This window comes from Neomonachus schauinslandi, chromosome 4, assembly GCF_002201575.2.
Source record: "Neomonachus schauinslandi chromosome 4, ASM220157v2, whole genome shotgun sequence".
Classification (NCBI taxonomy): domain Eukaryota; kingdom Metazoa; phylum Chordata; class Mammalia; order Carnivora; family Phocidae; genus Neomonachus; species Neomonachus schauinslandi.
The window spans coordinates 106,430,781-106,502,869 of NC_058406.1; the positions used below are offsets into that span (position 1 = coordinate 106,430,781).

Below are 72,089 nucleotides of genomic sequence, written 5' to 3' on the forward strand. Positions count from 1 at the left end.
TTTACAGTCATATTCCATCCTTTCATCATATTAACCCTTATTTTTGTACATATATAAGTTTTTCTTTCTTTAAAATTTTGGGAAGCACTTTCTTCTAACAGACCAAAATACACCCAAAATCTAGTGTGTGGCACTGATCTATGCACCAGCCTGATCATATTTGATCATATTCTGTTTTTTTTGTTTTGTTCTGTTCTTATCTTTATCTTTTTCTTTTTTTTTCTTTTTCTTTTTTCTTTCTTTCCCTTTCTTTCCCCCTGGTTTCAGGTCTTTTTTGATTTGTTTAGAGTATATTTTCTGGGGACGTTGTTACCTTGTTAGCATTTTGTTCTCTCATTCATCTATTCTCCTCTGGACAAAATGACAAGATGGAAAAAATTACCTCAAGAAAAAGAGGTAGACCTACTCAAATATGGACATTACTACGATGTTGGACCTAGAGTTCAGAATCATGATTTTAAAGATACTAGCTGGGCTAGAAAGGAGCATGGAAGTTATTAGAGAAACCCTTTCTGGAGAAATAAAAGAACTAAAATCTAACAAAGTTGAAATAAAAAAGGCTATTAATGAGGTGCAATTGAAAATGGGGGCACTAACTGCTAGGATAAATAGGGCAGAAGAGAGAATCAGTGATATAGAAGACCAAATGAAGGAAAATAAAGAAGCTGAGAAAAAGAGAGATAAACAACTACTGGATCACGAGGGCAGAAATCGAGAGATAAGCGATACCATAAGACGAAACAACATTAGAATAATTGGGATCCCAGAAGAAGAAGAAAGAGAGAGAGGGGCAGAAGGTATACTGGAGCAAATTATAGCAGAGAACTTCCCTAATTTGGGGAAGGAAACAGGCATCAAAATCCAGGAGGCACAGAGAACCCCTCTCAAAATCAATAAAAATAGGTCAACACCGCGACATCTAATAGTAAAACTTACAAGTCTCAGAGACAGAGAAAAAATCCTGAAAGCAGCTCGGGAGAAGAGATCTATAACCTACAATGGTAGAAACATTAGACTGGCAACAGACCTATCCACAGAGACCTGGCAGGCCAGCAAGGACTGGCATGATATATTCAGAGCACTAAAAGAGAAAAATATGCAGCCAAGAATACTATAACCAGCTAGGCTGTCATTGGAAATAGAAGGAGAGATAAAAAGCTTCCAAGACAAACAAAAACTAAAGGAATTTGCAAACACGAAACCAGACCTACAAGAAATATTGAAAAGGGTCCTCTAAGAGAGAGCCTAAAAGCAACATAGACCAGAAAGGAACAGAGACAATATACAGTAACAGTCACCTTACAGGCAATACAATGGCACTAAATTCCTATCTTTCAATAGTTACCCTGAATGTAAATGGGCTAAATGCCCCAATAAAAAGACAAAGGGTATCAGATTGGATTAAAAAGACCCATCAATATGCTGTCTGCAAGAGACTCATTTTAGACCCAAAGACACCCCCAGATTGAAAGTGAGGGGGTGGAAAACCATTTCCCATGCTCATGGACACCAAAAGAAAGCTGGGGTGGCAATTCTTATATCAGACAAATTAGATTTTAAACCAAAGACTGTAATAAGAGATGAGGAAGGACACTATATCCTACTTAAAGGGTCTATCCAACAAGAAGATCTAACAATTGTAAATATCTATGCCCCTAACATGGGAGCAGCCAATTATATAAGCCAATTAAGAACAAAAGCAAAAAAACATGTTGACAACAATACAATAATAGTGGGGGACTTTAACACCTCCCTCACTGAAATGGACAGATCATCCAAGCAAAAGATCAACAAGGAAATGAAGACTTTAAATGACACACTGGACCAAATGGACTTCAGAGACATATTCAGAACATTCCGTCCCAAAGCAACAGAATACACATTCTTCTCTAGTCCCCATGGAACATTCTCCAGAATAGATCACATTCTAGGTCACAAATCAGGTCTCAACCAGTACCAAAAGATTGGGATTATTCCCTGCCTATTTTCAGACCACAATGCTTTGAAACTAGAACTCAATCACAAGAGGAAAGTCGGAAAGAACTCAAATACATGGAGGCTAAAGAGCATCCTACTAAAGAATGAATGGGTCAACCAGGAAATTAAAGAAGAATTTAAAAAATTCATGGAAAGCAATGAAAATGAAAACACAACTATTCAAAATCTTTGGGATGCAGCAAAGGCAGTCCTAAGAGGAAAGTATATAGCAATACAAGCCTTTCTCAAGAAACAAGAAAGGTCTCAAGTACACAACCTAACCCTACACCTAAAGGAGCTGGAGAAAGAACAGCAAATAAAGCCTAAATCCAGCAGGAGAAGAGAAATAGTTAAGATCAGAGCAGAAATCAATGAAATAGAAACCAAAAGAACAGTAGAACAGATCAATAAAACTAGGAGCTGGTTCTTTGAAAGAATTAACAAGATTGATAAACCCCTGGCCAGACTTATCAAAAAGAAAAGGGAAATGACCCAAATCAACAAAATCATGAGAGAAAGAGGAGAGATCACAACCAACACCCAAGAAATACAAAATATTATAAGAACATATTATAAGCAACTATACGCCAGCAAATTAGATAATCTGGAAGAAATGGATGCATTCCTAGAGATGTATCAACTACCAAAACTTAACCAGGAAGAAATAGAAAACCTCAACAGACCTATAACCACTAAGGAAATTGAAGCAGTCATCAAAAGTCTCCCAACAAAAGCCCAGGGCCAGGTGGCTTCCCAGGGGAATTCTACCAAACATTTAAAGAAGAATTAATATCTATTCTTCTGAAACTGTTCTAAAACATACAAATGGAAGGAAAGCTTCCAAACCCATTTTATGAGGCCACCATTACCTTGATCCCCAAACCAGACAAAGACCCCATCAAAAAGGAGAATTCTAGACCAATACCCTTGATGAACATGGATGCAAAAATTCTCACCAAAATACTAGCCAATAGGATCCAACACTACATTAGAAGGATTATTCACCATGACCAAGTGGGATTTATCCCTAGGCTGCAAGTTTGGTTCAACATCCACAAATCAATCGATGTGATACAATATATTAACGAAAGAACAAGAATCATATGATCCTCTCAATAGATGCAGAAAAAGCATTTGACAAAGTACAGCATACTTTCTTGATCAAAACCCTTCAGAGTACAGGGATAGAAGGTACATACCTCAATATCATAATTGATAATAATTCATTCATGAAAAACCTACAGCAAATATCATTCTCAATGGGGAAAAACTGAGAGCTTTCCCCCTAAGGTCAGGAACACGGCAGGGATGTCCACTATCACCACTGCTATTCGACATAGTATTAGAAGTCCTAGCCACAGCAATCAGACAACAAAAAGAAATCAAAGGTATCCAAATCAGTAAAGAAGTCAAACTCTCACTCTTTGCAGATGATATGATACTTTATGTGGAAAACCCAAAAGACTCCACCCCAAACTGCTAGAACTCATACAGGAATTCAGTAAGGTGGCAGGATACAAAATCAATGCACAGAAATCAGTGGCATTCCTATACACCAACAACGAGACAGAAGAAAGAGAAATTAATGAGTCCATCCCATTTACAATTGCACTCAAAACCATAAGATACCTAGGAATAAATCTAACCAAAGAGGCAAAGAATCTGTACTCAGAAAAGTATAAAATACTCAGGAAAGAAACTGAGGAAAACACAAAGAAATGGAAAAATGTTCCTTTCTCATGGATTGGAAGAACAAATATTGTGAAGATGTCAATGCTACCTAGAGCAATCCACACATTCAATGCAATCCCTATCAAAATACCATCCACTTTTTTCAAAGAAATGGAAGAAATAATCCTAAAATTTGTATGGAACCGGAAAAGACCCCGCATAGCCAGAGGAATGTTGAAAAAGAAAGGCAAAGCTGGCGGCATCACAATTCCGGACTTCCAGCTCTATTACAAAGCTGTCATCATCAAGACAGTATGGTACTGACACAAAAACATACACATAGATCAAAGGAACAGAATAGAGAGCCCAGAAATGGACCCTCAACTCTATGGTCAACTCATCTTTGACAAAGCAGGAAAGAATGTCCAGTGGAAAAAAGACAGTCTCTTCAACAAATGGTGTTGGGAAAATTGGACAGCCACATGCAGAAGAATGAAACTGGACCATTTCCTTACACCACACACAAAAATAGACTCCAAATGGTTGAAAGACCTCAATGTGAGACAGGAGTCCATCAAAATCCTAAAGAAGAACACAGGCAGCAACCTCTTTGACCTCAGCCCTAGCAAATTCTTCTTAGAAACATCACCAAAGGCAAGGGAAGCAAGGGCAAAAATGAACTATTGGGACTTCATCCAGATAAAAAGCTTTTGCACAGCAAAGGAAACAGTCAACAAAACCAAAAGACAACCGACAGAATGGGACAAGATATTTGCAAATGACATATCAGATAAAGGGCTAGTATCCAAAATCTATAAAGAACTTATCAAACTCCACACCCAAAGAACAAATAATCCAATCAAGAAATGGGCAGAAGATACGAACAGACATTTTTAGAGGAAGATATCCAAACGGTCAACAGACACATGAAAAAGTGCTCAACATCGCTTGGCATCAGGGCAATCTTAATCAAAACCTCAATGAGATACCACTTCACACGGGTCCAAATGGCTAAAACTAACAAGTCAGGAAAGGACAGATGTTGGCCGGGATGCGAAGAAAGGGGAACCCTCCTACACTGTTGGTGGGAATGCAAGCTGGTGCAACCACTCTGGAAAACAGTATGGAGGTTCCTCAAAAAGTTGAAAATAGAGCTACCCTATGATCCAGCAATTGCACTACTGGGTATTTAACCCAAAGATACAAATGTAGGGATCCGAAGGGGTATGTGCACTCCGATGTTTATAGCAGCAATGTCCACAATAGCCAAACTGTGGAAAGAACCAAGATGTCCAGTGACAGATGAATGGATAAAGAAGAGGTGGTATATATATACAATGGAATATTATGCAGCCATCAAAAGGAATGAAATCTTGCCATTTGCAACAATGTGGATAGAACTTGAGGGTGTTATGCTGAGCGAAATAAGTCAATCAGAAGACAGATATCATATGACCTCACTGATATGAGGAATTCTTAATCTCAGGAAACAAACTGAGGGTTGCTGGAGTGGGGGTGTGGTGGAAGGGATGGGTGGCTGGGTGATAGACGTTGGGGAGGGTATGTGCTCTGGTGAGCGCTGTGAATTGTGCAAGACTGTTGAATCACAGACCTGTACCTCTGAAACAAGTAATGCAATATATGTTAAGAAAAAAAAAAGAAGATAGGAGGAGGTTAGAATGAAGGGGGGGAAATCAGTGGGGAGACGAAGCATGAGAGACGATGGACTCTGAAAAACAAACTGAGGGTTCTGGGGGGGGGTGGGAGGATGGGTTAGCCTGGTGATGGGTATTAAAGGGGGCACGTTCTTACATTAATAAGAGGAGGGAGAAGAACCATATGGTCTTCTCAATTGATGCAGAAAAAGCATTTGACAAAATACAACATCCTTTCCTGATTAAAACTCTTCAGAGTATAGGGATAGAGGGAACATTCCTCAAGTTCATAAAATCCATCTATGAAAAACCCACAGCGAATATCATCCTCAATGGGGAAAAGCTGAAAGCCTTTCCCTTAAGATCAGGAACACGTCAAGGATGCCCACTCTCACCACTGTTGTTCAACATAGTACTAGAAGTCCTAGCAACAGCGATCAGACAACAAAAAGAAATAAAAGGTATTCAAATTGGCAAAGAAGAAGTCAAACTCTTCTCTTTTCGTAGACGACATGATACTTTATGTGGAAAACCCAAGAGACTCCACCCCCAAATTACTAGAACTCATCCAGCAATTCAGTAAGGTGGCAGAATACAAAATCAATGCACAGAAATCAGTTGCTTTCTTATAGACTAACAACGCATCTGTAGAAAGAGAACTTAGGGAAACAATTCCATTTACAAGAGCACCAAAAACCATAAAATACCTCGGAATAAACCTAACCAAAGAGGTAAAGGATCTATACTCTAGGAACTACAAAACACTCATGAAAGAAATTGAAGAAGACACAAAAAGATGGAAAAATATTCCATGCTCATGGATCAGAAGAATAAACATTGTTAAAATGTCTATGCTACCCAGAGCAATCTATACCTTCAATTCCATCCCAATCAAAATTCCAATGACGTTTTTCAAAGTGCTGCAACAAACAATCCTAAAATTTGTATGGAATCAGAAAAGACCCCGAATTGCCAAGGAAATGTTGAAAAAGAAAAACAAAGCTGGGGGCATCCCGGTGCCCGACTTCAAGGTATGTTACAAATCCGTCATCACCAAGACAGCATGGTACTGGCACAAAAACAGACATATAGACCAATGGAACAGAATAGAGAACCCAGATATGGACCCTCAACTCTATGGTCAAATAATCTTTGACAAAGCAGGAAAAAACATGCAATGGAAAGAAGACAGTCTCTTCAATAAATGGTGCTGGGAAAATTGGACAGCCACATGCAGAAGAATGAAACTCAACCATTCTCTAACACCATTCACAAAGATAAACTCAAAGTGGATGAAAGACCTCAATGTGAGACAGGAATCCATCAAAATCCTAGAGGAGAACATAGGCAGTAACCTCTTTGACATCACCCACAGCAACTTCTTTCAAGATACATCTCCAAAAGCTAGTGAAACAAAAGCAAAATGAACTTTTGGGACTTCATCAAGATAAAAAGCTTCTGCACAGCAAAGGAAATAGTCAACAAAACAAACAGGCAACCCATAGAATGGGAGAAGATATTTGCAAATGACACTACAGATAAAGGGCTGGTATCCAAGATCTATAAAGAACTTCTCAAACTCAACACCCAAAAAATGAATAATCAAGTCAAAAAGTGGGCAGAAGAGATGAACAGACACTTCTCTGAAGAAGACATACAAATGGCTAACAGACACATGAAAAAATGTTCATCATCATTAGCCATCAGGGAAATCCAAATCAAAACCACACTGAGATACCACCTTACACCAGTTAGAATGGCAAAAATGGACAGGGAAAGAAACAACAAATGTTGGAGAGGTTGTGGAGAAAGGGGAACCCTCTTGCACTGTCGGTGGGAATGCAAGTTGGTACAGCCACTTTGGAAAACAGTGTGGAGGTTCCTCAAAAATTTAAAAATAGAGCTACCCTATGACCCAGCAATTGCACTCCTGGGTATTTACCCCAAAGACACAGATGTAGTGAACAGAAGAGCCATATACACCCCAGTGTTCATAGCAGCAACGTCCACAATAGCCAAACTGTGGAAAGAGCCGAGATGCCCTTCAACAGATGAATGGATAAAGAAGATGTTGTCCATATATACAATGGAATATTACTCAGCCATCAGAAAGGTTGAATACCCAACTTTTACATCAGCATGGATGGGACTGGAGGAGATTATGCTAAGTGAAATAAGTCAAGCAGAGAAAGTCAATTATCCTTTGGTTTCACTTATTTGTGGAACATAAGGAATAGCATGGAGGACATTAGGAGAAGGAAGGGAAAAATTGGGGGGTGGATTTGGAGGGAGAGATGAACCATGAGAGACTATGGACTCTGAGAAACAAACAGAGTTTTAGAGGGGAGGTGGGAGGGGGGATTAGTTAGCTGGGTTCTGGGTATTAAGGAGGGCACGTACTGCATGGAGCACTGGGTGTTATATGAAAACAATGGATCGTGGATCACCACATCAAAAACCAATGATGTATTGTATGGTGACTAACATAACATAATAATATTAAAAAAAAATAAAGTTAGAACACTTTGATTTGTAAAAAAAAATAAAAAATAAAAGGGGTATGTTCTCCAAGGAGCACTGGGTGTTATGCACAAACAATGAATCATGGAACCCTACATCAAAAACTAATGATGTAATGTATGTGATTAACATAACAATGAAAAAAATAAAAAAAGAAAAAGGAATGAGCTATTTGGGGGAAGTGTAGCAGCAGAGAGGCTCTTGTAATAAGCCAGGTGAGAGACATGGGAGGCTTACAGCAGGGCAGGAAAAATGGAGACCATGAAGAGTGTAGTATGTCAGATATATTTGAAAGGTAGGGCCAGCAGAACTTCCAGATGGACCGAATACATGATGTGATAGAAGGAGAAATGAAGGACCATTTTGGAGGCAAAGCAACAAGACACCATGAGTCTAGATGTCACTAAGTGACTGTGGAGAGAGAAAAAATTTCTAAGGACTGAGAACTAGCCCTCACTGTTTTGATTCGTAGAGAAAAGGAGAAATCATAAAAGGAGACTCAGAAGGAATGGCCAGTGATGTAGGAGGAAGAGAAGAAGTATTAACTATGTCTTTTTATTTTCTGTATTTCAATGCTTTGATATCCTTTGGTCTTGTTGGCCCTTGAGGGATGGCCCACTTCAGGGTTAGTTAATTCCTAAAGATGGTAAATAACTCTCCTGGGATTGTGCCTTTCAAAAGCAAACCAAACAATCTAGAGTTTACACCCGCATCACCTCCTTTATTAGACATTCTGGGTCACTATTTCCTGCCTTAATCACTCCAGAGTAAGGCATCCCCTATGCCTTACGTCCCTAAGGACGTCCCCTATGTTCCAGAACCCACTGAAATTATTTAAATTAGTCAGTCCTAAACCTGCTTATCCTGCCTTGTCCATTCTTTCTTGTGGAATCCACAATAAAGATTCTTGCCTACATTTCTCCCTTACGCCCTCTGTCTCCTGACTGACTGGTGCTTCCCCATGTGGCCCAACATGATATACCATGCCTACTTCTGTTTTTTAATTTTTTTATTTAAATTCAATTTAATTAACATATACTGTATTATTAGTTTCAGGGGTAGAATTCAGTGTTTCATCAGTTGCATACAACACCCAGTGCTCATCACTTCAAGTGCCCTCCTTAATGCCCATCACCCAGTTACCCCATCCCCCCACCTCCCCTCCAGCAACCTCAGTTTGTTTCCTATAGTTAAGAGTTTCTTATGGTTTGCCTCCTTGTCTGTTTTTTTTTTTTTTTAAGATTTTATTTATTTGAGAGAGAGAGAGCATGAGTGAGGGGGAAGGGTGGTGGGAGAGGGAGCCTGATGTGGGGCTCAATCCCAGTACCCTGGGATCATGACCTGAGCTGAAGGCAGATGCTTAACCAACTGAGCCACCCAGGCACCTCCCTGATTTACTTATTTCACTTAGCATAATACCCTCTATTTCCATCCAGGTCGTTACAAATGGTGAAATTTCATTCTTTTTGATGGCTGAGTACTATTCCATTACATACCACATCTTCTTTATCCATTCCTCTGTCGATGGATATCTGGGCCCTTTCCATAGTTTGGCTATTGTGGACATTGCTGTTATATACAGTGGGGTGTATGTGCCTCTTTGAATCACTATGTTTGTATTCTTTGGATAAATATCTAGTAGTGCAATTGCTGGGTTTTAGGGCAGCTCTATTTTTAACTTTTTGAGGAACTTCCACACTGTTTTCCAAAGTGGCTGCACCAGTTTGCATTCTCACCAATAGTGTAGTGTAAGAGGGTTTCCCTTTCTCCACATCCTCGTCAACATCTATTGTTTCCTGAGTTGTTCATTTTAGCCATTCTGACCAGTGTGAGGTGGTATCTCATTTTGGTTTTGATTTGTATTTCCCTGATGTTGAGTGATGTTGAGGATTTTTTCATGTGTCTGTTGGCCATTTGTATGTCTTCTTTGCAGAAATGTCTATTGATGTCTTCTGCTCATTTCTTGACTGAAAATGGGGAAAAACAGAACTTTTCCCCTAAGGTCAGGAACACGACAGGGATGTCCATGCCTACTTTTTCTAGGGAACTGTGAGTATAACAAATTTTTTTCTTCATGACAGTCATTTCTCTATGTGTCCTATCATTTTTGATTAAAATGAATCCCAGTTACCCTTAAAATACCAGGAAAATGTGATAAGTTTGAAGCCAAATGAAAAAGTGGTTCTCAGATAACAGAATGGTCAATTATGCTACCATCTGCTTGCAGGTCAAGTAGGATGAGCACTGGGAATTAACCATCAGATTCCATTATTGGACAGCATTTCAATATCGGAAGGCTTTTAAGCAGGGAAAAGATAACAACAGTGGAGAAAGGTAAGCTTTGGAGCAAAGACTTTAAATGATTGAAATTTGTCCCAAACAGGAGGAAAAAAAAAAAGCCCAGCTACATAAAAGGGCAACACAGAGAAGATAGCTTTAAAATTCTGAGAAGACAGAAATATTCCCAGAATGGATAATGAGGTTTTGTGTGTGTATATGTGCACAAGAGTGTTTCAATCACAGGTGCTAAGCTTCCCATTTGTGAGAAAATCCATGATTGCATTGGTTTTTGAGGCCTTACAACTTCCTGAGTCGACAAGTTAACTGACTTTAAATGGATCTGATTTTTATGTTGCCGATAGAAGATGTCTGCATTTTCTGTACTACCTCCTTAATACAGACTAGAAGAGGTAGAGCAGTTTAATGAAGGGACAAGAAAAATTAACCAGAAAAGGATTCAGGAAAGTAGAATTTGAATTTGGCCTGGAATAAGGACAGGATATTGGAAGATAAGAGATGAGAGGGGAAATCTAAGGTAGAGATATAAGCATGAACGTGGCAATTAGCACATAGCAATAGCAATGGCATACCTGAGAGATGGCTTGAGTAAAGTGCGGGTTGACCATTGGAGAGTGATGAGAAACAATACAGGAGAGGTCAGCAGAGGTTGGATTCTGGAAGGTTGTGAAGGTCAGGTATTTGGGTTCGATATCCTTGTCCGGGTTGTTAAGTAGAGAGTTATTTGCTGTAACTCTCTATGTTAGACTTCAACTTTTGATGACAGCACTTCTTTTTCTGCTGAGCATGAATATAGCCTTAGATTTCTCCAAATAGCTCTTCAGGTAGCCATTATGAATTGATCAGGATTGACAACAAATATGGAACTTATTGTGAACCTGGTTGTAGGCAAAACGGAGCAAATGTAGGTCTTCTCAATCAGAAAGGACAGAATAAAGGCAATGTTTAAGAAACATTGATATTTAGGATAGTTCAGCTGAGAGGCTGTTGCAATCTAGGTATGCAATATAATGCTGAGATCAGTGGGAATTGTGAAAACAAGCTTGGGGAAAGTATATTTAATAATTTGATGATATTGGGGTTTTTTTCCCCATAGTGATAAGAAATTCTAGTTAGGTTATTATGTCAGGTTCCTTTGTCAAAAAAATAAAAAGACTCCCTCAGGCTTTGTCAAGTCATGGTGACTTTATATAAGGACACAGTATTAGTTTTTTTTTTTTTTTACAGTATTAGTTTTTATTGCTGTATAACCAATTATCACCAACTTGGTAGCCTAAACAACACACATTTATTTTTATTTTTTTTATTATTATTTTTTTAACACACATTTATTTTTCACAGCATCGGGAGTCAGGAGTCTGGGGCCTGGCTCAACTGGTCCTCTGCAGGGCTTCAATCTATGTGTCAGTTCAGGGTCTGTGGTCTCCTTTAAAGGCTTGAGGGGAAGAAGCTGCTTCCAGGCTCATGCGGTTGTTAGAAGTATTCAGTTTCTTGCACACCATCAGACTGAGGGCCTCAGTTTCTTGGTGGCTCTAAGCCAGAGGCTGCCCTCAGTTTCTTGACACATGGCCCTCTCCAAAGCAAAGCTTGCAACATTGTAGCTTGCCTTTTCAAATCCAGCAAAGGAAAAAACTTCCTTGTAAGATGATCATTACAATAGTAGGTATCATAATTGCACAAGTGATATCCCATCACTTTACCATATTCTCTAATGATTAAAGACAAAGTTCTAGTACAGCCACTATGGGAAACAATATGGAAGTTGCTCAAAAAATTAAAAATAGAACTACCATATGATCCAGCAATCCTGCTTCTGGGTACATATCTGAAGGAAATAAAATCACCATCTTGAAGAGATATCTGCACTTCCATGTTCATTGCAGCATTATTCCCAGTAGCCAAAACATGTAAGCAATCAAAGTGTTTGTTGACAAACAAATAAAGAAAATGAGATGTGTATACCTACAATGGAATATTTATCCTCTTTAAAAAAGAAGGAAATCCTGCTATTTGTAAATGCTATTGATGAACCTGGAGGATATTATGTTAAGTGAAATAAGCCAGACACAGTAAAACATTTTGTATGGTCTCAATTATATGTGGAATCTTAAATAAAAATATGATGGTAACAGAGAGTAAATGGTGATTGCCAGGGGCTGGGATATAGGAGATGTGCGGAGATACTCATTAAAAGTTACAAACTTCCAGTAATAGGACAAATAAGTTCTGGAGACCTAATTTACAGCACGGGGACTATAGTTAATAATAATGTATTATATACTTCAAATTTGCTAAGAGAGTAAATCTTTCTTTTTAAGATTTTATTTATTTATTTGAGAGAAAACACAAATAGGGGGAGGGGCAGAAGGTGAGGGAAGAAGCAGACTCCTCAATGAGCAGGGAGCTTGACACAGGGCTCAATTCCAGCACCCTGGGATCATGACCTGAGCCGAAGTCAGACGCTTAACCAACTGAACCACCCAGGCACCCCTAAGAGAGTGAGTCTTAAGTGTTCTCATCACTTGAGAAATTGGTAATTATGTGAGTGATGTATATAGCTTGATTATGAATCATTTCACAGTGTATAAATATATCAAAACATCACGTTATGTTAAATATACACGTTTTTAATTTGTCAATAATAATAAAGCTGGAAAAGAAAAAAAGACAAGCCACAAGTCCTGTTCACACTCAAGGGGAAGGGAACATCCTAGGGCATGAACATCCTAGGATCATGCAGTGCCTTAGACAGTCCAGCACAAATATTAATGACAATGAGGGAGGCAGGAACTTCATGGGAGTTGTACTTCTACTGTTGGAAGAAGAGGAAGAGTTATTTTGGCAACTAGAAGGAGCCAACATGGATCTAAGGACCTAGTCTGCGTAATGCCTTCAAGTTGCCATTAAAGGGATTCTGTGACTTTTTTGTGTCTCTGCATCTTCTCGTATGTCATTCTTTTCTTTCTGCTTCCATCCATAGTTGTTTTCTGTATTTTCCCGGATAGATGAGGGAGAGATAGATAGAGAGAGGGTTGGGGGAGAGATATTCATGTTTGACCAAGGTCAAACATGTTTGTTGTGACAGACCTTCACATAGGCTGCTAGTCAGTCAATAGAATGGGTGCCCTGGAATGGTATATTAGCTGTAGCTGGCAGGAAGTGGTTTAACTGTTGCAGCTGGACCACTTTTGTTCAAGGAACAGCTTAGGGTCTCTTCCACTAAAGCACATGATAGGGCATTTTTTCTCAAGAAGGGATTAGGAAATGACATATACCAGTTATCCAGTGGTTATATAGAACTCAAAAGCTAATAAATAGCTAATTTATCATTTATTAATACCGTACTTCTTTCTAAAAAAGAGACTTTGTGGTAGTTTACAGTACAGTATAGTAAATACCAAGATAAGGAACCAAATAAGTGTAAATTGTGACATGGAATAAATGAGAAAACAAAGTGAATTGAAAAGGTGAAGTCGGAACATACATTATATACCATGAACATTTCCTAGACAGGTGCTAGAGATTTGGTTTTGAGTTTCTTCGCAGCCAGAGCCAAAGGAAAACACAAAATGCCTATAAAAATTATTTGCCTACTAGGAAAAAGAATAGTTTTCTTTTATGGTATAATCATCATAAGAATGGCAACAATTTATTGTGCACATTTGATTGCCAGATACTACATTTAAAATATATGTGTTAAGTATAAATCCTAAGATCACTTCTATTTCACTGGTGGGAAACTGGAGATTAAAGAGATTCAATGCCTTTTTTAACGTCACAAGGTAAACAAGTGGTTGCACTTAGATCTCTCTGATTCCAAATCCATCATTTCTTCATTGCACACTGAAGAGCTGAGGGAGCTGTGCTGGAAGGTGATGGGGGAACCTACACCCATTGCTCACCTTGGCCTTTCCTGAATCTCCCGGGTTCTTGAGCCCTTCACACTGTCCCTTGCCTCATGCTGATACCCCACAAATACCAGACTTTGCTTCCACAGTTGTTCTTTGACTGTTTCTAACACTCTAGACAGCTTTTGATTTGCTTCTTTCTTCAATTTAAGTTCCGTATTGATCAAAGTTGTATTAGATTAGTCAATTTTTTTTTATTTCTGTGATTTTATTCTTCCTTCACCCAATTTTCTTTTTTGTTTTCTTCTGTTTCTTCAACTCCCAAAAAATTTGAAGTAACTTTTCCCCCTAGTTTTTCCTCATTGTCACTGAGGCTTGTTGCTCTTACATACTATTGTGAATAAGCAAAAATTGAGCATTTTTGTTTTCAAGTTACACAAAATCTGACTTCCTCCCATAGATTGTAATTTGCTCTTCAAAGAACAATAGGTAGGAAAATGGTAGGACTACTATTGGCTTTGCCAGTCTTGTTTATAAAATGTGAAGACAACATTTATGTATTTTTTTTAAAGGGTGTCTATTTTTTATTTTATTTTTTTAAAGATTTAATTTATTTACTTGTCAGAGAGAGAGAGAGAGAGTGCACGAGGGCACAAGCAGGGGGAGTGGCAGGCAGAGGGAGATGCCGCACTTGATCCCAGGACCCTGGGATCATGACCTGAACTGAAGGCAGATGTTTAACTGACTGAGCCACTCAGGTGTCCCTGTGTATTTTGTTTTTAAGATTCAAGCATTTCCTGAGAAAATATTTACAACTGGTAAAGTAGAATTGAATTTGGTCAATGTTTTGCTAGTTGATAATTTTGATTCTGTTGTGGGGAGGAGAGGATTTAAGCTATTAAATGCCATTATCCATCAGTCTGCCCTAATAAGATGGTAAATATATGTCAGCAGAAGTTCATCAACATCCAAATGTAAGTGGACATCTGTGAAAAATGTATGATAATGGTTACTCGAACAATGTTTGTAAGAATAGTTAACACAAAGTAACAGTAAGCAGGGAGAATGTATTCGTTTCTTATTGCTGCATAACAAATTGTCCCAAAACTTAGCAGCTTAAAACAGCAAACATGTATTATCTTATTTTCTGTGGGTCAGGAATCTGGGCATGCCTTAGCTGGGTCCTAGGTGTCCTAGGCAATTAGGTGATGGCCAGGACTGCAGTGTCATCTGAAGACTTGACTAGGGCAGGGTATGCTTTCAAGCTCACCCTTATGTTTGTTGACAGGATTTAGTTCTTCATGGCTGTTGAACTGAACGCCTTACTTCCTCCAACGCTGTTGGCCAGAAGCTGATATCAGTTCCTTGCCACCTGGGCTTCTCTCTAGGGTAGCTCTCCATATGGCAGCTGGTGACCCTCGGGGGAAGCAAGAGAGCAAGAGAGAGTGCTGTAGATGGAATCTAGTCTTTCTAAAACATAATCTCAAAAGTGATATCCCAGCACTCCTGTTTTACTTTATTCACTGAAAGCTAGTTAGTAAACTCAGCCCCCATAAAAGGCAAGGGAATTATAAAAAACAAGGGCATGAACACCAGGAGGGGATCATTGGGAGCCATCTCAGAGGTCTGCCTACCACAAAGAGTGAAACAAACATTAGAAGAATGCTGTATAGTGTCACTTCACATTATGGGACAGAGATGGGACTGACTACAAAGAAAAAGCAGCTGGCACTCCAAGTTCAGAAATTAAGAATAGGGCCTTTCTTTCCCAAAGCTTCAGACACAGGTTAAGAGATGGGGTAGGGGTGCCTGGGTGGCTCAGTCAGTTAAGCGTCTGCCTTTGGCTCAGGTCATGATCCCAGGGTCCTGGGATCGAGTCCCCCATCGGGCTCCCTGCTCAGTGGGAAGCCTGCTTCTCCTTCTCCCTCCACCGATCCCTCTGCTTGTGCTTTCTCACTCTGTCAAATAAATAAATAAAATCTTAAAAAAGATGGGGTAAATAAGTATGTGGGATGGAAAGAACTAAGAACCACTAAAAGTAAAAACTTCAGACTCCTGAATACTACTATAGCAGCATCAGCATCTACAATCAGGACCAGCATTGTAAGGGCAACTGGGAATGAAAAGAGCATTAACTTGGGAATGAGAATTTTGTCCGAATTCCAGCTCTTTTATAAGTACTGGTAGATTCACGCTGTTAGGAAAGTCATTTCAGTTCTTTGGGGTTTAGTTTCATTTCTTATAAAATGGGGATGGTAGTATCAAATATTACTAATTATATTTGTGAGGATGGTATTAAGAGCCATGATAGTTACATAATACCAGATGGCAACATTTCTGTGTCACTTTAGTGAAAACTAAGGATGTAAAATCTTTGCTTTTTGAATGACATGCTTCCTAATTACTGAGAAATTTTATTTTAGACGTTTTTGAAAGAACTTTCCGACTTAGACATAGATTTTAGTGTTTCACTATCATGCATATCTCAAAAGTAAAATATGAATGCAATAAATTCATTTAATTCTAAGGGGCTCTTTAAATTTTCTGTTGAACGCCTTTGAATCATTTTTCAACACAGAATTGTCAATGCCCTATTTTGTTTTGACTTTTAATAATATGCTTCTTTTAATTCAATATATCAAAATATTATTTCCATATTTAATCAACATAAAACATTCTTAACGAGATGTTCTTTACATGAATTGTTAAACAGTTAGGGTTTTGCAAACCTGCGCTGTCTCCCTTACAGCACATCTCCAGGCACGAGCTCATAATACACGTGGTTGCCGTATTAGGGATTGCAGCCGCACTGCACATGCCTTTTTTAAAAAATTAAAAAAAAAAAATTAAAAGAAAATTTTCCCCTCCCTCCATTGCACATGCCTTTTAACAAATATTTTCTCTTTGCCTTTTTGCTCTACATTAGGATGGCTGACTCAACGTGATGTCCCAATGACTTTTCGACTTTTACTTTCCATCAACTGTAGTAGCTTAGGAAGCCGCCCAAACAGCCCCGAGGCCCTGCATACCCTTGGGCTAGGTGACCTGAGCGAAAGCCGCCGAGGGAGGAGCCCATGGTGACGCGCGCCGGGACGCCGCAGGGCGGGGGGCGAAGCGGCGCGCTTCCGGAAGTGGCACTGACGTCGCTGTGCGTGCAGGCGGCTGCGTCGGGCTGCAGGAGAAGATGGCGGTCTCCACAGGTCGGTTCCCTGGTTGGGCTGCCTGCTTTCACACTCCAACCCGGCTTTGCCCCTCCACCTGCTGCTGGCGGCCGGGCACTGACTGTGTGGGAGAATCTGGAGTGCGCCTTCTCGGACACCAGGCTCCCCGTGGAGCGAAGCCCGGGAGCGGGGAGGGGCCGGGCGGGCCGGGCGCCGGCGCCCAGGGCTTGGGGCGGCCGTAGGGGGCGGTGGGTCGTGCTTGCGCGTCGGCCGCGCGTCCTCAGGCTGGGGGCGGGGTGGCTCTGGCGCGGGCGCACTCGCGGGGTCTGGCGGGTTCGGGTCCGATTGCGGAGCGGAAGACGGTGTGGGAGGGAGGAGAGGAGGCCCAAGGTGGGCGGTGTCAACCTCAGGCCAGGAAGGGTTTCAGGGTAAGGGGCGTCATGGATAGAGTGGGGCTTGCGTTCCCTTGGGCTTGCTTTTATATGGGTGGAGGAAGAGAGGACTGAGAAGAGAACTGTTAATCTTTGTAATAACGGAGAAAGGATGACCATTCCTACCTGACTGAATACGTGTTGTCTTTTTATTCATTTAAATGCAAAACTGTAGTGCAAGTAAAATAAAAGCATAGAGCAAGGAAAAGCTAATTGAAGAAGTGGTTTCTCAGGCTGTTCAACTCTTCTCTCGTACTGAGTAAAGTGGTTTCCTATGATCACAGACTTTGAAATTAAATATTAACGCTGAGATTTTCGAAGCTTGACCATTTTAAAAAATGTTAAAATGAAAATGTTAAGTTTTACTACTTAAACATATGTTTGATCTTTCATTTTTCCTAGTCATTATTGAAACCAGGTTATAGAATAGTGTGATTTAATAATTCATGCCATCATTGCATGAAAACGAATTTTTAAATCTATATTGTGCTGAAAAATGGAAGGTTGCAGTGTATGTTACTGGAACACCTCAGAATACATTCAACATATATTTTAATGAAAAATTGTGTCTTTTAAGTCTCATCTTTATTTACAGATGCCATAGGTGATGAGATCTTTAACAGTTTTAGCACTGAGAAATATACTTGAGGTCAGAGCGAACTAGTAAAACAAGGATTATTTCAAAAATGAGGTTTTACTGTTAAGACTTGCTATTTGAAATCCTGTGTGCTTATGAATGGGCCGTATCTTTTTAAGAACTGTGCTTAGTACCTATGGGTTCTTGAAAATTTAGTTTTGATAGTTATGAGTTATAGTCATTTGATAGTTATTAGTAATTTTGTGGATTGCATTGTTTATTTAAACATGATTTTTTCCTTAACATTATATGTATGAGAAAGTGTGGAAATATTTTGAAAAGACCAAATATTAGATGATATTAATGGCAGATACTTTTTGTTAACTACTTTTAGTCATTTTTAAGGAAGTCAAATATAAATTATAAAGATGTTGCTGATTATTGTTATATTTCCTTATGCGTACATCGGATGCTTGTGTTTTCTAGTTTATACTTCAGCATCACAATTATTATATTTTCACTCTGTTTTTAGATTTATGAAATTTGAAGCCTTAGCATAATTAATAAGGATGTTATTTAGGCATTTGAGCTTTCTTAAACCACTGAAATTCATTTTGAAACTATTACTAAAAACTTCCCCTGGTAAATTTCAGAATTATTCTACTCAGTTTATGTGCTTTACATTATTGACAGTATTGAACTGAGACGGATATGAGTGCAGAAGCAGCTTTGGACTTTTTAAATTATACTTTGTTAGTTATATTTTTTTATTCTTTGCTTCTTGGTGGCATGGAAGGGAAACAGTATGTGTATATTGTGAAATAAATGATGTAACTTGAAATTTATTAAAATGAGATGAGCTAGATGGATGTAATAATGTACATGTTTTGGGGTGCCTGGCTGGCTCAGTCTGAGGAACATGGTTTTGATCTCGGGGTCTTGGGTTTGAGCCCCATTTTGGGTGAAGAGATTACAAAAAAAAAAGAAAACTTTGTAAAAAAGAGAATCATTTAAAAATGTACATAGACAAAGTAATCTTGGATAAAAATAGTTATTTGATAGGACAAAAAGAAGACACACCTGACAAATATTTTTTGATCTTTTCTAAGGAATTTTATTTATTTTTTATTTTTTAAAGATTTTATTTATTTGTCAGAGAGAGCAAGGGAGGGAACACAAGCAGGGGGAGTGGGAGAGGGAGAAGCAGGCTTCCCGCTGAGCAGGGAGCCCGATGTGGGGCTCGATCCCAGGACCCTGGGATCATGACCTGAGCCTAAGGCTGACACTTAACAACTGAGCCACCGAGGCTCCCCAGGAATTATATTTTAATGTGCATTATCTAAAGGTGCATTACCCTTCCTTTTACTAGAAGAAAAATTGGGGAGAAAAAATTTTAATTAGAATGGGAACCGTTGGTCTTCTTATTTTGCAGATGAGAAAACTGAGGCCTAAAGAAATACAAGATTGTACATAGTGATGGAGTCAAGATTAGAATTTGGGTTTTTTTTTTGGTCCTCAGTTTAATGTTCTTTCTGTTATGAGGAACTGTGAATTTGGAATATTCCTCAAACATGAATCTTACTCCTTTTTATGCTTGAGAGTGACTTTCACACTTTTCTTTCTAGCAGAATCTTTGTTTCGGACTGTTAGATGCTTCTTATGAATGGAAATTGGGCTGTGGTGGAGACCCACTGGCTAGAGTCACCTTGGGGGGGTCAAGAGGATTTCATAGGACATAGCTTAAACACTACTTTAAGGAATAGAAATTTATTAGTACATTTAGTAACTTTGATTCAAAAATTTAATTAGATCCCAGCACTAAGAAAAGACGTAGATAAAAAAAAGTATGTGCAGTACTTTAAAAAAAATAAATTTTAAATTTTAGAACAGTTTTACAGAGAAGTTGTGAAGATAGTACATAAAGATTGTACATTAGAGTACCTAATGTAGATTTTCTGTCTCAGGATCCCATCTGGGATACATTGTAATGTGAAACATTTTAAAATTTCGTATCACTTAAGTTACACTAGTGTTACAGTGGTGTTCTAGTCTTTGAGTGTAGATGATTGTAAAATATCTTTAAGTAATGAGAAGCTCAGGAAAAAATGGAGTATTTTTTCTTTGATAGTGGGTCTGTGTAAGCCATATGGTTGAAAAATGAAACCAAAATAAAACTTACTAATTACTCTCTTCAGAAGTGGGTAGCATTGTGTATATGGGAACAAGAACTAGATTAGCAGTGTTTTAATTCCCCTGCCAGCCCCTGATAGATTACTGTGGCATGATAGGCATGCCACTGGATCTCTTAAGCCTTGCTTTCCCCATCCCTTCTACGAAAAGGTTGGACAACATGAGTTTGTTTTCCCCATCTTCAAGATTAATGAGCGGAATTTGGGAGTAGTAACAGAAGAGATCTACGTGTGTAGATCATAACATACAATCTGGGAACTAAACAGTAGGAGAGCCAAATTGCAGTAGTCTAGTACATTTCCCTCTTGAGACTTTATTACCTGGCCTGATAGATTTTTCTGTGTCCCTTAGGAACCTACATACCCTTGATACACGTTTGCTCTTGACAATATGATTAAATAATACAGCCTTACTATACAGGCAGTCATCCCTTTGTACAGTACTACAGAGTGGTAAAAATGACGATTCAAACTGAAACTGTTCAAGGCATTTTTTTTAAAGATTTTATTTTTTTGAGAGAGAGACCAAGAGAGCATGAGTGGGGGGGTGGGCAGAGAGAGAGGGACAAGCAGACTCCCTGCTGAGCACAGAACCTGATGGGACTTGATCCCAGGACCCCGAGATCATGACCTGAGCCAAAGTCAGATGCTTAACCAACTGAGCCACCCAGGTGCCCCTAAAGCAGTTTTATTAAATAAGAAAAATTATTACTCTGTGACCTTTGAAAATGTTTGCTCAGACATTAAAAACTCTTCCTGTGGTTACAAGTGTTTAGGAAAATGAAAAAAAAATTGTAAAATAGTATTTGCTTAGTACTCGAAATTAAACATGAGACATTAAGAATTAGAGTGTTTTATTTATTTTTTTAAAAGATTTTATTTATTCATGACAGAGAGAGAGAGAGAGAGAGGCAGAGGGAGAAGCAGGCTCCCGAGGAGCAGGGAGCCCGATGCGGGACTCGATCCCAGGACCCTGAGATCATGACCTGAGCCGAAGGCAGACCATCTGAGCCACCCAGGTGCCCCTAGAGTGTTTTATTTTAAAAAAAAACTTGTCAAGAGTAGTTGGAACAATGTTTCCTTTTTCTCATATAACTTAGGATGTGGAGCAAGCATCTTTTCTGTGCTTTGGTGAATTGTCATACTCACAAGCTGGAATCATTTCCAATATTTTATCCTTTGTGCTTTCAGTGTTAGGAAATAATCTGTGACTTTCTTTATTGTGAAGTGTTTTACTTCCTCTGGAACATTGTCATCCTTTTCTTAAATTACTTCCCTCATATACATCCATAAGCTCACATTCACAAAGTTCATGTGGCTGCTCATCTAGAGTCTCCAACACTTTATGGTTGGGTATTTCTTCTATAACTACTTATATTTGATTCACATTTCACTTCAGTGTTACTAGTTTTTGTTTCTTTGCTGCACTTTCAGTTTTCATTTCTTCGCTGTGCTTTGATTGCTTTGATCTTTGTTGGCTAATTTCTTTTATTGGCTATTTTTATAGAATGTCACATGGGTTGGGGTGCCTGTGTGGCTCAGTTAGTTAAGTGTCTGCCTTTGGCTCAGGTCATGATCACAGGGTCCTAGGATTGAGCCTTGCATCGGGCTCTCTGCTCGACCCAGAGTCTGCATCTCCCTCTCCCACTGCATCTCCCTCCCCCCCCCTGCTGTGCTGTCTCTCTCATGCTCTTTCTCTCTCTCTCTCTCAAATAAATAAAATCTTAAAAAGAAAATAATGAGAATATCACATGGGTTTACTCCTGGCAGACAAGGAGGCAACACTACTATAAGCTTTGCTGTCTGTATGTGACTAACAAATGTGCAATGACCCATCACCAACAGATGTGAAGTGATTGGCCACTGGTTACGATGCTCATCTATTTAGTGATTCATGGACTGGGGAGCTAGCAGCAAAGTTTGTACTTAATGCAGTTACTCACAGTTACTAGGCTGCTAATTGAAGCTTCAGCCATGTTGTTGGGGGACTGGTGTTATTTAAACGATGCTAACTGAAATTCAGTCAGGCAAATGGAAACTATGGGAAGCAAAGATTATCCTTAGTGGAAACATCCACTTGACAATTATTTGGGGAGCTGTTTGACACAAAATTTCGAAGTGGTTACATGAGGCTTGCAGACTAGAATAAATGGAATAAAATTCAGTGTTCAAAAGTTTGTTTCAAATATAGTTGACTTTTTAAAAGAGCTGATGCTTTTATAATTAAATCTTTGAGGTAATATTATAAGGTGGGTCTTCAGGACTGGTGTTTGTGAGTGACTTACTCTTATTTACAAAGTCTCCACTGATTTGTATAAGAGCAGATGTTATATTCAGTTTAAGTTAGAACTCAGCAAAGTTCCAGACCACAGGAGAGAAATCCGTAAAGCCTGTGTAGGTCTTTACATAAGTTGAAATAGTAGTTCTAAAGGAAAGCACATTATTGATTATCTAGGCCCTGGGCCAAGTTCATTTTATAGATGAACAATGGAAATATAGATATGAAATGACTTTCACAAGATTATTTAGTTAGATGTTGAGTTCAGAGCTGGTTTCTTGATTTTAAGTTCTTTGATACTACTTTTGTATTACACTGTATTCTATAAACTTTTTGTTTGCTTTTATTCTGTAGGAACCTAACAGTGTGATTTCATAAATAAATGTCATTAAGAATCAAGACAAAACACTTGAAAGAGTGTAAGGGCATTATAAGTAATTAAAACTATATGTTCTCTTAAGATGTAAATGATTATGTTGAAAAAATAAAAAAATCTAACAATTGATATTAATAGCTAAATCTTGTTACACATTTAAACAAAATTATTTTTTGTGAGCACAAATTTGGTATTGTGGGCACATACACATAGTAATTATTTCCCTTGGTGATTCTTATAATATCTAACATTTTTCCTCTGAGCTTATTTTGGGGATGGGATGGAGAAGAGGTTATTGGTAGTGCTATGAGGTTTATAGAAATTCAGCTCTATCAGAAGTAGGAAGCATAACCTGATGAGTTATCTTAAACATTTCCATATTGCTCATAAAGTGGCCCTTAAGGACACTTAATACTGACTCCCCTTTCCCCCATTCTTCTTACCTACTTCTCCAAGTAGGGTGCCTCTGGACAGGACTGTGTATGTTCATCAGGTAGAAGAACCTGGTTCCAAGCTTTGTGGGACTGGGAAGACTGGGCAACAGCTCTGTAACCTGGGCTCCTTATTCTCCCCAGGGGTTTGAAATGGTTTGTAAAATCCAGGGTCTTGGGGTGCCTGGGTGGCTCAGTTGGTTAAGCGGCTGCCTTCGGCTCAGGTCATGATCCCGGGGTCCTGGGATTGAACCCCGCGTTGGGCTCCCTGCTTATCCTGGCATCTGCTTCTACCTCTCCCCCTCCCCCCACTCGTGTTCTCTTGTTCTCTCTCTCTCTCTTTTTCCCTGTCTCAAATAAATAAATAATCTTAAAAAAAAAAAAGATAAAATCCAGGGTCCTTTGGAAAAAGGCCAGTCTTCTCCATGAGGTCCTTGACTATACCTTTGAGTGATGGTTCAGTGAGAAAGCTGAAGCTTCTGGGAGATGGAACTGTAAATAAATACTGAATTTAGTTTCAGGGAGTTACTCTTTTCTACTTAATTTTTTTTTTTTTTTGAAAATCTTTGTTGAGATAGAATTCATGCACCATACAGTTCACCTATGTGTACAATTCATTGCTTTCTGGTATGTTTGCAGATGTAAGCAACCATTAACTACAGTCACCTGAGAACATTTTTATTACCTCAAAAACCCTGTGTCCTTTAACCCTCACCATCTTATCCCTGTATCGTCCCCTTCCAGCCCCTGCAACCACTAATTTATGTTCTGTCTCTGTAGATTTGCCCATTCTGGACTTTCATATGAATAGAGTCATAGAGTATGTGGTCTTTGGGTCTGACTTCTTTCACTTAGTATAATGTTTTCAGGGTTCATCGATGTTGTAGAATTTATCAGTTCTTAGGCATTTCTTTTAATGGCTGAATAATAATATTCTATACACCACATTTGATTTATCCATTCATTGTTGATTTGGATTGTTTCCACTTTTTGGCTATTATGAATAATGCTGCTATAAACATTTGTGTGCCAGTTTCTGTATGGATGTATATTTTCGTTTCCTCTGGTATGTATCTAGGAGTACAGTGGCTGGGTAATATGGTAATTCTATATTTAATTGAGAAACTGTCAGACTGTTTTCCAAAGGGAGACCATTTTATATTCTCACCAGTAGCTTCTAAGAGTCCTGATTTCTCCACATTTCACTAACTGCCTGACTTTTTGATTCCAGCCTGGTGTGTGTGTGTGTGTGTTTTTTTTTTAAAGATTTTATTTATTTATTCATGGGAGACAGAGAGAGAGAGAGAGAGAGAGGTAGAGGTAGAGGGGGAAGCAGGCTCCCTGTGAGACTCCATCCCAGCACCCTGGGATCATGACCTGAGCCGAAAGCAGATGCTTAACCAACTGAGCCACCCAGGCACCCTTCATTGTGGTTTTAATTTGCATTTCCCTGATGACTAATGATGTTGAGCATCTTTTTATGTGCTTATTGGTCATTTGTATATGGTCTTTGGAGAAATGTCTATTCAAATTCTTTGCTTATTTTTAAATTAGGCTATCTTTTGTTGAGTTATAAGAGTTCTTTATATATATAGTCTAGATACAACTTCCTTATCATATATATAGTTTGCAAGTATTTTCTCCCATTTTGTAGGTAATCGTTGCACTTTTTTTTTTAAACATTTTATTTATTTATTTGACAGAGAGACACAGCGGGAGAAGGAACACAAGCAGGGGGAGTGGGAAAGGGAGAAGTAGGCCCCCCCGCGGAGCAGGGAGCCCGATGCAGGGCTTGATCCCAGGACCCTGGGATCATGACCTGAGCCGAAGGCAGATGCTTAACGACTGAGCCACCCAGGCGCCCCAATCGTTGCACTTTTTTGATGGTATCCTTGAAACCCAAAAGTCTTAAATTTTGGTTAAGTCCAGTTATCTATTTTTTCCACTTTATTAAGATGCAAAGTATGGCTTTTGGTATGTATTTCATTGTCTCTTTGTTTTAAAAATATCATGTTGACATATGTAAATTCTGCACTTGATTTTAGCCAAAGGGGGAGAAGTGATGACATAATGTAACTTCTAATTGATGATCTGATTATGATTGTTTTACATAATTATTGTATGACAGAGGGCTGTAGGAGTCCAAGCTCTCTCTTGCCAGGTATGAGGTTTAACCTTACAGTTAAAGAAATTAAATAGCCAGATACAAGGCATACTCTAAACAGTTTATGATTTGTAAGTACTGTAATTATGATGTGGATTTTTCAGTTTAGTGACTGGAATGTTATTGAAAAATCTAAACAATGCATAGGTTGGCTTACTATTTGTTATCTATGCTAGTGTCACCTGTTACCTAATTTATCAGTTGTGGCTTACTAAACTCTATTGACATAAGTGGTTATTTCCTGAAACACTTAAGTTGTAAAGTTTTTAATTTTCTTAAGTGTTTACCTTACAAGCAGTGATTTGGAGGGATATTTAATTATTTTGCTTAATACGGTTTTCTGACTGCAAGCTAATTGGACTCATAGGAGAGCAGTTATACTCATTTAAATGGTCTCTGTCAGAAGACCTCATATCTTCTAGTGTATGCCATTTTTAATTTTACTTAGACATTCATATTAGAGAGGAACCACGGTATATCACAGCTTACCTAACTTTCCTCCACTTCTTAGTTTATTCTAAGGGAAATGTCCTTTCCTAGTTCTAGAATAGACATTGTTAGCTGCTCTCCTGGAGAATAGTAACTTCTGTTACTTTTGTGTTTTCCCTTGGTTTGCCTATCTCACTGAGGTATCTAGAGTATCTGAGCAAAGTCTTCAACAACTTACTGCATTGTATTTGAATGTTGAATGTATCTGACACCTGAGTGTAAGCTTGGGGAAAGGATTCTGTGTTGGTGTTAGAATCAGCAGCACCTGCTACCGGACGATAGTCCGGTCGATAAGTGTTGAGAGGAAGATTGAAAGTAAGCACCTGCCATAAATTCACGAAGTGTTTTTTGAGTGCCTCTTGTGTTGCCATCATTATGGTACAGTTTCTATTTAAGTGATTTAGTGAGAAAATGAATGGTTGAAGTAAAATCTAGCTTTCTCTCTTTGTAAATTATGTTTTACACATGAATTCTGTTTTTAGTTTATTTTTCTGAAGTAAAACAGTATTAAAAGATTTTCTGTTCAAGTTTATTCATTAAATAAACACGTTAAGTTGGTTATTTTCTCCTTATCTAGCTGAGTTAGTATACAGCACATAACTATATGAATGAATTATTCGTATAGTTCCAGAATTTTTTGGGAGTATCTAGGGGCTGAGTGGTTTTGGTTGTAACCTAGAGTATCAGTAGCATAATTAATATTCTGTGCATAATGCATCTCCTAAACCATAGAATTGAGATACTTTACAGATCCTGTATTCCAGAGGTTTTTCCACTTATATTTAAAGGTATAGTACAGATGCTTCAGATGTACAATATTTGATTTGAATTTTGTTTTTTTTTCAGATGTTTTTATTTACCATGTTTAATCAGTTCTTTATTTTTTTAAAGATTTTATTTGAGAGAGAGAGAACACGCATGCGTGTGTGCGAGAGAGCACAAGCGGGGTGGAGGGGCAGAGGGAGAGGGAGAAACAGACCCCCAGCTGAGCAGGGAGCCCTACATGGGGCTCCATCCCAGGACCCCGAGATCATGACCTGAGCTGAAGGCAGACATCCAACCGATTGAGCCACCCAGGTGCCCCATATACCAGATTTTAAAGTACAGGGTTCTACAAGCATGTTAATGTGTGTTGTCATTCCTTGATTAAATATTAAGTAGTTATTATAAACTTAAATGTATTGTAGGGGCGCCTGGGTGTCTTAGTTTATTAAGTGCCTGACTGTTGATTTCGGCTCAGGTCATGATCTCAGGGTCCTGGGATTAAGCCCTGCACTGGGCTCTGTGCTCAGCTGGGAGTCGGCTTGAGGAGTCTCTCTCGCCCTCTGCCCCCCCCCCCAACTTGTGTGTGCACATGTGTGCACGCTCTCTTTCTAAAATAAAATCTTAAAAACAATATAGTGAAATAGTTTTTAATCTCATGCAATTTCTTGAAATATTTATTTTAGAGACAAAAGTTAAAATTGCTATACATGATAAACCTTCATTTCAGCTAAAGAATATATTTTTAATATATTTTTCTGTGACTTAATGTAAGTATAATTTTTAATATTAAATCAGTGTTTATATTACCGTTTCATACTATTGATGGATATAATTCCATTCTAAAGTTTTTTGTAATGTAAGTCATAAGCCTTGATGTCAATAATTCTGTATTCTTAACATTTTTGACATTCTTGGTGATAGCATTTAATGTGGGACTGTAATTGCTGGTTTTGAAAAAGCTAGTGGGGTTATAGGCCTAGTTAGAATTGTGGAATGGGTTTTTTTCTGAGTGAAGAACTGTGAATAAGGATTAATGATTCAGTCAGATTTGTTCCTTTGCTGAACGAGTGGTCAGAGCTAATAGGATGATAGGCCTACTTAGCTAGGAATTCCACTGATGGTGTGTGGAAGAGAGTAAGTGTATGTAGTCCAAAATAGAGGGCAGTAAAGTGGTGACACAGAATGACTTCATACTTTTCTAAAATATTCTGCTATTAATGACATTGTAAGATAAAAAGTCCTAATGAGTTTAAAGCATCATTTATAGGTTATCTTTGGGTCCATATTGATGAACATTTGAAAACTTCTGATAAATATGACTGATGTGTATGTGTTGTTAATTAGGCCTGTTTTTTCATTTATACACAGTAAATGTAATTCATGTACTTCATTATTTTTTTAAGTTTTCATTTTAATTTCAGTTAGTAAACAGGGTTATATTAGTTTAGGTGTACAATATAGTGATTCAACACTTCATACATCACCTGGTGCTCATCACAAGTGCACTTTTGAATCCGTATTACCTATTTAACCCATTCTCCCACCGACTCCCCTTTGGGAACCATTAGTTCTCTCTAAGACTCTATAAGTTCTTGATTTTTGTCTCGTTTTTATTTCCCCTTTGCTTGTTTGTTTCTTAAGTTCCATATAGGAGTGAAATCATATGGTATTTGTCTTTCTCTGATTTACTTATTTTGCTTAGCACTACACTCTAGCTCCATCCATGTCATTGCAAATAGCAAGATTTCCTTCCTTTTTTATGGCTAAATAATATTCATTATGTTCCACACACACACACACACACATCTTTATCCATTCATCAGTTGATGGACACTTGAGCTGCTTCCGTATTGTAGCTATTATAAATAATGATACTGTAAATATAGAAGTGCATGTATCCTTTTGAATTAGTGTTTTTGTATTCTTTGGGTAAATAACCAGTAGTGTGATTGTGGATCATAGGGGAGTTTTATTTTTCGGTTTTTGAGGAACCTTTACTGTTTTCCACAGTGGCTGCACCAGTTTGCATTCTCACCAGTGGTGCAAGAGGGTTTTTTCCTCCACAAGCTCATCAACACCTGTTGTTTCTTTTGTTGATTTTAGCCATTCTAAGAGGTGTGAGGTGATATCTCATTGTACTTCTGATTTGCATTTCTCTGATGTTAAGTAATGTTGAGCATCTTTGTTGGCCATCTGTATGTCTTTGGAGAAAGGTCTATTCATGTCTTCTGCCCATTTTTAAATTGAATTGTTTTTTGGGTGTTCATTATATATTTTGGATGCTAACCCTTTATCAGATATGTCATTTGGAAATACCTTCTCCCATTCCATAGATTGTCTTTTAGTTTTGTTGATTGTTTCCTTCATATGTCTCAGTAGTTTGTTTTTGCTTTTATTTCCTTTGCTTCAGGAGACATATTTAGAAAAAAGTTGCTGTGGCCGATGTGAAAAAAGGTACTGCCTTGTTCTCTTTTAGGATTTTTATGGTTGCAGGTTACACATTTAGGTCTTTAATCCATTTTGAATTTATTTTTGTGTAGGATATGAGAAAGTGGTCCAGTTTCTTATGCATGTTGCTGTCCAGTTTTCCCAATACTATTTGTTGAGGAGACTTTTTCTCATTGGATACTCTTTCCCACTTTGTCAAAGATTAATTGACCATATAGTTGTAGGTTTATTTCTGGGTTTTTCATTCTGTTCCATTGATCTATGTGTATGTGTCTCTTTTTGTACTGTTTTGATTACTACAGCTTTGTAATACACCTTGAAGCCTGGAATTGTGATACCTCCAGTTTTGCTTTTCTCTTTCAAGATTGCTTTGATTATTCGGGATCTTTTATGGTTCCATACAAATTTTAGAATTGTTTGTTCTAATTCTGTGGAAATTGCTGTTGGTATTTTGCTAAGGATTGCATTAAATGTGTAGATTGCTTTGGGTAGTGTAGACATTTTAACAATATTTGTTCTTCCAGTCCATGAGCATGGAATATTTTTCCATTTCTTTGTGTTGTCTTGAATTTCTTTCATCAGTATTTTACAGTTTTCAGAATATGGGTCTTTCACTTCTTTGGTTAGGTTTATTCCTAGGTATCTTACTATTCTTGGTGCAGTGGGAAATGAGATTGTTTTCTTACTTTCTCTTTCATCTGCTTCATTATTGATGTATAGAGAGGCAACAGATTTCTATACATTGATTTTGTATCCTGCAACTTTACTGAATTTGTTTATCAGTTCTAGCAGTGTTTTGGTGGACTTGCTTTCAGGTTTCCTATATAGAGTATGATGTCATCTGCAAATAATGAAAATTCTACTTCTTCCAAACCAATTTGATTGCCTTTTATTTCTTTTTGTAGTCTGATTGCTGTGGCTTGGACTTCCAGTACTGTGTTAAATAACAGTGGTGAGAGTGGATGTCCTTGTCTTGTTCTTGACCTTAGGGGAAAAGCACTCAGTTTTTCCCCATTAAGGATGATGTTAGCTGTGGGATACAATTCATGTATTTAATTTTATTTTTTTAGAGAGACCGTGGTTGGGGGGAAGGGGGAGAGGGAAAATCTGATGTGGGGCTGGATCTACGATCCTGAGATCATGACCTGAGCCAAAATCAAGAGTCAGATGTTTAACTGACTGAGCCACCCAGGCGCCCATAATTCATGTATTTTAAAATGATTTTATATAATGTTTTAAATATGACAGTTACCTGAATGTACGGCAATTGGCCTTTTAAGTTTTTGCATTGCTAAACATTTTTCTCCAGAGTACTTTTTCAAACCTGCTCTTCTCACCTTTACCTATCTATGGCTATATAGCAAAATCACTGCAAAACTTAGTGGCTTCAAACAGTGATTCATTCTTTCTCATGATTTTCATTAACAAGGTGGTTCTGCTGGTTTCACGTGATGTTGGGCTGGGCCTGTTGCCCAGGTGCCTTGGTTCAATAAGGATTGGCCATTCTCTGGCCTGTTTGACTTCTTCACATCCTGGTAGTGTGGCTTTCGAGAGAGCTGAAAAGAAGAGAAGCCATCATGCCTCTGAGAATGCTATTCTCACAACTGCACCAGCATCACTGTACCATATTCTATCAAAATAAGTGGCAAGGCCATCCCAGATTCAAGTGGAGGGGAAATAGCCTCTATCCCTTGATGGGGGAGGGGGCTGTGTCCTGACGGAGAATTGTTCAGAGTTGGCTTTGGAGGCAGTCTATAGACTACTCCTTGTCTTTTGTTCTTAAAGTTGTTTTTTTTTTTTTTATTTATTCATTCGAGACACAGAGAGAATATGAGCAGGGGGAGAAGCAGAGGGAAGGGGAGAAGTAGGCCCCCCGCTGAGCAGGGAGCCCGATGCAGGGCTTGATCCCAGGACCCTGGGATCATGACCTGAGCCAAAGGCAGACGCTTAACCATCTGAGTCACCCAGGCGCCCCTCCTTGTCTTCTGTTCTTGAGGACAAATTCATAAAGTGGAATTTTAAGTCAAAGCATATGAGTAAAAATTCTTGTTATATTTTGTCAAATTACCTCTTAAGCAAGGTAGAATTGATTTCCAGTTGTGTGTAATTATGTATAAATATACTTTTCTCACAGTTCTACCAGCACTGTGTTTAGCATGTTTTAAATTTTATTTTTTGATGGATGTATAATTTCATCATACTTTAGCTTGCCTGTTTTTAAAAAATTTTCTTGTTTGGCTTATATTCTTGTTTTATCATTTGTCATGTCTGTGAAATATATATTACCCATTTATTGTCATAAACGTGTGTGAACATTTACTGCTTGTTCAAGGAACTGGTTATTGATATTAGCAGGTTTTAATAATTTAAGAAGTATTGAAATCAACTTGAAAATTTTATACCTTATATTTAGTACTTCTTTTATTTTTCTTTTCAGCTTCTTAGGATAGGGTCATGTCCGATAATTCTGGAACAGTCCTCTAGATAAAATGAAAGAAGGTTAAACGGGGAGGAAAATTAGACTACACTTTTCAGTGGTAGAAATAGCAAAGAATTTCTGGCCACCTTTAATGTGCTGCAAAGTACAGTGATTCTCAACTATTTTGATTGCAAGTTAATAAAAGAATCATGAATTTTTAGAAGGTAAAGCAGTATAAATTGCAAACACTAAAACTGCATTTTATCTTTGATTTAAAGGCGTTTCAGGAATCATATAGGTAAGTTTTTTTTTTTTTCAAAATTGATCTCTGATAGCTTGCTTTCATGGAGTTCAAGAATCCTAAATTTGGAAAAAATGTGGTTCAGGAAGGATTCTGAACCAGAGAATGGAGATGAGGGCAGAGAAAAGGCGAGAGGATTTCTTCTTCCTGTTGCCTCTTCTTTCTCCCTAGTCTGGTGGATTCCCTCCTATAGTAAGCTTTTATGTATTGATCATTGAGATTTGTTGGGATGGACAAAAGGTTGTACATCACTGATGTAGTTTAGTTTCACATTTCACGCTGAAATACGCAAAGTGTAAAAGAAAACACTATTTGCTCAGAGTCACCTGGCTAGTTTCTGGGTAGAGCAAAATATTAATGAAAATTTTGTGTTGCTTCTTCTTGTCTTTAGCACTTCTCATACTCTGATTTCTGTGTCTTGCTCCCCTATTAAACTGTAAGCTGCAAGAGGGCTGGGAGTGTGTCAGTGCTAGATCCCATTTGTGTCACATAGTTTCTAGCTTGTAGTTGATTTTTGATTTTGGTTAATTGGAAGTAAATAAAATTACAGAATTACAATAAAATGAACCACAGTTTTCTTAGTTGAGGCATTTCCTGGTCTTTCATCACAACTGATGCTGTTTTCCTTTTCTTCCTTCCTTATCTATGGAGTTAATGCTTATGGCCCGCCCCTGCCCCCAACCCCACCCCTTGCTGCAGGTAAAGTCTGAATTTGCAAGTGCACCTGTCCTTTCTGTGTTGAGCCCTGCCTTCCAGGCCATATCTGGCTCTTTGCTCATTCATTCTCAACTACTATCCCCAAACATTGCCTACCATTCTCTCTCTCTCTGTCTTTTTTTTTTTTTTTGGTGATGTCCCTCCTTTTTTAAAGAGACTTTAAACGGCAGGAAAAAAGCTCTCTCAAATTCTAGTGAATTATTCTTGCTTCAGGTGTTTTTTGAAGAAATAAAATATTATCAGTACCCTTCCAAGTACTAGGCCTCTTTCTCTTTGCCCAGAGATGACTGCTATCCTGATTTTGGAGTATATTGCACAAACGTCTTTCTACTTTTGCTGCATATGTGTGTACTCTGGAACAGTATAAAGACTTATTTATATATGGCTTTTGAGGGGTTCATTTTTTTTTCTTTTTAATTGTGGTAAAATATATATAACATAACATTTACCATCTTAACTGTACAGTTCAGTAAGATTAAGTATATTCATGTTGTTTGCAACAATCTCCAGAATTTTTTCAACTTTCAAAACAAACCATGTACTCATTAAATAGTGTGCTTTAAAAACTTCAGAATTGGGGCGCCTGGGTGGCTCAGTTGGTTAAGCAACTGCCTTCGGCTCAGGTCATGATCCGGGAGTCCCAGGATCGAGTCCCGCATTGGGCTCCCTGCTCAGCAGGGAGTCTGCTTCTCCCTCTCCCTCTCCCCCCTCTTGTGCTCTGTCTCTAAAATAAATAAATAAAATCTTTAAAAACAAAAAACAAAAAACTTCAGAATTGATGGATACTTACAGCTCTAATTCTTTTACTGTAATTGCAATAGTCTTGTGTCATTGATTATACCTTGTTAGTCTTAGGTTGTTTCTAAGTTTTCACTATTAGAGATAATGCCTAGTGAGCATTCTTATTCCTGTCTTCCTCTGAGCACTCAAATGAATTTCTTCAGCTCTATGCTTGGATATTTCTAAATATTACAGTTTGCTCACCAAAGTAGTTGTACTAGTTTATTCTCATGTCAACAGTGAATGAGCTTCTCTTCTCTACATTTTCATCAAATCAAGTCATGTGAGACTTAATGTTTGTCTTTCTGGGGGATAGTTATTATGGTTTTAATTTATGTTTCCCTGATTACTGTTGATGTTAAGCATCTTTTTATATGTTTATTGTTCAGTCCTTTTTCCTGTTCTGTGGAGTTTCTTATTCATAATAGTCTTTTCCTTGTCTCTATATTTTAGATGGTAACATTTTGCCAGTTATGTTACTCGAATCTTCTTTCAGTCTGTGGCTCATCTTTTATCTTTCATTGAACTTGTTTTTTATTTTGTGAAGTTTATCAGTCCTTTGATTTTGCTTTTTTTTTTTTTTACTTTTAAGAAATCCTTTTCTATATCTCAAGGTCATATAAGGATACCTTATATTTTCTTAAAGTTAATATTTTGCTAGAATTAGCAAATCAATTGGCCCAGAATTGATTTTTTATGTATACTGTGAGATAGGGATCTAATTTTTTCCATATAGGTAAAATGTCCTAACACCATTAACTGAAAAGTACATTCTTTTCCTAGTTTTTTCTTTTGGAATAATTTCAGATTTACAGATACGTTACATAAACAGTACAAACAATTCCCATATACCTTCACCCAGATTCATCAAATGTTAGTATTTTAACAGTTTTATGTGCACTTGCATATGTGCTTTCTTCCCCCTTCCCTTCCCACACAGACACATTTTTTTCTGAACCATTTGAAAATAAGTGACAGACATATGCTTCTTCATTCCTAAATATGTCTCTATGTGTTTACTAAAACCAGGCATTCTCTTACATTACAACAATGTAATTTTCCAGGATCAGGACATGAACATTGATACAGAACTTCTAACATGCAGGCCTATTCAGATTCTGCCAAATTTCCCACTACTGAGCTTTATTTTTTTTTTTACATTTGTTATTTAAACTCAATTTAGTTAACATATACTGTATTATTAGTTTTAGGGATAGAATTTAGTGATTCATCAGTTGCATATAACACCCAGTGCCCATTATTTCAAGTGCCCTCCTTAATGCCCCTCACCCAGTAACGTACTCACTCCCTCCCCTCCAGCAACCCTCAGTTTGTTCCCTATAGTTAAGAGTCTCTTATGGTTTGCCTCCTTGTTTGTTTTTATCTTATTTTATTTTTCCTTCCCTTCCCCTCTGTTCTTCTGTTTTGTTTCTTAAATTCCACATATGAGTGAAATCATATGATAATTGTCCTTCTCTGACTGACTTATTTCGCTTAGCATAATACCCTCTTATTGGTTGTTACCAGTGGCGAGATTCCATTCTTTTTGATGGCTGAGTACTATTCCATTGTACATATATACACCACATTTTCTGTTTATGGAATCTGTTGATGGATATCTGGGCCCTTTCCATAGTTTGGCTATTGTGGACATTGCTGCTCTACACAGTGGGGTGAATATGCCCCTTTGAATCACTATGATTGTATCCTTTGGATAAATACCTAATAGTGAAATTGCTGGGTCTTATGGTAGCTCCATTTTTAACTTTTTGAGGAACCTCCATACTGTTTTCCAGTGGCTGTACCAGTTTCCATTTCCACCAACAGTGTAAGAGGGTTCCCCTTTCTCCACATTCTTTGCCAATATCTGTTGTTTCCTGAATTGTTAATTTTATCCATTCTGATGGGTGTGAGGTGGTATTTCATTGTGGTTTTGATTTGTATTTCCCTGATGCCGAGTGATGTGGAGCATGTTTTCATGTGTCTGTTGGCCATTTATTTGTATGTCTTTGGAGAAATACCCGTTCATGTCTTCTGCCCATTTCTTGATTGGATTATTTGTTCCTTGGGTGTTGAGTTTGATAAGTTCTTTATAGATTTTTGGATACTAACCCTTTGTCTGGTAAGACATTTACAAATACCTTCTCACATTCCGTAGGTTGCCTTTTAGTTTTGTCAACTGTTCCCTTTGCTGTACAAAAGCTTTTTATCTTGATGAAGTCCCAATAGTTCATTTTTGCCTTTGTTTCTCTTGCCTTTGGAGATGTGTCTAGCAAGAAGTTGCTGTGGCCAAGGTTTCTGCCTGTGTTTTCTTCTAGGATTTGGGTGGATGCCTGTCTCACATTTAGGTCTTTCATCCATTTTGAGTCTATTTTTGTGTATTGTGTAAGAAAGTGGTCCAGCTTCATTCTTTTGCTTGTGGCTGTCCAGTTTTCCCAACACCATTTATTGAAGAGACTGTTCTTTTTCCATTGGATATTCATTCCTGCTTTGTTGAAGAGTAGTTGACGATAGAGTTGAGGGTCCATTCTGGGTTCTCTATTCTGTACCATCAATCTATGTGTCTGTTTTTGTGCCAGTACCATACTGTCTTGATGATTACAGCTTTGTAATACAGTCTAGGAATTGTTTTACCTCTAGCTTTGGTTTTCTTTTTCAACAATTCCTTTGGCTATTTGGTGTCTTTTCTGGTTCCATACAAATTTTAGGATTATTTGTTCCAGCTCTGTGAAAAATGCTGATGGTATTTTGATAGGGATTGCATTGAATGTGTAGATTGCTGTGGGAAGCATAGATATTTTAAGTGTTTGTTCTTTCAATCCATGAGCATGGAACGTTTTCCCATTTCTTTGTGTCATCCTTAATTTCTTTCATAAGTGTTCTGTAGTTCTCAGGGTACAGATCTTTTTTTTTTTTTTTTAAGATTTTATTTATTTATTTGACAGAGAGAGACACAGCGAGAGAGGGAACACAAGCAGGGGGAGTGGGAGAGGGAGAAGCAGGCTCCCCGCAGAGCAGGGAGCCCGATGCGGGACTTGATCCCAGGACCCTGGGATCATGACCTGAGCTGAAGGCAGTCACTTAACCAACTGAGCCACCCAGGCGCCTCCAGAATACAGATCTTTTACCTTTTTGGTTAGGTTTATTCCTCGGTATTTTTTCATTTTTGGTGCAGTTGTAAATGGGATCGATTCCTTGATTTTTCTTTCTGCTGCTTCTTTCTTAGTACATAGAAATGCAACTGACTTCTGTGCATTGATTTTATATCCTGTGATTTTGCTGAATTTCTGTATCAGTCTAGCAATTTTTTGGAGTATTTTGGGTTTTCTACATAGAGTATCTGTGAAGAGTGAAAGTTTGACTACTTTTTGCTGATTTGGATGCTTTTTATTTTATATTTTTTTGTTGTCTGATTCCTGAGATTAGGACTTCCAGTACTGTTTTGAACAGTGATGAGAGTGGATGTTCCCTGTCATGTTCCTGACCTTAGGGGGAAAGCTCTCAGTTTTTCCCCATTAAGGATGATAGTCGCTGTGGGTCTTTCGTATATGGCTTTTATGATGTTGAGGTATGTTCTCTCTAACCCTACATTGTGGAGTGTTTTTATCAAGAAAGGATGCTGTATTTTGTCAAATGCTTTTTCTACATCTATTGAGAGGATTATATAATTCTTATGTTTTCTGTTATTAATGTGGTGTATCACATTGATTGATTTGCAGATGTTGAACCACCCCTGCAGACTGCAGACCAGGAATAAATCCCACTCCTGGTGGTCGTGGTGAATAATCCTTTTGAGGTACTGTTGGATCCTATTAGTTAGTATCTTGGTGAGAATTTTTGCATCCATGTTCATCAGGGATATTGGTCTGTAATTCTCTTTTTTAGTGGGGTCTTTGGTTTTGGGATCAAGGTAATGATGGCTTCATAGAATGAGTTTGGAAGTTTTCCTCTCATTTCAGTTTTTTTGAACAGTTTTGGAAGAACAGGTATTTTTCTTTAAATGTTTGGTAAGATTTCCGTGGGAAGCAATCTGGCCTGGACTCTTGCTTGTTAGGAGGTTTTTGATTACTGCTTCAATTTCTTTGCTGGTTATGGATCTGTTCAGCTTTTCTGTTCCTTCCTGTTTCAGTTTTGTTAGTTCATACGTTTCTAGGAATGTATGCATTTCTTCCAGATTGCCTAATTTGTTGGCATATAGTTGCTCATAATATTTTCTTATAATTGTTTTTCTTTAGTGTTGGTTGTGATTGCTCTTCTTTCATTTATGATTCTACTGATTTGGGTCCTTTCTGTTTTTGTTTTTTTTTTTTCCCCAGTAAGTCTGGCTGGGGTATCAATCTTGCTAATTCTGTTAAAGAAACACCTCTTAGTTTTGTTTATTTGTTCTGTTCTTTTGGTTTCTATTCCATTGATTTCTGTTCTATATTATTTCTCTTTTTCTGGATTTAGGTTTTATTACTCCCCCTGCTTGTGTTCCCTTTCTCGCTGTGTCTCTTTCTGTCAAATAAATAAACAAAATCTATTAAAAAAAATATAGGTCTCCTGATACTTTGCTACCTTATGTGTGTTCCTCTACTTTGTGTTTTCATAATTTTGTTTGTCCCATTAAGGAAGATAATGTGAAAATCAGACAAGTATTTGAGTTTTAAATTACTGAAAAATTGTAGAGTATTACTCAGAGAGGTTTTATAAATGCTTTTATTAAAACATGATTTTAAGCACCATAAAACCAGAAATTTCATGGACTTCAATTTTAATACTTTCTTTACAGTATTTTTTACATGACAAATTACAGAAATTCTTTGTTTATATGACATATTTCAACAATGGTTTTTAGAAAATACATATTTTAAGTTGTGTACATTTTGTAATCTCCCTACTTTTTAAAAAAAATTTTCTGGATTTTGGGGTGCCTGGCTGGCTCAGTTGGTGGAACATGTGACTCTTGATATTGGGGTCATGAGTTCAAGCCCCACATTGGGCTTAGAGCTTACTTAAAAAAAAATAAAAATGAGTAAAATTTTCTGGAGTTTGAGATGCAGTATACAGTGATAGAGTGTTGTAGCTGCGTTGGGAAATTTGAGTATTAGTTTTGACCCAGCTGCTAGCTTACCATGGGCTTGAATAAGTTACTTCATGTCTTTGGGTCTTTGTAAATGTGGATATAGCTGTCCATCATAGCTCAAAAAATTTCTTTTATATACAGATAGATGGCTGTATGAGAAAGTAATTTGAAAAATATAAAATGCTATGTTATTTCCCTGGATAGGAATGTTTTGCTTTGAGTACACCCAGTCTGTGACATATGGAAAGGTTCTTTTTAAGAAGTTCAGAACAGTATGTATTTTGTCAGAGTTGCTTCCACAGTTGGCCAGGATGTGTCTCTCATCCCCATCAGGTTTGCAGGGACTGAGGACAAGTTAGCAGTAGCTAAGGAAATGAGTTCCATCCGGGGCTAGTGGGTTCCAAAAGGGGCATTGGAGAATAATGGCTAAGAGCTTCAACCCTGACTCACTCACTCTCCATATAATTAGATTGAATTTTATGAGATTACTTTTTTTGTTGGTTAAAAAGATGCCTGAATAGTAGCAGTTTCATTTTATAAGGTTCAACCTAATAATTTAAGCTTTAATTTTCTTACGTAGTGAAATGGTGATATTATGTCAATTTACAAGATGAGATTTAATGAAGTACTTTCTGTCTGTAAAGCTTTTAGCAAATGTTTGTCTCATAGGAGGAGCTCAATAAATATGTTATCTTTAATCAAGTCAGCTTGTTGGGGGTTTGAGGAGAACTGAGAACTCCCAAAATGGGGCAGAACCAGAGAACTAAAATCACAGGTGGGACTTTTCACGAGTTCCATCTTAACAGTGTGTCTGCTCAGGTTTGTTGCAACCCACACCTAAGAACCCTGCAGGGGCCAGGTAAACGGCCTGGCTGCATCCCACAGCACACATGCCCCAGATACTCTCTTCCTTAACCTCATAGGTATTCTGGGTAGTGGGATAAGGGGAAGGGACCCATAGCCAACTTGGGTGTTCTTGAGGACCAGCTAAAGCACATAACACAGAAAAGGTTTATTCCATCCCTACAGGTGTTTTCCTTTAATTTTTGAGTAGGCAATGATTCCTCTGGTCCGGTCTCCCTACTCCTGCCCCTCAAGCAAGACCAGTATTATTCATTGGGGCATTTTAAAATAGCACTTGATAATGTCTGCCATAGAAATATGTTCATAAGTAGGGGAAAAAGGAAGTTACAAAACTATGATTCATGATCTCGTTTTGATAAAATACGGAAATCATATATTGTGTATGGAAAGTAGTAATCTGAAGAGAAGTACACTAAATGGTAACAATAATTATTCCTGAATTTTGGGAACTTTTGTACATCTTAGACTGTTTACCATCAGCTGGAACTGGAATCCACACTGCCCTCTCTAAAACTGCACTACCTCTTATCTTTTTTTTAGTGTTACTTTAGAACTATTTTAATTTAGATGATTAATTGCAAACTGATTTGCTTTGTTATCGTTTCTCATGTTTGTATGGATAGATTGACAGATTTATTACATTCAGGGTCTTATACTTTTTTTGCCGTAACTTGAAAAAGGTAAAAATTTGTAAATTAAAGTTGGGAAATCTTTTTTCCTAATAAATATGGCATGGCAAGATTTTTTCTATTTATTTGGTAGTCTTTATGCCTTTATTTTTAGTATCATGGGAATTAAAGGCAGGTGATTTGGAATTTGATATCCTTCAGATTTAAAAAGCTGGAAGCATGTTTTATAGGTTGTTTGTGTTAAAGGATGGTAATATTTTTGCTGTTATCTCTCAGAAGTGCAGGTTACATTGTAATGTACTCAAGGGAAAACTAGATTAGTGGAGAAGCCTGGAGATGGGTTTTTGAATTGGTTTGTCAACTAACAAATAGTTAAGTGACTTTTTGTGATAATTTTCTTTCCTCTAAAGTGTTAAGTTTTGGACTCGATGATCTCTGGTGTTCTTCTGGACCAAAAATTGACAGCATTTTAAAAGTTACAGCTAGAAAGGGGTAGATTTGTGGGTTACTATTTTTTTCTTTTAGCGAAGATCCCAGATTAAGGGAGTAAAATATTTAAAACTATTAAAAAACAACACACAGAGACATACAGGAAAAAGACAAGTAGAACTATAGAAAAGGGCTAGTAGATGGCAGAGATCCAGAAGGCAGTTTATGTAATACTTCAGTTTTCATGGAACAACATCCCCATCTTGTGGCTTTTTTTTTCTTCACAGATATTAGTGGTTGGGTGAAATAAAGCCAGAGTGCTCTAGTCCTGATTTTGAAAATACAGCACAGTGTGTTTTGGTTATTGTTTGTCTTATACTTTAAAAGCAGAGTAGTCTTAGCTGCTATAACTTTTTGAATGTTAGTATTGTCAGTAATTGATCTATCAATCTTAGAACTATTTCCCCAAAAAGCTATATAAAGAAAGGGTGAAAAAGTTTAGCAGTAACTAGGTTTATCACTTTTATGGCACTTATGTAAAAAAAAAAAAAAACCATTAATTTTACATTGTTCATTTTGTAGTTTTGGTGGCCATAAAGGTCACTTGATTAAATTGTTTATAAATAGGAGGCAGCAAAATTCAATGCAAATTTAGAATAATTCTTGGGGAATGACTTCATAAGGATAAGGGTAATCAAGCTCATTTACGATTACTTTAAAAAACAATTCAGTAGCAATATATTGTAGAAGTCATGCATGACTCTACAGTTATAGGAAAATAGCAATATTAGGTGAATAGAAACTTACAGCTTAGGATACAATTTCTGGGGTCCTCCCTTCAGGGTTGTACAAAGAGCTTTTCTTCTCACATAGCTTAGATGGAGGTTAATAGAACTTTTATGTAATTCTGTCTAAAAACAAATACTAAAATTACCATCATAGTCAACATTTATTGAGTTTAAGATGGATTACCTTGTCTAATTTCACAGTGATTCCGTGAGGTAGGAACTACTGTTACCTCACTTTTACAGGTGAGAAAACAGAGCTGGGGGGTCACATATCAGTGGTTAGCAGAACTGAACTTGGGCAGTCTGATTCTTAGATCTATGCCAGAATATGCTGCCTGTGTGGTTTGTTTTTTTTTTTCTCCTCTAAGAAAGGCAGACTGCTACATGCAGCACCTCATTTGGATGTGTCTGGAGTCTTGGAAACTTGACTACCCTACGTTCTACAAATGGATCTAGAGAGCTTGTTTGGAGTTTCTAGCAGGGGAGCACAGCTACTCGTTTACCCTTGACCGAAGAATGGTCCTCCTCTATCGAGGAAGGTCGTCTTCTTCGACCGAGTGCGCAGCTTCGGGAGGGACGCACATGGAGCGGTGAGGGAGGAAGGGGACACCAGCCTAGCCAGTCAGATCAGCTGAATCAACCCTGGCGATCAGTGGGGTGACAGATGTCGCAGCCACATCGCCCTCACATACTGCCTGTGTAGTTTGTACTGCTGTGCAACTTGATGGTTAAAAGTGGCTTTGGTCTAGAAACTGAGGATTTGCCTCTTACAGCTGTGTGACTTCGGGTAGGTCACCTAACTTTTTCATATCCTAGTTCCTTTAACTGTAAAATGGGTGCTTTTAGGATTAAATGGGATAATTTGCTTAAAGTAGCACATAATGTATGCTGAACAAGTGGTTATTAGTAATCATAGTAGTTGTAATAAATGACTACTCTTGTTTTTTGTAATTTATGACCGCTCCATATTTCTGTGGCCCAAAATTTTCAAGCATTTTTTTTAATAAAGCACAGTACATAAAATGGCTAGTGTTCTTTATAAATTACAATATTTATTGCGTTTTTATTGTATGTCCAGAAGGATTACTATGAATTAGTACCAAGAGAGAAGTTACACAAAATGACAGTTTTAGAAGAGATGTCTCTAAAAAAAAAAATGCAAGAGATGTTAGTTCTTTCTGTTTCATAATTGTGTGTGTGCATGCATGAGAGAGAGAGAGTGCACAAGCATGTGTGTGCAAGCTCCAGAGCCAGAGAGAGAGGCTTCTCGGGTCATTTACATAATTTTTTCAAGACTTACGTGGTCAAACTGGGGGATGTTTGAAACTAGGTGCTGCTGAGAACATGGGAGACCACAGGGTCCATCCTTTGGAAAGGCTAGGCCAATAATTTTGGGAAAGGTTGTGGTCAATTAGAAGAATCATGGTTGGATTCTAGGGGTTGGAGGTCACAATGGTGGCAAAGACCAGGTTTATTGAGAATGAAAGAGTGAAAACTGTGAAATGCTAGGAGATTCTAGTCAGAGGGGAAGATGTCTGTGTTAAGCTTTTAGATATAGGGGCGCCTGGGTGGCTCAGTCATTAAGTGTCTGCCTTCGGCTCAGGTCATGATCCCAGAGTTCTGGGATCGAGTCCTGCATCCAGCTCCCTGCTCTGCGGGAAGACTGCTTCTCCCTCCCCCACTCCTCCTGCTTGTGTTCCCTCGCTCGCTGTGTGTCTCTCTCTCAAATAAATAAATAAAATCTTAAAAAGAAAAGATTTTAGATATAAAGTAGGGGTAATGAGGTCTAAAGAGGGACAGGTATGAGAAGGGCTAATGGATCAACAGTTGTGCTAGGTTGGGCCCAGAGTTGAAGGGCGGGTCTTAGGAAACTGTTACATCCATGAGGAGAGTTGTTCTTAAATGGAGGAACTCTCCAAGTGATGATTAAGCGCTGTTCTGACATGGAAGAGGTAAGACCCTACTGGTTTGGGGGGAGAAAAGGAAAGAAGACTGACTGGGGACTGGATGGGGCTGCTTCAGCATTCTAGAAAAAAATAATACCCTCTAGGGCTTTTTTTTTTAAGATGGAACATAATTCTATTCTTTAAAAAGCATTAGAGAGTGTTTGTTAATAAATTTGAGCTTTTATGAACTTTCTGGTCTTTGCCCATTTATTTGATGCATTGTTCTAGGCTTGGAACAGAAATCTCAATTATGGAAAATACTCACTTTATAATGATTTCTTTATGATTGATTTATGTCAGGATAACATTGATTAATTAGGAATTTATATACATGTTCTATATTACAGTAAATATTTGGTACAGTGTTTTCTTTAGTGTTTGCATTTTGAGCAGTTTTTAGATTGAGCATTTTCTGAGCAGAATGCTTAAAGGGAATTTTGCCTTTTTGGGGAAATAATTTATAGAAGTTAATTTGGAAAAAGCTGAATTTGAATATATGCAGCTCTTGTAATTACGGGCTTTTTACATTTACATGACATTCTTTTGTATAGGAGTTAAAGTTCCTCGTAATTTTCGCTTGTTGGAAGAACTTGAAGAAGGACAAAAAGGAGTAGGCGATGGTACGGTTAGCTGGGGCCTTGAAGATGATGAAGATATGACACTTACAAGGTGGACAGGCATGATTATTGGGCCACCAAGGGTCAGTGCTATAAATTATATATTTTTTATTTATTGTCATTTTAGAATAAGCATTTTTATAGTATTGATATTAAAATAATTATCACTTCTAACTGAAACAATTCCTCCCTTTTAATTCATTTTGTATACTTTTATTGATGCTTCCTGTGTGTAAGGTATAATGCTTGATTTTATGGAGGACTGGGGGGGAAAAGATTGATATGGTCATTGCCGTCAAGGTGTTAGCAGTTTAGTAGAGGAAAAAATAAGTACAAATGACAGACTTTAAATATGGCAGAGAAAGTTCACTACGGGACTTTAGAATATGTTTCTTCTAGCTGGAATAATTGAGGAAGGCTGAACAGTGGAGGAAGTTGCCTTTGGAATGAGCCTTAAAGGACTGACTGGTAGGATTTCAGAAGGTGGTGATGGGGATGGAGAACATTCCAGATAGAGAGGAGAAAAGGTGAGGAAATGGAGGGGTATTTGGGAAGAGCAAACAGTATATTTTGACATAACATGTTACTAATCTGCTATGTGTGTAACCAAGGGTTTCTAAATTGGTTTGAGTGCACACTATTTGCCCTTTTGACATTTGACTTGCCTTGTAAATGCTATAGGCCTCAATTTCTTCATTAATAGTGTATATAGAAAAGTCTGTGATTTTTGCATATTTTCTAGCATTGTTGGCAACAGATCCAGTTGTGTTTTATTCTTACGTCTTTCTCAAGTTTATGAAGTTTTATTTGTACTCAGAATCTTTTCCAGACTGGGAAGTATTTTTCTACATTGCATTCCTTACTCAAAGGTCCCACTTACTGCACTCTTGGCAGTGAGTCTTTGAAATATATATTGCGTAATGTTTTTGACTTAATGGAAAGAACACGAATTTGAAGGTTTTTTTTTTTTTTTTAGTCTTCAGTTTTGTATACTATTGGCTACCTTATGATGAGAGCATTTCAACTGTTTTGCTGTTGGGTATAGTTTAGATTTCCTCTTGATTATTACAAAAGAAAAATGGATCCAAGTAATCAGCAATGTTAACTTTAGAGAGTGAATTAATGTATGTTTTATATTTTCTGGTATTCCTTTGCAAGATTTGAGCACACTACTAACCTAACAAACTCCCACTTCCTTCCACTGCTTTGATTTTTCTATAAGATAGTTGAGGAAGGAAATGTAATATTGATGTATTTTATAACTTGGTATTTGTAATGAAAATCTTGATTTTCACTGCCTATGAACGTTATTACCATGTTTGGTTAAAAAAAGTGATTTATGAACACTCTTAATGAATAGTTTGAAGATTTGATAGTCTGAACTTGGTAGAATATAAATTTGAAATTATTTAGATTTCATTTTTCTCCAGGCACTACCTCCAATGGACTTCAAATGTTAGGAATGTTTTGAAGCTTGTGTATGAGTTCCTTAGTGGTTCTGTGGGCTGTCCCATAGCATAGTTCCCAAATATGGAAGAGCAGCTCCCACTTGATCTCACCGTTGGGGTCACCAGCAGGGCTCCCCAGATTAGCTGCCTTTCCTGGTGTCACTGAACTGCAGGAAGCTTCTGTGTCCAGGCTATGCCCAGTGCATAGTGAAGGCTGCTCTAGCTTGGGGAGGAGTGGGTCTGGCTTGCTTGAAAAGGGCATGTAGACACAGTGCCACCAGTGGCCATGCTGGGCTTCTGTTCATTGGGCCTTCCCCCTTTCTGGGGGTGGGGGTCTTGGAGCTTCTTCTCACTTCCTTTGGGTGCCAGGAAGAGGCAAGAGGGGAGCACCTTAAAAAGGCACAGCATCTTTCCAGCCAGCCAGTGATTTCTCCCTTGCATCACCCGCCTTCTCTCCACTTAGCCTTCCTCACTGAGGCATGTGGGACCCAGTGGGGTGAATGCCTTGTGCACTCATTCAGTTGCCTTTTGAATTTTTTTTTTTTTTTAAGATTTTATTTACTTATTTGACAGAGAGAGACACAGCGAGAGAGGGAACACAAGCAGGGGGAGTGGGAGAGGGAGAAGCAGGCTTCCCGCTGAGCAGGGAGCCCGATGCGGGGCTCGATCCCAGGACCCTGGGATCATGACCTGAGCCACCCAGGCGCCCTCAGTTGCCTTTAATAAAACCTGCAGGGGTTGCTGTCTCACCTTAGTTTTCTCTTTAGAAGGTACCATGTTTAGAGCAGTTTGTCCTCAGCTTTAGGTATCTACATCTAACCCGGATAATGGGAAAATTTTTACCTTACCATACTGTTACTTGGTTAATGGTTTTTAAATTGTTTTATGCATTATTAAGATCCCTGTTTCTTTATGTTATTCCAGTATTTGTTGGATTTGCAATTTTGTTTTTCATATATGTTTGTGTTTTAAATTTTCTGAAGCAATACTTTTTAGCATTAGAGGTTTAGTAACTTTTCCAAGTTTCCTTATGTGTAAATGAAGATACTATATCCATCTTTATATATATATATGGAGGGGCGCCTGGGTGGCTTAGTTGGTTAAGCGTCTGACTCCTGATTTCAGCTCAGGTCATGATCTCAGGGTCGTGGGATTGAGCCCTGTGTCGGGCTCAGCACGAAGTCTTCTTGAGATTCTCTCTCTCCCTTTATCCATCCCCTTGCTCATGCATGTGCAAGTGCTCTCTTTCTCTCTTAAATAAAATCTTAAAGAAATATGGAGAATTAAATGACTTAGACAATAGGAAGGTGCCTGACTAGTATATATTTAGTAAATATTAGTGCCTTTTTTTACTTTATTTTACTATTTTATTAGATAACAGAAAGATGTGGCTGTTTTTTAAAATTTCGAGGTTATAGGGACGCCTGGGTGGCTCAGTCGGTTAAGTGTCTGCCTTCGGCTCAGGTCATGATCCCGGAATCCTGGGATCGAGCCCCGCATGGGCTCCCTGCTCGGCGGGAAGCCTGCTTCTCCCTCTCCCACTCCCCCCGCTTGTGTTCCCTCTCTCGCTGTCTCTCTCTCTGTCAAATAAATAAGTAAAATAAATTAAAAAAAAAATAAATAAAATTTAGAGGTTATAAAATTAGTCCAAGGTGTCCAAAGTTTAGATGATGTTTACTCTAAGCATTGAATTAGATCAAAAGGCTAGCTTAGAGTTTTTTAACTTATGTATAATGAAATGTACAAATCTTACCATGAGTTTCCACAAATATACCTTGTTGCCTATACTCTAGATACAGAACATTTCAGTCACCTGTGCCTCTTCCCACCTTCACCCCAGGCACTACTTCCTGCACCTTAGAGCAGTTTTGCAGGTTGTAGAACTTGGTATAAGTGGAATCATGCAGTGTTTGTATTTACTGGTCTGCTGCTTTTGACTCCGCACAGTATCTTACAGATTCAGCTGTGTTCCATATGGTAGGAGTGTCTTTCTTTTTATTACTCTGTAGTATTTTACTGTATGGATATATACCACAATGTGTTCATGGTATTTGGATTTTATCTACTTTGTGGTTATTAGAAATAAAGCTGCTATGAGCATTCTTTAAAAAGTCTTTTTTGAACATGTTTGTTTCCATTTTTGGGGGGATAAAATGCCTAGGATTGGAATTGCTACATCATAGGGTAGGTGGACACTTATTTCTCTCTATAAGAAAATGCCAAATTGTTTCCAAAATGGTTATACCATTCTCTATTCCCGGCAAAGTGTGAGAGTTCTGGTTGTTTCTACATACAGTGAGTATTTCCAACATTGTAGAATTTCTTGGGGGCTATTATTTTTTTTTAATGCAAGTTTTATAGAGAGGCTAATGTGTATCCAGATTGGAGAACCACAGACTGGATTATTTCCTTGAGATCTCCCTGATTTTAGTCCTGTCTATACATATCCAAAGTGCTGGGCGTGTTGTTTAATTGATTTCTACTGTTAAACTGGGATGACTTTTATACAGGTGTTTCTTTTTAAAGTGTCAAAATATTTAATAATCATATGTACAAGATTGTTGCATACACTTTAAATTACAGTAGTTTAATATCCCAGATCTGTCCTCCACTTGGGAATAGCTCTTAAGGGAAAGGAAGCTGTGGATCAGTTTGGGTAAGTGAAATCTGTAGATGGTTAGCTAATTTGTTTTTCCAGGTTTATGCAGTAACCAACAGGTATTAAATTTGTCACTTTCATTTATTTTTTTCTTTGCTATTATTAATTCTACATTAATAAGTTAGCCAAGTGAGCAAGAGCCATAGGGTAAAGAGTTAATTATAGCATGAAAATAAGCTTAAATAATTTGGAAGTGTTTTAGTTTGGGAGCTTTAAAATAGTTGTTTTATAATGTGGTGTGATGTTCAACTTCTTAATTAAGAAACTATTTTAAAATGATATGGAGACATAAAGCTTGCTGTTGTAGCTCTGAAAATGGAATTTAATGAATCACAAGGTTAATGAAGTAATATAAATATAATAGGCATGAAATAATTGTTTTATTGCCGTAAGGTGGTATAATATGCTGGTTTCCCTTTAGCTAGAAGTTTTTGATTGCTGTATAACTGTGTAATTCATTGTCCAGCCAGACCCTTTTGAGAGTGAAGAAGTGTTGTTAATAATTAATACTGGGACAGTAGGAATAGATAGAATTGTTCTGGACAAATGGGAACCTTTACATATGTTTGATACAAGTCAAGTAGTCCCTCCCCCACAATATAAACTTTTTAATAAAATCTGAATTTGTTTTGTTTGTTTTTTACTTTTAATTTTGTTATAGGTATTGTTTGTACCACAAAAAGCAAGTTCTGATTGTCTCGATATTACTTTGTAGAATTATTTAATATTATAAAATCTTGACTTTTAAGTATGCTTGCTCCATTTTTTTCTGACCATATAAGTCAAATAAATTGGAATGTAGAAAAGCAAATTCTTGATCATAAAGTAATATCAAATATGTTCATATTGTATTTTTGCTCTTTATTAGCACTTGAATGTAATTATTATTATTATTATTACTATTATTTTTTGCCTTTCAGACAAATTATGAAAACAGAATATATAGCCTGAAAGTAGAATGTGGACCTAAATACCCAGAAGCTCCTCCATCAGTTAGATTTGTAACCAAAATTAATATGAATGGAATTAATAATTCCAGTGGAATGGTAAGTTAAAATAGTCATTTTATTCTTATATAATGAATAATATGTAGTCAGGAGAAACAGAATTTAAAAAGGACCTTTGTTGAGCTGGAAGTATAAAAGAAGTTAGTCTTAATGTTGTTTTTCTCTTATAAATCAACCTATCCTTAAAAAACCTTTATGTACCAGCCTAGATAGATGTGATGACAGCAATTTTCTTAGGGTTTTATTAATTGCTTCAGTAGTCATATTTTAGTAGAATCCTTTTTGGTGAAAAGATGACCATTATTTCCTTTTGAATGTTCTTTTTCTTTTCTTTTTTTTTTTTAAGATTTTATTTATTTATTTGAGAGAGAGAGAATGAGAGACAGAGAGCATGAGAGGGAGGAGGGTCAGAGGGAGAAGCAGACTCCCTGCCGAGCAGGGAGCCCGATGCGGGACTCGATCCTGTGACTCCGGGATCATGACCTGAGCCGAAGGCAGTCGCTTAACCAGCTGAGCCACCCAGGTGCCCTGAATGCTATTTTTCTTTAGGTTAAGGTACATTTGGTGAAATTAAGAGGATGAATATTCTTAAAGAGGAGGCTTTTCTTTGAGGAACAAGTATGTCTGTATTAGAACAAACAGGTTAAGCACTTGTCTGTTGAAAGCAAATAAACCAAAATGACATGTTCTACCAGATTCACATAGGGAAGTTAGTGGAAAGGCTGAATTTCAGTTATGAGTAGTTTGTTAAGGTTCATGTTAAGACTTTTTTTTTTTTTAAGATTGTATTTATTAGAGAGAGAGAGCAAGTGAGCATAAGCAGAGGGAGGGGCAAGGGAGAGGGAGAAGCAGACTCCAGGCTGAGCAGGGAGCCCGATGCACAACTCCATCATGACCTGAGCTGAAGGCAGACGCTTAACCGACTGAGCCACCCAGGTGTCCCTTATGTTAAGACTTTTAAATCCAGACTCTTAAGATGCCATGTTGAGGGCACACTGACATGCAAAATACATGTTAGGAGGTGTTACAACAACATAATAATAAAATGAACATCATCCATCTTAGGAAATAGAGTGTTATCAATATCCTTAACTTCCTGTGTGTTCCTCCTCATTCCATCCCTGTGTTCCTTTTCCTCACCAATGGTAATTAACATCTTAAAGATTTTCTTTTATGCTCTTACTTTTTTTTAAATTTTACCCAGTGTATCACATGTGTCTACCTATCCTTCCTCCTCCTTTTCTTCCTGTTTATCTACCTATTTACCTACCTTAATATATCTATTAAAAACCATGAGTTTATGGGGCACCTGGGTGGCTCAATCAGTTAAGCATCTGCCTTTGGCTCAGGGCATGATCTCAGGGTTCTGGGATTGAGTTTCACATTGGGTTCCTTGCTCAGTGGGGAGCCTGCTTCTCCCTCTCCCTCTGCCTCCTCCCCCCTGCTCATTCTTGCTCACTCGTTCTCTCTGACAAATAAAAACAAAAACAAAAAAAACCATGAGTTTATGCTAGTACCTTCAGTTCTATTCCAACACGATAGAGCATATTCCATATTTCATCTATTCCACATTTGTAATTCCCTCTGGCTACAGGTCGAGCCTTGGACATAGAGTTATCCCTCTAGCCCTCAACCTCAGTCAAATATGCAAGCACACAGCTAGGCCCCAGAATGGCTGGTGCCTCGCTGCTGGGTGCACTGGATGAAAGCATGACCCTAACAGGAAGAAGGTGAACAGGCCATTGGAAATCTCAGCTCCGGACCTGCTGGGTCACTTCCAAACCTCTCTACCTGGTGCACGCCAACTAAAAGCTGGGTTCTGAGAGTCCTTCCTGTCAGTCTGTCAATCTTTGTAATTTACTGGGAATATTTAGTCCATTTAATATACAATATATTAATACATTTAGGTTTAATAAATTACCTTATTTTGTGGTTTCTGTTTTTCCATGTGTTTCTGTTTCTTGTGTACTTTTGAAATGGTTGTTCTCAACTTTTTGAATTCTGTTTCTGTTCTTTCAGTGGTTATTCTAGAAATAATTATTTCTATGTCAGGTAATATTAAGAGATGTTATAGAAGCAGTATTATAAAACATTTTGAATTTACAGAAAGAATATTGTTTAGGGAATTTCTTTTGTGACATACAGCATTGCCTTTATGAGGAAGATATTTTTGTTAAATTTCTCTACCAGGAGGAGCTGTTCTTCTCAACTGCTGGTTTGTTTTCATATTATAGACTCTCTAAATTAATTAATGGTGGGTTCTGCATTGTTGTGGGAACTAGGAAATTCAGGATTAAATTTCAGGCACACCTCTAACAAGTTTATCTGATCTCATGGGTGTCTTATCTACTTTTTGAAATTTTGTCTCTCTCTCTGCTTTTCTTCCCTTACCCATCTACCATCAGTCCTGTCAGTCTTTGTTGAAAATGTAACTTGAGTCAGGTCTTACTTTTCTGTTTACATTGCCACTGAATGAATGTTGACCATCATCTCTTGTCTTGCAACACTATCTCTGAATTTGCTTTTTTACCTCCTCCAATCTTTGCAGAGCAAGGAGCCAGAGGATCTTTCTAAAATACAAATTGTGACATGTCACTTCTGTGCTTTAATATCCTTTAACGACTTCAGCCTCATTGTGCATGCTTTTTGCTGTGGCTCATTGGGACTCACAGGGTACACATTGCCCCACACACCTTTCATTTTGCCTTAGGACTGTTGCACTGTCTGTTCTTCAGTCTGGACATCTCTTCCACTCTGGCTAATCCTTACAGATGCTTCATTTCTTAGTGTAAACATCACTTTCTCAGAGGAGTCCTTCCTGATTCTCCAGTCTGAATTCTGTTTCTTTTTTTACTCTGATAATCTTTTTCTTTGTAGCAGTTACTATAAGTTCATTACCACTTTTCTCTTTTTTTTCATTTTTGGTGTCTTTTTTTTTTAAAGATTATTCATTTGAGAGAGAGGAGAGAGAATGAGCACACAAGCAGGGGGGAGGAGCAGAGGGAGAGGGAGAAGCAGACTCCTTGCTGAGCAGGGAGCCAGATTCGGGGCTTGATCCCAGGAACCGAGGATCATGACCTGAGCTGAAGGCAGACACTTAACTGACTGAGCCATCCAGGCGCCCTCATTTTTGGTGTTTTTAAAAGAAATATTTTTAACATGTAGACAAGTTTTAGAAGATGATATAACCAACATCTTCCATTTCCCTTGTCAAATTTTAGAATGTTGGTCTTGTTTGTAATAGCCCTTATTGGTATTTTTTTTTTTAAAGACTGTATTTTCAATAGTTGTTAGCTCTGTGTACCTTTCCCCAGTTTCCCCTTCTACTTTCCTCAGAGATGTAGTCTCATCTTGAAATTTGGTGCTTATCATTTCTGAGCATGATTGTTGTGCTTTTACTATGCATGTGTGTGTGTACTTGTGTATTGTATTGCTTTTGTCAGTGATTTTTGAGCTTAATCCATGTTGAGTCATTTAAATTAGATTGTTCCTTTTTATTGCTTAATCTGTTTTTCACTTTCTGGGCATTTAGGCTGTTTTCAACTTTTTTTTTTTTTTTTTAAAGATTTTATTTATTTATTTGACAGAGACACAGCGAGAGAGGGAACACAAGCAGGGGGGATGGGAGAGGGAGAAGCAGTCTTCCCGCCCAGCAGGGAGCTCGATGTGGGGCTCGATCCCAGGACCCTGGGATCATGACCTGAGCTAAAGGCAGACGCTTAATGACTGAGCCACCCAGGCACCCCTGTTTTCAATTTTCACTGAAAAGATTGCTACTGTGGACATTCTTATACATGTATTCTTTTATTCTAGGGCAGTGCTTCTAAGACTTGGGTATTGGTTGGTTGGCTTGTTGGTTCCAGTATGTTACAGATCAGTACTTTTGTAAAATACAGTAAAAATTACCAAGAAAATGAAATAAAGAAGATAAAATACAGGTTCAGATTTTTTAAATAAAAATTTCTCTGTCAAATTATCATAGAACTCTTGACATACTCTCAATTTCTGTGTTTATCTTGTGGTGCACCAGCAAAAAATTAGTTCAAGGCCTGGCATCATTCCATGGAACATACTTTGAGTAGCACTGCTCCAGGGCATACACCTAGAAGTGGAATGTCTGCTGAGGTGTGGGGCTTGCCTTCGACTTGATTGAATATTGCCAGCTTACTCTCTACAGGGCTTTATCCACGTCTGTCCTGCTAGCTGTGTATAACAGTACCCTGTGATCGTACATTCTCACCAACACTTCATATTGTCAATCTGGAATGGGGATTTGAAAACAGGAAAAGGAAATACTGATTTTAATTATTAGAGTGTAGATGAGTGTGTAGAGGGTTAGAGGTAGGGTGAATACACTGGACATCAGATTTTCTTTTGATTGATATTTAAGAATTTAAAGTATTACTTTCGTAACTAGTAAATAAATAGCCATAATCTCACATTGACCATTGGTGATATGCCAGGATAATTTTATATATTTTGAGGTTATTTAAGTACCTGATGAATTATGGGTGTTGCTTTAGTAATTTTGGTTTATATTTATTTAATACAGCAAGGCAGAAATATTCCTTGTGGATGGTTAGCACTGTAAAACGTAAATCATAGTTATTTTTGCTGTGAGGTCTCAAGTTTTGGAGTTTATTGTATATTATAGAATGGTAAGATGCAGAGTTGTTCTGACATGATATTTATTTTCCCATGCTCTTTTTTCTCTCCTTTCTCCATCTTTTTTTCCCCCATTTTTTTTGTGTACTCTGTTGGTATTTCACAGGATTTGCAATCACTTATGTTTATTTAACTATCATGTAACTTTACAGCTGGAAGTGTTTGTTTCTGCTTTGGAAAGAACTTGGTATTTTCTCCACTTGTAAACTGTTGTTCACTAATGGAGTGTACTTAAAATAGGCTAAGGGGCTTGCTACTCCATAAGTTAAAGCATTAGAGTAAGCACTTTAAGTATATCTTAACATTATAATACTCTTCTTACTGTTTCAGTTACTTGTAAGAGAATTATTTAAAAATTATCTTTCTCTTCTGTTTTAAGCAGTTTATTGTGATATAATTTGCATACCATAGAATTCATTCAAAGTGCATATAATTCAGTATTTTTTTAGTATTCACAGGGTAGTGGACCCATTACCACAATCTAATTTTAGAACTCAGAGGAAACCCCTTGCCCATTAAGGGAGTATTGTCATCCTAGCAATATTAGGTCTTCCAATCCATGTATAGGGGATGTCTTTTCATTTATTTAGGTCTAAGTTTTGAACAGTATTTTATAGTTTTCCTTATATCAGTCCTACACTTATACCTATGCATTTTATTCTTATCCAGTTGTAAATGGCATTGTTTTCTTAATTTTATTTTCAGATTGTTTATTGCAAGTATATAGACATGGTTTTTATAAATTGATTCTGTATCCTGCAGCTTTATTTATTTATTAGCTCTGCTAGTTTCTTTAATGGATACCTTAGGATTTTCTATATACTAGATCATGTCCTCTGCCAATGGAGATTGATCTATTCATTCTTTTTAGTCTGATTGCCTCTTATTTCATTTTCTTGCTTGATTGCCTGGCTGGAACCTCCAGTACCATGTTGAGTAGCAGTGATATTAAGTATGATGTTAGCTGTAGGTTTTTATAGATGCCCTTTTTCAGGCTGAGGAAGTACCCTTCTATTCCTGGTTTGTTAAGTGTTTTTTATCATGAAAAGTTGGATTTTTATCAAATGTCTTTTTGTGTTTATTGAAATAATTATGGTTTTTGTTCTCTATTAATATGGTTTATTAATTGACTAATTTTTAAAATCCTGAGCCAAACTTGCATTTCTGGGATAAATCCCACTTGGTTATAATCTTTTTTATGTGTTACTCAAGGTCAGCCACAGGTGGGAGTTTATCAAGTCTTTTGTGAGCCTGTGCACAGCCCTGTACATGTATAGTCTTCTAGATTCCCAGGGATATGTTGGAATTTTTCAAAGCCCCTATGGGCATCTTATTTCCCAGTTTTTCCTCTGAAATATTTTGATCACCTTCCTGTTTGTATTGTCTCCCCAGGCAGCAGAGATATTAAAGCAATTGACGCTGATTATTTTTGACAAATTCCTGGGGTAGGTGTGGATGTGGTTGGGAGGAGTAGTAGGCAGTACTCAATGGGTGAATTTTGAGGTCAGATAAAGAAAAACCCTGTGAGTGGGGTTTTCCAGGGAACTGCCAGACAGGTCAAGTGATGTCAGTTATCTGGGAATAAGGCTTTGAAGGAGCTGCAGTCCCATTCTATCCATCTTCTTCAGTGGAAGGTTATTTTAGTATAGTGCAGAGAAGACACTGGAAAGAAAAATCCAAAAGCAGAGATCAGGTTCACAGCTTTTTCCTAAATCCCAGTGAAGATAATTGCCCAGATTCCGGGTAGTGGCATTGGAAATGGAGAGGAACCTTCAGACCTTATCTCATCAAGAAGCAATTGTTAAATATGTTTACAGTGTAGTTATTTAACATTTGTTTATTTCTGATGTCCAAAGTTCACTACATGTTTATTGTAAGATATAGAAAAGCACATACACACAAAAGACATACATTTTTAGGAAATACCTGTTACAGAAGTAACTATTTTTCCTAAGTATGATATGAACCTGTTCTCTTTTGTGAAAATAGAGCCAGGCTATGAATTTTAAAAGCACTTCTTCTCATTAAAGTATGTTTAATAAATTGGTGCCATAGTACTTTAAACTTTGTAGTTAATTTTGCTCTTTTCCCCCCATTTCAGGTGGATGCACGGAGCATACCAGTGTTAGCAAAATGGCAAAATTCATATAGCATTAAAGTTGTACTTCAAGAGCTAAGACGTCTAATGATGTCCAAAGAAAATATGAAGCTTCCACAGCCACCAGAAGGACAAACATACAACAATTAATTTTAGTGGCTCTCAAACTTGTCTTAAATCAACAACCTTCTACTCATGTTAATGTCTTGATTAAATATCACAATGCAGAATACCCACACATTAAGTACAAGAATTCCAGCTGGTAAACATGACCTGGACATTTGTAAGAATATATTTAATATATGTACACCATTATGTTTTCAGGTTACAGGAGGAAAAATGCAGCACAATTTTTTTTCTCTTGTTAAGGCACTGTCATTTAAGCATAAACCTGGAGTACTCAAAATAGAATTCAGGTTTACAAGATGAAAGCATGGAGAGAAGAGTCAGATGCTGTGGAAGCATATGTGTTTCTGAAAAGTAAAAAAAAATCTCAAGAAGGAAAAACAGAAATGGCATGCTTTATCCATCTTGCTTTAGTGAAAGAGCTTCAGTTGAAATTGTCTAAAGTAGCAGGTACAATGAATATTGTCACAAATTGTGTTAATTTTTGAAGCGGTGTGGGTGCTGACTACTAGTAGTATCAAAAATATGTTCAGGATTGTTTTGATACCTGTATTTATAATAAAAAAAATGTGGGGGAGGTCGATGAATTTCTGTTAAAAGCCGTTCCTGTGTGTTACATGTAACAGACATGGTAAATATTTGTTTACAGTCTTTGTTTGACAAACCATGCATTTAAGTGAAATCAGCAAAAAGGAAATAGGTGTATGGATATGTGATTTTGAGATTAAAGTTAGTCTTAAAATGTAAATAAAATGTGGAACGTGTCCTCAGAAACTGTGCCATTTCTATTATATTGATGTGGTATATATACAGTTCCTTGCTGAGGTAGCAAAAATTGGAATTATTGTAGCTATTCATCTATAAACACCTTTTATTATTATCCTATTTTATATACTTCTTCTGAATTGGAATTTGCAGAGTATTTCAGAGAACAAATTACCTAATTAGTTTAATTTCTTCTTTGGAGAAAGAGGAATCCCAGGTATTATATTTTGAATTTTAGTTTACCAGACTATTATTTAAAAATGTTTGAATTCTGGCAGTTCTTACGGAATTATAAATTGCAAATTATCCGAATACACATTCCATTTTTTCTTTGTAACCTCTTTTTTCTTTAGTTTTCTGTGACATTTCTTCCCCCAATGCTTCTAATACTTACTAATTGCAATTAATTTTATCCAGTTTCACTTAACCTCCACTTTGGCGAATAGTAATTCTTAATTGAAAGCTCATTTATGGTCTACCTTTACCAAAATGACTCAAGGCTTTAAGTCACTGTTTTTCATTTCAAAGCACTGGGTATACTACTTTGTTGAAAATGTTCTTTTCTTATGAATTCCCTGAAGAAAATAGAAAGGCAGTTAGGTAACAAGGACAAATTTCTCAAAGATGCCTGACATGTTATTATCAAGTCATTCACAGTTAAAGCTCTGAGCTACTTTTTTTTGGTTAATAATACATGAAAGTTAGTGACAGTTTGTCTAAATTTACTAATTTCTACATGGCTATTTTTAATTATCAAAGATGTTTAAAATGCTTTCAGATGATACATAGAAATTATATACCCATAAATTAGTGCATGTGTAATTTATTAAAGTAGGTTTGAAATGAATTATATTGGAATACATTCTTAAAAATTTTAAATGGTTGAAGATTAACTTGAATTACAGTGACTTCATTTTAAGACCATTACTGGTCTAAATCAGTCTAGCAACTACTTTTCCACTTTGGAAGCGTGTCTTGTCATACAGTGTAGCTAATAACCATTTGAATGTTAAATTATATTGTGTGCTGAAAATCTGGGTACCTTGATCTCTTGTCCTCTTCCTTTTCCAAATCCACTATTGTGAAGGGTTTCTTTCCCCAAGTGTATGTTGTCTGAGTTGGCCTGAGGATATTTATTTCCCCTGTTTTGTTTTTGGGACTGTGGATCTCTGCAGAATTTTGCATGCCAATTAGACAGTTTCCAAAGCAGAATCCATTTTGCATGTCACAATCAAGATATACATGGCAATCTGAAACACACTGGTTGATTATAGAAGGAGCTAATATAGAACCGCTCTTAATTATAGTAACATTTCTAAGACTGCATTTTTGAAGCAATTTTTCCTTTGTCTTCTAAAGTGGCTAAGGTTATAGGAGTGTATGGTATTAAATGAACTGTAAAATTGCCTTCAAAATTTGTTTAAAAGGCTACCAGTTGCAATCCTAGGGGATGATCAACACATTTAATAAAGATTACAAAAATGAAATTCTTGTCCTATTAGGTCAGTGTTATGTTTTAATGGTTTTAGTTACTAGTTTTCAGAATTGCTGGTTTTAACATATTTTTTCTAATATTTTTAAAGTGATGGCATTTGTTATGGGTTAAGTGTTACTTTTCAGAATTTTGGAACATAAACATTTGTAAGGATAGTGGCATTTGAGTCTTCTGGGTGTAATACAGAGGAAATTTATAATTTCAAATTATCCTTTTAAAATAATTTATCACACTTCAGTTTGAGTAAGTGCTTGGAGAGTACATTAGTTTTACTCACATATGGTTTATTAGTCTGGATTACTTAATGCCAATTCATTGATTTAAATATTTCCCACTGTATATATTTTTACTGATAAATACATGTGAAATTAATATTGTTTTAAAAATTTAGAGGACACAGCTGGAAAATATTAGTACATTATCCTTAATAGATTTGGTGTGTATGGCTTTGGGCAGTTCAGGTAGGTGCATCATGGAATTAACAGACTTTGGTCAAAACTATGTTAACCCTTTTAATGAGCACATGATTGTGTTCTTATGTACAGTTTAAAGAATGTAAGTACTAATGATAAAGTCTAGTATAATGAATAGTGGGATTTGGTAGGAATTTAAGGAATTTTTTCCCCCTGATTTCATTTTAGAAGTATATTTTTTAGACCTATGTGTAGAATCATAGTATTGTTTATTGCTGGGAAGGATCTAAAAGGTACTGATTTTACTTTTCTGATAAGTATCAATGTAATTTTCCAGTATCATCTTGATTGATTTTTGGTTATTTTCACAAAAAGATTCCAATTCTCACAATTTTGGGAAGCATATGTATTTTGTATGTAAAATAGAAACATTATAAAAAGGAATGGAATGGATACAGTGTATTACAGAATTTATATGAGCATTGGCAGTTAATTCCCACCCAGAACTGTGTTTACTAAAAAGCAGGAAATGTATGGAAATAAAATACCTTTTATGCTAAAGTTAATATGCCTTATAGAAGTTATATTGAGTGGATGGAAATCTTACCATAGTTCACACTGAAAATGTTATTTTAAAAGTATAGTGGAACATTGAAAATAAAAGATACACCATATGCATTTTCTGAAGAGAAAAATTTGAAGGTATTTGGTGATACAGAAAATGACGTCAAAACCATCAATTTGTGGAATAAGGGAGTTTGGGGAACTCATGGAGTGAGTACAGTGGATATGAAGAGATTGCCATGGTGTTTACATCCTTAGTTGGATATTCCCACCAAAAAAAGTTCCTAAGGGTAGGCTTCATCTCATTTCCCATGTAGTGTGTAAGACCGAGCCACGAGTTTTTTGGCAAGTTCATTAGGAAATCAACGATCAAAGCCAGATAGATCTCACTTTCTTAACTTAGAAAGGTTCCAGGAATCATTCTTTCTAAAATGAGTAACTGACCAAATACTACGTAAGGTTCGTGCAGTGATCCGTTGGCTGCCAAATGTAGGCTTGTGTGAATTCTTTTATCTTGTCCTTGTTCAGAAATGCACAGCTGTTCATCTGGAAGTTTTTGCAGCCAAGAAATTATACAAAAGTGAAGTTAATATTTTACCCCAAAGGAAATAATAGTTGTCACTAAGAATCCAGTAGTAATGAGAAACCTGTGGCCAGCAAAGAAGCAAATTACTGAGTTGAGAGTAAAAACTTTAGTTTGTTCAGTGCAGTAGTTGGATAATTTTTAAAAATATTTTGTTCAGGGTGCCTGGGTGTCTCGGTTGGTTAAGCGTCTGCCTTCGGCTCAGGTCATGATCCCAGGGTCCTGGGATCGAGCCCCACATCCGGCTCCCTGCTCAGCAGAGAGCCTGCTTCTCCCTTTCCCTCTGCCTGCCGCTTTGCCTACTTGTGCTGTCTCTGTCAAATTAAAAAAAAAAAAAAATCTTTAAAAAAAATTAAAATATTTTTTCAGAGATTATAAGACACTTAACAATTGAGTGTATATTCTTCATGTAGTATAATTGCTTTTTTAAAAACAATAGATAAAAAAGTAACCTGGAAAATTTACAATATAATGAGATTTTAACAGGATATCCTCCTATTAAAATGTAGTAAAATTTGTTTTGATAATGTCATTTTTGGGGGGTCCAAAGACGACTCCTTTTACAGTCAACAAGCAAGGTAAATATAAATGCTTTATTATACAAGGGTGGGATGAATTGTAGTTTAGCAGTCTTTAATAGAGAAAAAATAGTAGATTTTCTTCACGGTTGATAACTGACAAAGTAATGTATTACTGTTTTGCTCCTTTTCAAGCCACATTGGCCAAGTAATGATTGTCAGATGTCCAGCTTATTATCATAAGTTATCATTGTTTTGCTATAATTTTAAAAACTCCAGACAATTTTAGTGGGTGACAAATTCAAAGTGGGTGATAGGTTTTTATTCAGTAATTGCAATACTCAAGTGAAAATAATTGAGTACACAAGAAAAGTAAAATATCTAAATGCCTAGATTTCTTAATCTTGAGTAATGTATGGACTTCTTTAAGGAGAAAAATAGTACTTGTGGACTCAGTATTGTTTTGAATTATTGTTAAAACATTGTTTAATGCATAAAACTGTACTAATGCAAATGTATAAACTTATGCTCTTGGGCTTTATAAAATTATAAAGTAAATTACATTCAACTGCAGAGTAATTAAAATGTAAAATAATTTAGAATTGAGGATGTTTTATTTAATCTGCTTGAAATGTAAATATTGGTGGTGTTTCTTTTTGGCTCCCCCCCCCGCCCCGCCTTTTTTTTTGCCATGTCCATACTATGATGTGCTGCCATATGCTGCCATATTTCAAATTTTCTTACCTTTTTTCCCTTGCCAGACTGCTACAGAAGCATCTTTGCTATGTTATCTGACCTTCGTTTGGTGTAAATACAATTCTTTATTAAGTCCACTACTGTTCTTTTCTGTTAGCCAGACAGTTCTTGCAAAGAACTAAAATTCCTGAGTCTTTGATTCTACTTTGAGACCACAATTGTCTTAAACCCTTGATTATGAAGGATTACAGTGATACTCACTTTACTGTCATTGTGGTCCTGTATAGGAATAACAATTATAATTGGTGATGATAGGTAACTTGATATATTGATAACATTTTAATTTAATTTATGGTAATTTTTCCTTTTTTAAAATTTTAAATTCAAGTTAGTTAACATATAGTGTATTACTAGTTTCTAGGGTAACACATTTTAATCAATGATGTCTTCAAGCTAAATGGTATGATCCCCAAGCTCAGTGGTAAGGAGTGCTAAACACATGTATTGTTTTAGAATATAAACTGCAGTTAAAAGAGACCCCTCCCTCTCTGTTTTGAGTACTGTGTCACCATGTTCTGGTGAATCTCCGTTTCCATCAGCTCATGGTCACCTCTGTTCTTCTTGTGACCAGTTCTCTTCTGTCCTGTTGAGTGGATTTTTCCTTGCAGTTCCTTCAGCCACTTTCAGTTTTCTTCTCCGCATCATCCTGGATGTGATCTCCATCCTCTTCCTTTGGCATCAACATTAACCATGAATTTGAAGAATACTCTTGGGAGATTGTTTCACCAGCTTGAATCAGTTGATATGCCCTGACTCCTTCCTATCATGTGCCCTTTGTTCACCACCTCTGTTAATGTTTGTAATCCTGTTTCCTTCCTAACTTCTTTACCACTCTGATTGTAGATCTTTTTCTCAACCTATCTCTGTTGTCCTCCTTGGCTTTGTGTTGATGTTTTTGGCTTTTAACTTTTGAGAGTTGATGTCCAAGCAGCCAACTATGGTGGTCATGATCATCACAGTAAAGTTGTAAGTTATTTATAAATGTATTTTAATAATTGTATTATTTGAATTTTAAATAACATACCTCCAAAGTACATTTTTTGAAACTAAAAAATTGGATGTTTTCTTATTTGAAATAAGATTTTTAAAAATATCACCTTTTGAAAACAAATGTATTTGGCTACAAAGAAATGTTAGAATTATTTAGTTGGATTAAAAGTTGTTGGAATCATGACTACCAGATATGAGGTAACTTTTTATGTCATGAAAACTTTATTGAGTTCTGTTTACGAAACACATTGGGATACTTGTTTTCAAGAACTCCCTGTGTTAAGTCCTTATGAAATGCCACTTATTAGTACATGAATATAGATGATAATATGGAGTTTATACATAAATATAAATTATGGTCAACTCTTGGTTATTGAGTGAATGATGTTGGCAGGAGGAGAGGTACTCTTTACTGATAAGAGCCTAAGTGCCCATTAGCAATAAGGTTCTAAGGTGAACAGGATAGTAACAATTGGTAAATGAAGAAGAGCAGTAGAGAGGAAGTTAGTGCAAATCCTGGGGTGAATACTGTTTTGCCATGTGCCTTATGACTTCAGGCCAGTTAGCTTCTGTAATCTTCACTTTCTTCTTAAAGTCCATGTTTACCCAGAGTTGTGGTTTCATGAAATAATATGAAAGTTTTATTTATAGTCTGATACAGTGATCAATAAGTGGTAGCATTTAAAAATATTAATCTAAGCATTAAATCTTAAGTTATGTTAAAATATGCATTTGCATTAAGTGTCTACTGTGGAAAGTGTGGGCTGATTTTTCAAAAAGTTATATGAGGTTATGTAGGCTTTATTTAGCTACTTGTGCATTCTGGATGAATTTAATTTCTGGTCATGGTTGAAGGTAAACAGATGGGCTTCTGGATGTTAGTTCTGGCATGACTGGCACCCCTGACATTGGCCAGAGGATCCCTTCCCCCTGTCCTGCTCCTGGGTGTGGTGGGCCTGGTGGATCCACATCTGGATGGGCACGGTTGTTTTGGTATCAGCAGGTTTTTACAATGAATTCCATTGGAAAGAAGTAACTTACTTGTAGTGCAAAAGAGAGCTTGCGTAACTTGGGCTGAAGGCCCCACTATTTCAGCTACATTCCAGTAGAAAATTTCGTATATGCAGCCCACATAAAGTGGGCTTAGCACATGTATGTGCTAAGAAACATGATTAAAGGAAAAGATTACATTTCAAATTTACATCCTCCAGTAATCATCTTCCCTTTTTTTTTTTTTTTTTTAAAGAGAAGAGAGCTGTAGTCTTTTTTTTTAAGATTTTATTTATATATTTGTCAGAGACGAGAGAGAGCACAAGCAGGGGGAGCGGCAGGCTCCTCTCTGGACAAGGAGCACAATGCGGGACTCAGTCCCAGGACCCCGGGATTATGACCTGAGCCAAAGGAAGACGCTTAACCGACTAAACCATCCAGGCGTCCCAATCATCTTCACTCTTGAATGTAATCATATTGAAGTCATCTGAGTTGTAGAGCCCCCTTCCCCCTGCAAAAATCTACTTGTAGTAAATGTCAATATGTGGTGCCTCCAAGGAAATCTCAAGAGTAGGGTGCCTGGGTGGCTCAGTCGTTAAGCATCTGCCTTCGGCTCAGGTCATGATCCCGGGGTCCTGGGATTGAGCCCTGCATCGGGCTCCCTACTCGGCGGGAAGCCTGCTTCTCCCTCTCCCACTCCCCCTGCTTGGGTTCCCTCTCTCACTGTGTCTCTGTCAAATAAATAAATAAAATCTTTAAAAAAAAAAAAAGGCTTTCTTCTTGCTCATCCTTGCCTTCCTGGAGTTGTATATAATGTAATTCCTGGATAGGTTAAGACCTCAGTAAATGTTTATTTAATTGTGTTTTATCTAGTCAAAAATGTGGGTTAAGTTAATAATACTTGCCCCTAATTCTCCTGCCAGGTGTTAAAAGACTGGCTTTTAATACTTGTCTTTACCACTAACAGTTGTCTGATTTTGGTTAGTTGATTTTATTTGGTTATATTAGTTCATTAATTCAACAAAACTGTATTAGGTTTGTGCAGTCCACCAGGCATGTGTGTACGGTGGTGAGTGTCACACAGTGTCACACAGCATCTTACGGTTACAGGCTACTGGGGCTTAGAGATGGGCAAATAGGCAATTTATTTAGTGACAAATGCCAAGAGAGGTGAAGCGTTGGCCTTTGGGGGACATTCATAAGGAACATCTATCTTCTTGGGACTGAATTCCTAAGGTTCTTGAACAGCTACACATACTATGATTGATAGCATGTCTTTTAAAGAGTATAAATACATACCGATTTGCTCATCCTGGTGTTTGGTAACCTGTGAATTATTTTTTTTTATAAATTTTATTATGTTAATCACCATACATTACATCCTTATTTTTTGATGTAGTGGTCCATGATTCATTGTTTGCGTATAACACCCGGTGCTCCATTCAGTACGTGCCCTCTTTAATACCCATCACCAGGCTAACCCATCCTCCCACCCCCCTGCCCTCCAGAACCCTCAGTTTGTTTTTCAGAGTCCATAGTCTCTCATGGTTCGTCTCCCCCTCTGATTTCCCCCCTTCTTTCTTCCCCTCCTGCTATCTTCTTTGGTAACCTGTGAATTATTAAAGGGTTATATTTGTCATTAAAGAATAACTTAGACTTTAAATAGCCCACATATTCTCTGGGGTAGTTTCCTGACCCACGAAAAGGAAGTTGGAGTAGACAATTCTGAAATGCCTTCAGTGCCAAGTTTGTTGATTTTTCAGTCATTTACAGTGTGTGCTCTAAGCAGCATAGAATGCTCTATCATGTGTTGAGCCTTGCTGGTCCTGTGGGGGCACACAGAATCATAGTTTTATTTGTGTATAGTATGCAATCTGGAAAGGATTTAATTTAGTGGTATAGACCAGTGCTGCTCAGATTTTAATGGCATTTGAGTGGGGAGTTGTTGAAGATTTAAATTCAGTACATCTGGGATAGGCCCTAAGGTTCAGTATTTCTTAAATTCCCAGTGATGTCCCTGGTTGGTGGACCACACTTTCAGTACCAAAGGGTCTAATAAACAGTATTTTGGGGGAAAGTAATGGAAGAGAATCTAGCATATAGCAGACACTGTTGAGTAGACCACAATATGGGTGCGTAAGCTCATTCTCTTACTCTATACAGAGAAGAAGCAAGGGCAGTTGCACGGAGGAGTCCCCATGTGTGCTGATTGTCTTTCCAAATTCTCCCTTGCTTACTTTTCTGGCCCTCTGCTGTTAATTCCTCTGGTGTTCTTCACCAGCCCCATACTTGAGATCTGCTGGCTGTCAAATCGTGTGTTTGTGTGTATATGTGGAGGGGTGTAGGGCTGATTCTACCCTAGTATCTAAATTTGACATTGCTACATCATGAAGGTTAATTCTCTTTCAAATGTTCCTATCTAGGCTGTATATAAATTAGTTTTACTGCGACTGCTGCCCTTGGCATTTCCTGTGCAGACAGTGATGTTTCTATGCCTCCAGTCCCCCATCCCCTCAGTGCACCTCTGGTCTCTGTGGACCCACCATTGGTGTATGTCCACATTGCTCTGGTCTTGAATTTATTTGCAAAGCTACTCCCTTCCCCTGGTTGGATAGGCATTTCTGAACACTGCCTCACAGAATCCAAACCTTCATCCCCTGTTAATACTAGTTCTTTTACCAACCCTGGGAAGCTCCTCACTCCTGTTCCAGACACATGGCCATTTACTTTTGCAAAACGAGATTTCTTTCAAGTATCGTGTTATGGCTAAGTTCAAATCTTATCTCAATTAAAATGTTACCTCATACTACTTTCTTCTTCTCCCAAACTGTATATAAAGGAAAAACTTGTAGGTGGAGGCATTATTTTCCTGGAGGGAGCAACAAAGTGGCTTGCTGTGATGTAAGTGCAGTCCCCCACCAGCATGGCCATCCTCGCCTGTCTGGTGTTGGCATAACCATTGAGTGAAAGGGTCAGGGTAGTAAGAAGCAAACCTTGCTGCTTGAGGTCACAGAAATGCCAGCTTGCAGTGGAAGAGGGAGATAAGTGAAAAGAGGGGCCTCCTCAGTTACTACTAGAACTGTTGAGGGTTTTTTTTTTTTTAACTCTATTTCTCAAACATTTTTAATTGATCAGGGCAAATTGATACATAATAGTTACAGATAATTATGTAATAGATACTTGTTGATTTAATAGTTTACTATGTAAAGTGTGATTTTAAGGTTACCTGCAATGTTGTGTATTGGATGATCTTCATTTTAATTCCTTTCTAGTTCCGAACTTCAGCACATAATGTTGTAGAGTTAGGTAGGATGGCTCTTAAAACATTCCAAGCACTACAGACATTTCTCTTTCTAAGGTTGTATTGCTATTTTATCTACAGCCTCCCTGTTAGCACTTGAATATGACTATAATTTTGAGACCATTTCTTTTGAGAAACATTACTCATGTAATAATGATGGCTCTAAATATGATTACCACTGAGTTTAGATGTGTTCCTTGGACAAGGGAAAAGTCAGGTACTTGTCAAGAGTTAGCGATGTTGAAGGGGTATCTTGCTAGAATCAAAGATGGGGAGCAGTGACATCATGAGCCACCTTCACGTTAGAAAATATTTTCATCACTGAAAATTACTCCTGTTGTTGTTACCAAATATACTAGTTTTCTGAATTGTTGTCTCTAAGCAAAGAGTAAAAGTGCAAATAAAAACCCCATGATTTCCAGAACTTTGTCATCAGCTCACTTTCTAAATATTTATATTCTAGTCTGGATTGAAATTTTAATGAACTATGTATAATTTGAAACAAATTTTGAAAGGCAATGTGGTAGACAACCATTGTCCACCTCTTTCCTTTCATTTGAGACGTGGACACTGCTCATTTTCCCTCTGGGGGCAGATGTGTGTGGACTGAGGGAGAGGAGGTGGTGTGGACTGCTATTCTCACTGTGAGGGTGCAGCCAGTCAGGACAGGTTGGCCCTCAGAGACAGACATACGAGATGGACAGAAAGGATGGTGTGATGCTCAATTCTGGTTCCTGTTGCCTCTAAAACCCAGCTCCACTTCTGCCCTTTCCACCTGCCCTTTTCATGGTCATGTGACCATTAATAGATATTTATGATGGTTTGCCTTCTTTTTCTGTTGTAAGATAAGTTACAAATTGAACTAGTATTGCTGGTATAGTTCATTGATCCAACACAGGTATTGGCGTACACTTCACTGGCTTACCTGAAATACATTTGACCTGCCTCTCAAAGTTAACCATGTAGAGGTTGGACATATTGATGAAGCCAGTCTACCTTTGAGCTAACATGGTATGGAACACTGCCCAGTAGTGTTCTCTATTAGAATGTGCTGACAACCTGGTCAGGTCCTCTCCTAAGCATGATTGGTTCTTGCACCCGATGAAGGTGCTCCCTGGAGTTGAAGCTATGTTGGACAATGCTGCAATGTTGGTTTGCTACTCCACTAGGCCCACTCCATTCCAGCCCTGACAGTACTAGCCCTGAGGCCAGGATAGCTGGGAGTGATGTCATATCTACATTTCCTGAGCGTTTCATTTCTATTTCTTTTTAAATTGAGATATACATTACATACCATATAATTCACCATTTAGCAGTGTACAATTCAGTGTTTTTAAATACATCCTCAAGATTGTGCAACTGTCACCACTATCTAATTCTAGAACATTTCCAGAATGATGGGCATTTGAGCTGTTTCCATTTTTTTTTTTTGGCTATAACACTATTACAAACATTTGTGTACAAGTTTTTGCATGGACAAATGTTTTCATTTCTCTTGGATAGTTACCTAGGAGTAAAATTGTTGAGTCATATGGCAGCTCTGTTTAATCATTTTGAGGAACTGCCTGGATATTTTCTACAGTGGCTGTGTCATTTTACATCCCTACCAGCAGTGTATGGGGGTTCTCATTTCTCCACATCCTTCTCAACGCTTATTTGTTTTTGATTCTAGCAATCCTAATGGACATAAAGTGGTAATTCAGTGTGGTTTTTACTAATCACTAATGATGCTGAGCATTTTTTTTTTTTACAAGATGTGTATATTTTCTTTAAAGAAATATCTATTCAAGTCCTTTGCCCCTTGTTAAAATTGGGTTCTTTGTTGTTTTATTGTTGAGTTGTAAGAGTTCTTATATATTTTGGATACTAGATCCTTATCAGATACATGGTTTGCAACCCATTCTTTGTATTATCTTTTCACTCTCTTGACGCTATTCTTTGCTGCACAAAATTTTTAAATTTTTATGCAGTCCAGTTTTTCTATTTTTTTCTTTGGCTGCTTATACTTTCATGCATCTAAGAAATCATTGCCTAGTCCAAGGTCATTATGATGGTTGGTTTTATGTGTCAACTTGGCTAGGCTATAGTAACCAGTTATTTAATCAGTCACTAATCTGGATGTTCCTCTTAAGATACTTTATAGATGTAGACACAGATACAGGCAACATCTAAAATCAGCTGACTTTAAGTAAAGGGAACCACTCTCAATAATGGGAGTAGACCTCTTCCAGTCAGTTGAAGGCCTTAAGAGAAACAACTGAGGTTTCTGAATAAATTCTGCATCAAGTCCTACCCGAATTTCCAGCCTGCCAGCCTGCCAGCCTGCCCTACACATTTCAGACTGGCCAGCCCCCATAGTCACTTGAACCAGTTCCTTGTAATAAATTTGTCTATCTCTATGTTGTGTCTACCTATATCTATTGATCAATTGATCTGTCTATTGGTCCGATACAGTAACAAAGATTTACATCTATGTTTTCTTCTACAAATTTTATATTTTTAGCTTTCACATTGAGGTCTTTGGTTGGTTTGAGTTAATTTTTGAATATAGTGTGAGGGAGGGGTCCAAATTCTTTTGGATGATGATATCCAGTTATCCTGGCATCATTTGTTGAATGGTCTTGGAACCCTTGTCAAAAATCAGTTTACCATATATGTATGGGTTTATTTCTGGACTTCCAATTCTATTCCATCAATCTACTGTAAGTCTAGCCTTAATGCTAGTACCTCACTGTCTTAATTCCTGTAACTGCAGTAGGTTTTGAAATCAAGGATTGTGAGTCCTCCAGTTTTGTTCTTTTCAAGATTGGACTATTCTGGTCCTTTGCATTTCCATATGACTTTTAACACCAGCTTGTTCATTCTTGTGGGAAAAAAAATAGAAATCTCTATAGAGATTGCATTGAATCTGTAGATTGCTTTGGGAAGTATTTCCATTTTAACAATATTAAATCTTCCAACCAGTGAACATGGGATGACTTTATTTATCTACATCTTTGATTTCTTTCAACAATGCTTCATAGTTGTCTTTGTAGTAGACAAGTCTTGTACTTTTTTAAGTTTATACCTATGTATGTTATTATTTTTGATGCTACTGTAAATGGAATTGTTCTCTTAATTTCATTTTCAGATGATTAATTGCTACAACTAATTTTTGTATATTGATCATGTGTCTGCAATATTTTTTTCCTCTGCAGTAGGCTCCCTGAAGAGAAATTATGTGTACTCTGTAGGTCTAACCCATTTGTATCTTAATTAGATTGATGTTATATCCCAAAGAATCTAAGCCCTTTACTACTTTTCATTAGTTGCCTTTACATTATTCCCAAGTAATGACCAGCACTGTCAGCCACAGCAGCTTATCAAGTAATACGATGAAATGAGTTAGTTGTTAGCATTAACTGGAGTTTAATTCCTCTCTCCCAAACATTGATCTTTGCTTCCTTGTTAGATATGTGCTTAGGACAAAGGATGTTTGTTACTGTACAAAGGAAATAATTCCAGGGTAGGGAGTGAAAATGAAGCACGTGCAATAAAGACAACAGTATGAAAATCAACATTCCATGTTGCCTGAGTAGTGATTATTCTGGAATACTTCGTTATAATTTCAGATCTTCTAATCCCTGTCTTTAGTGATTCTGAACATTGGTATAACAAACCTAAAAGTTTCTCTAAAATTATATTAGGGGAACACTTAAAGTTGATATTTTACTTTAGAGAAATTTTTATTTAGCATTTTGTGTGGTGGTGAGGGGATGGTTATAGGGAGGCCTCTTGAGATTAAAGCTTCTGTGTCCATGCATCATTTTGTCCAGTTAAGTATAATTCATGAACCGGAGCATGATTTTTGAAACTTGGACCATTTATACTCACATTTTTACACTTGTTTTTGCAACTGACCATCCTTTTTGAAAACTCTATGTTTATATTGAAGTATTTTTAAAGATACAGACATTCTAACATTTACCTCTAAATACTTCTTAAAAATAACATGGGTCCTACATAGTCAAGTTATTATCAAAACTAACATAACCGATAATTTTTAATAATTGAGATATAATTGACATGTAACATTGTTTCAGGTGTACAACATAATGATTCAACATACGTATATATTGTGAAATGGTCACCACAGTGTCTACTTAATATCCATCTCCACACATAATTACAAGACATTTTTTTTCTTGTGGTGAGAACTTTCAAGATCTACTCTTTTAGCAACATTCAAATATACAATATAGTATTATTAACTTTAGTCTCCACTGTATACTACATCCCCACAATTTGTTTATTTTGTAACTGGAAATTTGCACCTTTTTATCATCTTCACCCCATTTTGGCAAACCATCAATCTGTTCTTTGTATATAAAGTTTTTTGTTTTTATGATTCCACAAAAAGTGAGATCATAAGGTATCTGTCTTTCTCTGTCTGACTTATTTTACTTAGCATGTAACCTTCTAGGTCTATCCATGTTGTTGGAAATGGCAGGATTTCCTTTTTTATGGCTGAATAATATTCCATTGTGTCTATGTGAGTATATATATATTTCTTTCCCCCCCACCCCATTTTAGCAATTCATTTATTGATGGTACTTAAGTTGTTTCTGTGTCTTGGATTTTGTAAATAATGCTTTGAAGAGCATGGGGGTGCAGATATCTTTTTGAATTAATGTTTTTGTTTCCTTTGAATGGAATTCCTAGATCATATGGTAATTCTATTTTTAATTTTTTGAGGAACCTCCATACTGTTTTCCATAATGACTGCACCAGTTTGCATTCCCACTGAGGGTTCCTTTTTCTCCACATTCTCGCCAACACTTGTTTTATCTTGTCTTCTTAATGTTAGCCATTTTAAAAGGTAGGAGCTGTTACCTCACTGTGGTTTTGATTTGCATTTTCCTAATGATTAAGTGATATTGAGCATCTTTTCATGTGTCTGTTGGCCATCTGTATGTCTTCTTTGGAAAAATTTCTGTTCAAATCCTCTGCCCATTTTTAACTGGATGTTTTTATTATTATTTTTGATATTGAGTTGTATGAGTTGTTTATATATTTAGGATGTTAACCCCTTACCAGATACATGATTTGCAAATATTTTCTCCTATTCCATAGGTTGCCTTTTCATTTTGTTAATGGGTCCTTTGCTGTGCAGAAGCTTTTTAGTATGATTTAGTCTTACCTGCTTATTTTTGCTTTTGTTGTCTTAGCTTTTGGAGCCAAATACAAAAACTGATTGCCAACACTAATGTTGAGGAGATTACCACCTATGTTTTCTTCTAGGGATTTTGTGGTGTCAGATAATATGTTCAAATTTTTATCCATTAAAACAAATTTATATTTTAATTTAATTTTTAAAAGATTTTATTTGACAGAGAGAGAAAGCACAAGTAGGGGGAGTGGTAGAGGGAGAGGGAAAAGAAGGCTCCCAGGACACTGGGATGACCTGAGCTGAAGGCAGACCCTTAACGGACTGAACCACCCAGGCATGCCTAATTAATTTTAGTTGAAGTATAGTTGACATACGATATTATATTAGTTTCAGGTGTATGATGCAGTAGTGAAATGCTCACCACAATAAGTTTAGTTACTATTTGTCACCATGCAAAGTTATTACAATATTATTGACAATATTCCCTATGCTGGACTTAATTATTTTATAACTGGATGTTTGTACCTCTTCTTTTTTTTTTAATTTATTATGTTATGTTAGTCACCATACAGTACATCATTGGTTTTTGATGTGGTGATCCACAATCCATTGTTTTCGTATAACACCCAGTGCTCCATGTAGTACGTGCCCTCCTTAATACCCATCACCAGGCTAACCAATCCCCCCTCCCCCCTCCCCTCTAAAACCCTGTTTGTTTCTCAGGTCCAT

The 72,089-nt window shown here is 37.3% G+C and overlaps 1 protein-coding gene across 1 annotated transcript; it reads left to right on the plus strand.

Moving 5' to 3' along the window:
- The first annotated feature begins 17,104 nt into the window (after window positions 1–17,104).
- On the plus strand, window positions 17,105–59,229 carry UBE2V2 (ubiquitin conjugating enzyme E2 V2). The gene is made up of 4 exons (XM_021688149.1): window positions 17,105–17,169; window positions 43,768–43,916; window positions 48,861–48,986; window positions 55,714–59,229. Exons 1-4 carry the CDS (start codon window positions 17,154–17,156, stop codon window positions 55,858–55,860), a joined length of 438 nt encoding a protein of 145 aa, XP_021543824.1. The 5' UTR covers window positions 17,105–17,153; the 3' UTR covers window positions 55,861–59,229.
- The last annotated feature ends 12,860 nt before the right edge of the window (window positions 59,230–72,089 follow it).

Coding starts and splice junctions, on each gene's coding strand:
- UBE2V2 (XM_021688149.1), top strand. Junction 43,917..48,860: donor TGATTATTGGGCCACCAAGG/GTCAGTGCTATA, acceptor TTTGCCTTTCAG/ACAAATTATGAAAACAGAAT. Junction 48,987..55,713: donor TTAATAATTCCAGTGGAATG/GTAAGTTAAAAT, acceptor CCCCCATTTCAG/GTGGATGCACGGAGCATACC.